Source organism: Lottia gigantea (genome assembly GCF_000327385.1).
Source record: "Lottia gigantea unplaced genomic scaffold LOTGIsca_12, whole genome shotgun sequence".
NCBI lineage: Eukaryota > Metazoa > Mollusca > Gastropoda > Lottiidae > Lottia > Lottia gigantea.
The window spans coordinates 3,094,329-3,148,772 of record NW_008707225.1 but is presented as its reverse complement, the minus strand read 5'-3'; the positions used below and the strand labels follow the sequence as shown (position 1 = coordinate 3,148,772).

The window sequence follows — 54,444 nt, the reverse complement described above, 5'->3', positions numbered from 1 at the left end:
GTCACCGAGTGTTTAGTATAGATGTTGGGGAATTGGTCCAAAAGTTCTTTATGAAAGCGTAGAGTTTATCCATTCCCCAAAAAATAGCAATAAGAAGAAGGTGGGAAAAAAACCAATTTTGTGGAAATTGAAAAGGGGCGATGTCGGAGAGTCGGAAAGTCAGGTTCATGGAAAGATCGTACCTAGTGATTTGACTAACAAAATAGTTGTCTAAATTACTAAATGAATACCAACAAATAACCAAGTCGCCTTCTCAACACTCAACGTTCAGAATCAGAAATGAAAACGTCAATTGTATATATAGTACAATGAAGAAATCTTTAATGACCTTCATCACTACTTTCTTTCTTTTTTCGGGTTCCACGATTCTTTCCTCTCTTTTTAAATCTAAATGAACATATTTTTTTCGAATCGGTCGTTTCAATATTTTCACTGTCCGCCATTTTGAGAAAGAAGCCTAATATTTTTATAAAACCGTGTGTGATTGGTCGAAACGACTAGAATCTAGAAAAACTAGCCAATGAAACTGACTTTGAATCAACTTTTCCATACGTACTTGATTAGTTAAAACGGCCCCTTACAAGTGAAATGGAACCGGAAAATGTCGAGTTCTCTTGTGGCATCGTTCTTCCGGCTGGTGGATGTGGCTTGCGAATGAAATCTCCTATTCCTAAACAATATAAATATGTAGCAGATAAGCCTTTGATTTTCTACACATTGTATGCTTTTCAGAGGTAAAAATTTCCTCTTTCGGTATAATTTCATCATCAAATGTTGCACTTGATTTGCAGTGTTTTTATTACTTTTCACTACCGAATAAAAGTACATAATAACTGCACTAATTCTCAAATGTTTAACATTTCAGATTATTTTGGGTCGAATTTATAATAGTGGTTGTTGGAGAATGTTATTTTGAGTGGATGAAGAATTTTAGCAAAGAGCATGGTTTTGATAAAGTTACAGTGGTTATTGGCGGGGAAACAAGGCACCGTTCCATTTTTAATGGTATTAAGGAGATTCCAAAAGGTTTGTAATTTAAAGATTTTTTCCTTCACGTCAATTAAGTCCTTGTTTCCAAAATTATTAATTCATTCATTTTTCTATGTTATACTCATGTGTATATTTATCTATTATCCATTATTCATATTATCTGGTTATGTGAAATAATAAATTTTATTTTTCTTATGCATTCAGTTTGTAAAAAACCAGATATAATTTTGATACATGATGCTGTTAGAATAGTGGCAGAAGAAGAATTGGTCAGAAAAATAGCAGTATCAGCCAAAACATATGGGGTAATAAAAGTTATTTTGGAGCCAGTATTCACTGTATAGATTTTGTTAAAAAGACTCTAAAACCTAATTTTTACCAGCCTTCATTATCCCACACGGTGTAGGAACCGTAAAACTCAATTCTTTTGTTATAAAACCTTATTTATCATCATTGAGATAGCAATTAGACCAAAATTCATGGTTGGATTCAATCATAATGTTTAAAATAGTAGGCCTAGATCACGTCTGTCTGTTTGATCACCTAGTACAAAGATTCTAAAGAGGTCAACTTTCTTAATCTTGTTAATATTTTTTATGTGTTTTACAGGCTGCTGGAGTGACACGCCCTCTGATTTCTACTGTAATAGCTGTGGACTCAAATCAGTTTTTAGCTGAGTCATTAGATAGAAGTTTATATAGAGCTAGTGAAATGCCACAAGGGTTTAGATACAGTGTTATTAAACAAGCATACGAACAAGTAAGTGAGGCAATGTGTAAGACTGAATGACTTGCAAAAATGATTCTTAGTAATTACTTACCAACATCTTCTTCATTGTGGTGCCGGCCTCCAGAGGATGGGGTACAATAAGGGTCAACTGTCGGATCAATGTGGTAGTTGGGTGGAAGCACATAGCCATGGAGGGTCTGAGAGGGTACCTCCATTGAAAATTTCTGCAAAAATAGATTTGATTTGGTTCAATCTGAAATATATTTTTGGGCAAAAGCTCATAAATATCCTGAGGGTACAAAATATGATTTTCTATCAAATATCAATGCTGTAGCCCAACTGGTGCTGCCAATCATCACCTATCTGTATCACTTTTCAGAATTGAAATATGATTTTCTATTTTCAACAATAAAAAAACAGCATATAGGTTTATTATTGATATTATCCAACAAGGTTTTTATAAAAAGGAACAGATGAGTTTAAAGACCAGCAGATCCTTGTAAATTGTTTTTCTCTGTCTAATTTTAGTGTACAGAAGAAGACTTTTTATATGGAACAGAATGTTTGTTGTTAGCTATGAAATATTCCAATGTAAAAGCACATATTATAGAGGGCAACTCCAGTTTGTGGAAGGTATGGTATGCTGAAATATCTTTGTGCATTCAGTTGGAAGTTGTGATTTGGAAATTCGACTTTTGTTTACTTTCTGAACAGTTTTCTGTGTTTGTTGTTGTTTACTGATTTAGACAATCAGTCTATTGAAACTAAATAGGATTGAACTCCAATGTTCATTCAGATTTTCCAAACCCAACAACTTGATAAAGTTGGTAGTCCTACTACCTACTACAGATGAAAAATCAATACTGTTTGCTAAAGTTGATAATCTTCAACGTGCACCATTTAAAAATCAGACAGGTTGAAGAATTTCCATAATGTCAAGTTATGTTGTTACTCTTATTATTTTAGGTAACTCTGAAAAAAGATCTGTACACTGCTGAAGGTGTATTAAAAGGTAAACATGTATATTTTCTTGAACAGATTAAGATTGTAAGATTGAATTGGCTTGTCAAATTCCTGTGACTTGTAATATCCATTCTTTTGTCCTGATTGAGTTATAAATAAGAGATACCAATGTTTTTCATCTTTGTGATTATAATTATTTATTCAATTTGAGATATCCTCTCACTCAATTTGTCATATTTCTAGGGGAAAAAAGGGTGTAAATTTGTCCTCTGTAAACACTATTTTGAAGACATTATATGTGCTCATGTTTATAATTTTTTCAAGGCAAAGACATTCTAAGACTAACATTAACAGTACTATTTTGAGGCTGCTATTCCAATTCTCATAAAAATCATGGAAAAAGTTCTAAAAACATTTTATTTTTCTCAGAAATTAAGCATAATGTTAATCTATTTCAGAAAAATACAGTATGACACAATTAGTAAATTTACCTGAAAATTCTGACTTGTCTTCCATATTTCAAGAAGAATTTAGTAAGAAAAATCTCCAGGTACTTGAAAGAATACTACCTCTTAGAATGAATATGAAATTTCAAGTCTTGGTCAACAATTATATATATTCATCGGTTGGACTTACTAGATGTCATGACTAAAGAATGGAATCTCTATATGGTCTATTAAACTAAATAATTATTGAAACATCAATAAGTATGTTGCAAACTTACATAGTTTAAATGAACCATTAATCAGTTTTAAGAATTTATAATATGATAGAGGGATTCTTTTGTTTAGTTTTGACACCAAGGTCACTGATGAAATAATGAAATGATGAACAAAGACTCATTTTAACCAAAAATTTAAACTTTCAATTTTTTGGTCATCCTAAGAGGTAGCATAACTTTAAGCATAAAATATCTTTCATATTTCAGGATTCCTAAAGTTAAATAAGAATCTTAGCTCTTAACACTATAATAAGTTCACAATTTGTATGGGATACAATATTTTTCATCTATTTCATAAGATCTAAACTTATGTTAAGGACAGATGTTTTGGATGTCAATTTCATGATCCAAGACAATTGGTTTGGATAGATAGAGAGTTCATATGTCAATATTTTTTCTTAAAGATATGATTAAAGTAAAAGAATTTATTGAACATGATAACTTCCTGAATGTATTATTCAGACAAAATATCAAAATTTCTACTTTCCAAAAAAAATAACCTTATCCTAAAATTTTGAATTCTTTGCAGTTTTCTACAGTGCAAATGATATCAGCGACATTACCTAGTTCTCCAAACTCCTTATTTCAAAATGTGATAGAATTTATCAATGTAACTAACATTCAAACTAGAATTCCACAATCACTAGCTGAATATAAAGACCAAAACATCAGGAAACCAATGAAAACAGCACATGTTTATGTTATATTATTGGACAATAGGGAAGATGTTGTGACTAATCTAAACAGTGTACATATGTTATTTGAAGAGCATTTGGGAAAGGTGAAGAATATAGTTATTTGTAATGTTATATTATCTGTTAAAAATAAGGTAAGTGGAAAATTCTCAGGAAATATGCTATAATTGTTTTTTGTTGTAATAAGATTTTGTGCATGACTATAAGGTTAGCAGGAATAGTACTGGTATCAGAGCAGTTGGAAAGTTGATAGCAATAAAATATTAATTGAACTTTCATAACATTACAAAAATGGCTGTACAGGCAGATTTACATACCATATTGTTATTAGTAATGATGTTATTGTCAGTAAAAGGTTGCTTGAAAATAAATGGACACAGTTATAGGCATGTAACATTACATAATATGGATAACTCCAGCTATTGACAGTATGGAAATCCAAAGAATGATGTCTTCACGACAAAATGTGTATTTTTGTGTTCAATGGGAGAAAAAGTTTATTATTGCTACAGTTACGCTTAACAATCCCACACAATCACAGTAATAGTTATTTTTAGAATCTGAAACAGTTCAAGACTATTCATGTTATTTTTATTTCAGTTGGAAGAGAAACTTGTTCAAATGTGTACTGATATTATTTGGAACAGAAATGAATCTTTTCATGGTCAAATATTTACAATATATTAGTGGTCAGATATTAACCAGTGTAATTTTAATTTTGTCATCTATAAATTTTTTGTATTTTTTATATCTATTATACAATTATACTATAATATTATCTTTATATATTTTCGTTATATTTTTTGGAAAAGAATCTCCAGATATTAACTATTGTTGTGTATTATTTAAATGAAATGAAATTCAGACTAATAACAGTAGTAAAATAATACATTATCATTCTATAAAACAGAATCTATATAAATATTCTCACTTCTAGAGAATGGGATATCCTTACAGTTTAGGCAACTAACCAATCACAAGTGCTTACTTGCCTGTGATCAATATGTTTCCCCGTGTTTCGGGTATCATTTTTTGCATTTCTTATCATTGGTACTTGATTTGTTTATTCAACATCACACACCCTTCTCCCAATCAAAGGCTGAATACTAGAAAATCATAGTGCAGCAAATAAATTCAATTTTCTTGGGAGAACCATATCAGTGCTCCACGAGAGGCTTAAGAATTAAAAGCTTTCACAGACTTGCTGCATTCTGAAATCAGTCTGGACAGTTGTTTCATCCCATAGAGACTATCTTTCTACTATTTGTACCCATGGCAGCTACAACTGGGTTAAAGCATTAACATTCTGTAGTGTCATCTTGTTCTTGTTCTTCTTTCATTGGCATTAATTCCCTTTCCTGTTCAAACCATGGACTTGAGTATTTAACCCTGGAACAGTGGTACGCGTCTAGAAAGCCAATTCATATATAGCCCGAAACATCTGTCTATTCCAGCCTCTGATGGATATTTTGACTGTTGTCAGCTGGAGTAAAGTCAGAAGAAAAAAGCTCTGTTAAATGGGGATTTTCTACACCCCCAGAGATGCGTTTTTTTCTAATATAATATTAAATTGCCTTTACAATGACTAAAAAAAAATTTTGGCCATTACCGTAACTTTCATTTTATTAGAATCACATGAGTATGTGACTTATGAAACTTTGCACAACTGGCCGCTGCGAGATCAGTTTTGTTAAAATATACTTCATGGACCTGGAGACTTGACATAGATGGTGAATGGGAGAAAATAATGGTATGATTGAACTTAAAAGTATTCATTTCTACGTTTTGCAGGTCCGAGGTAGGTTTAGAACACCCTCTGCTGAGATGCGGAATGTCCCATTTAACAGGGCCTATGTTTTTCTGTCTCTGCACTAGCCGACATCTGTCCACCTAGCTATTAGAATCTCGAATAGAGACAGATGAATCTAGCTTACCCGTTGCTGGCTGAATGAACCAAGATCGTAGATACGAGTTGCTCCCCTTTTCTCCTCGCATAAAATCTATTGTGCTTATATACGAATGAAAGAGGAGACGTTTGGTTAACTCCAGTGGACACAACAAATTGTGTCCGTTTTAAAAATTATATAAGCGATATTGGGGCCCACTCGTAAATTTCAACATGTGTGTCAAAGTTTCAACAAATTGTAATTCTAGCTCAATGGTCACCGCTTGGTGGCGCGCCCCTATATTGTATTAGTATTTATTGTTTCCAATAAAATAAAAACAATTGAGTCCATATCTGTTGATATTATATGTCAAATGAAACCCTTCCCCTCGGGTTTTTATGAAAGGTAATACCCCTTTCCCTTGGCAAAAAATCATAAAAACCCAAGGGGGAGTGTTATAACCAATAGATAGAGCACTTGTGTTTATTTTATGGATAACTCTTGATTTACGATTATGTACGGTCAACAGAAAATGTTTCACGTATTATCAATAGTTAACAGTTGATCAAACATCATATAATACCTCATTGAACATGTGAACACCTTCTGTAATTCTATGTCTGCACTTGATAAGGCCAATGATGCAAAAAAACGACATTCTGTGTGTAAATGAGTAAAAGATGCATTAGTGGCATTTTTCCGAATTTAATTAAACTTTCAAGGGATTCTGTATCGTGAACAAAGCACGTAGCCCAAACTAAACAACTATACTGTGTGGAATTATCACGTAAGCATTTCCGACATGTTACACTATGGGCGTTTCTGTGTGGGTACTATAGGAGAACACCTCACCTGCCGACATAACACATGCCTGAATCTGGCCACCACTTTCATGTTTTTTATCATTGAGTTCTTAGATGTAAGGAATTGATAGCCCCCTTAAACGTCTTAGACCCCTACTCTGTCCACCTAATGATTCATTACAAAATCACTGACCATCTCAACATATGGTGAACCCATTGATGACAAAATATACAGGGTGTGCAAATATTATGCTCTATCTGGAAAAATATATTATTGTGATGGAGCGCTTTTTGAAATTTAAATATAAGATCGAAACCACTGTTCGTTACCGGAAAAACTTTCATTCATTCTGGTCTAGACAACAATAAAGGGCGGCAAGAAATTTTAATTCAGTAAAAGCTTTGAAAATACATTGTTTTCCTTCGTTAAATCAGTGGTTATTGTCAGTTTAAAACTTTAAAAGCGGAAAATGTGTGAAATTGATGTATTCCAGCAAAAGAGCACTTTATTCATTTTACCTTACACATTGGAAAACAAACATCAATCATGTGATTTATACACTTGTATTTTGCCCCGAAGTCTTAACAGCTAGATAGTTTCCAACAGTAACTCAATAATGAACAAAAATATAAAACCGTTATCGATTTGGGTTATACGGAGCCCCTAAGGCGCAATTGTAAACATATTTATTTATTATTTCGTTTAAACGAAATAATTATTTCGTTTAAACGAAATAATTAATTCGTTTAAACGAAATAACATCATTTATTTCGTTTAAACGAAATAATAAATAAATATGTTTACAATTTCGGGCAGACGACCAGATCTCATTTTTCCCGGAAAAATTGGTCGCAACTCAGTAGGCTACTAAATCTGGCAATTTTACCTAAACCCATCTACCACGAGTTTGCATATGGTCGTCTAAAAACATTAAAGGAATATACTTCTTATATAATAGCAAACCATCAGAATATAAGATTTATTACAATGTTATCAAATTCTGCTTTATCTATGATAAACTACAGTTTCTCTATTTATTTGGTTTATAAAATTCTATATTTTATTCTTCGCGTTAACATGTTTTCCATCAGATTAAAAAAAATATGCCTGCAATCATATTATTATGACCTGAATATGTCAAGCATGATAGTCTTTCAAACCATCATAATAGAGATTTCCCTTTATCTTACTTTGACAATTGCAATGATTATTCTGAAGTCTTCCAACGGACTTATTTTGGTTGTAGCCATGATTATCTTGCAATCTTCTCTCGGTTTTAGTTTGGTCGTAGTCATGATTATTCTGGAATCTTCCCTGTTTTATTTGTTTTTGGCACCTATGATTACTTTTGAGGTTTACCTCGTATATAATTTGGCTGTTACCATGATTCCGGACTGCAGTTGTGAGGAGGAGAACTATAGGCCATAGAATTGTCAAAAAAGGGGGGGGGGGGACCATTTCGTATTTTAGATTAGTTATATCTATGGCCTGTCTTTGGATGTAGCCTTCATAATCCTAGAGTCTCCCTCCTGACCAATTTTTGTTGTAGATATGATCATTCTGAAGCCGTTTTCCTTTCATACATGGGCTAAAGATAATCTCTGCCAGAACAGAATATTTTACTTTCAAAGACTTTTAGCAACTCGTGGTATATGGGTTTAGGTAAAATTGCCAGATTTAGTAGCCTACTGAGTTGCGACCAATTTTTCCGGGAAAAAAATGAGATCTGGTCCTTTGCCCGAGCAGATCTAAAAACCATGTAGTCGGTGATTATTCTCCACTTGATCGTTAACATTTTTTAACATTCGGTCTATTCACTCTGTTTTCAACTGACTTGTCGTCTTTTCGAACCAACGACGCATTGCAAGATACTTGTGAACTGTTGTTCAGGCTGCCACGTCTAATTTTTACGGTTAACATTTCATTAGACCAGTAGTGTTTTAGTTGGTTATTGTGTGTAGTTTAACACCTTAAATAATGAGATTTATTATACCATTACGAAGATTATATTTTAATCCCCTCATTCTATAACGGGATTAACTATATTTTGTCACGGTTTAAAACTTTCAATTAGTATTTATCACGCTGACTAATATTAACGCAATCTACGTCTGGTGGTTTCGAGTTCTTGATTAGGGCCTACTTATAAATAGAATTCTTCTGTCAAGACATATATAAGACGATATCTTATTTCTTGAAGTTATAACTGACTCTGATTGGAATGGTTTAGTTTGATCACTGTGGTATGCAGACATTCAAGGGCGATTCATTTCGATTTGTATTTGCTATTGTTGTTGTCACGGAGATCTCCTGATCTCCACCATTCCACCTGGTTGTTATAGTAACGGTAAATCAATTTTCATCCTAATGATAGACCCGATCGTTTGAGGCTATTTGCTGCAATTGTATTGAATCTCCATTAGGACTGGACAATCAAACAAATTTGATGAATAATTTATAAGGATCTATCGAAATGTTTTAACGAGATAAGATATATCACGTGACAGAAAGGTGTGTCTTAAAAAGACATGAGAGAGATGAATTGAAGCGTATCGTTACTACGATTTGGTTTAGCCTGACCTACATTAGGAATTAGGAAGATTTTAACAGATATATGGGTATTTTAAATATCAATAACGAATTATTCAGGTGAAAGGGGTGAACCTTGTATGTCATGCCAGGTAAGTTATTTTATATTATGTATGCATTATATGATTATATCCTTGTATATTACGACTGTATTTAACAGGTAGACCGTTATTCACATTACAAGTATGATACAGGTATAGGTATATAAGTAAGTACAGATACTTATCTTAGTTGAAGGCCTGTATGTGGGACTTAATCCAAAATTTACTATTTGACCATTTTTAATATTTTGTGATCAAGATAAACTATGCTGTCTTTCATTGATTATTAACAAAAAAAATCTCCATAAACGTTATAGGCTATACGTGACAGGCAGGGCCACATACATTAGGGCTTTGTTTTGTTCTGTTTTTGTTACAAATAATTAATGGTAGTCATATCTAAATAAGACAATTTATGGATAGATACTTCTAGAATATTTATTACTTCAACGTTTTAATGTGGTTCTCACACCGTCATCAGGAAATTAATAATGATTAGTAAGTCATATAATTATGAATTGTTACGAGAGCATAGCCAATAACATAATTATCTAGTCCAAATAATCTACAGGTTTAGATCATCATTCTCTGAACGTGTTGAAGCGCATGTTACTTGACATCATATTATATAGATCGAGTGTTCACATTACATTAATATATAAAATAACTTGTATATGTGTTTATACTGAATTCGCTTCATGTGTGACAAATTGAGAAACGAGTAATTTCTAATTTGCCATATGTTAAATCAATGAACAAATTACTTCATAAACAATTTTATATTCATATTTCATTCTTCATATCCTTAAATTGTTTGTAAATGCATTGATTGAGTTAGTAAAAAATTCCCAGTGAGATTAAAGAGTTGAAGTCGCAATACATGAATAGAGAAAGAAAAGAATTGTAGGTTAAAAATGTTATGATGGTATTTGTTTAAGTATTTATATGTATTAGGGAGTATATAGTATACTCTTGAGAAAAGGAACTATGTAAAATATATAAATAAGTTCAGTTTCACAGCGTGATACCGGCTGGCAAGGCCGATCTTGTAAACATTTACTCTTAAAATAACTCTGAAATCTCTAGCTTGTTTTTCACAACGAATTCTTCAATTAATATTCTCGATGTACTCAGCTGTTTGTTCTATTTTGTTAGTTTCAACAATAATTTTATTCGAAAAAGTATGGAAACGCTCTAAAGGAGACATGTTTGATCACATTTTGACTCTATAGTCCGGCATTTGCTTACTCATTCCAACCTCTTAAAGATAATGTTGCTCTCAATTGACATGGACTGATGTCGATGACCATCAAAACATGTATCAGAAGCTGTTTTGGATAAGCCATTTTTGTAATTATCTTTTGGCCTTTGAATTCAAAAGGTCATGGAGTGATTGATTATTGACATATCTGAAAATTGTCAATGTAAAAAATTCACTGAAACGAAAATTGATTTTTACGGTATATTTGTAATCGGATAGTTGTTGAACTTTAGGTAGTTGGCCATTTAATATTGTAAATGACTTTGGATATTTTGATGTTTTTGAGCAATCAATCGTTTCGATTATTAACGATAGACCAGGCTGACTGACAACAATTTGCTTGTCAGTATAGTTTTCTGTCTATCCCTGGTTCACTAGTTTCAGTAGACATACTAAATATCATAGGCCACTAACTTTGTATACAAGCCTTTAAATTCATTGTGTTAAATGGGTATGAAAGATGATGAATGCATTGAGAAAGCCATCTAGTCCGTGACATACAAACCATCACTTGTTAGAAAACTCATAGTCGTCTATTGAATACTACCAAATTTAATTCATGTACAAAATAAAGAAGCTTAAAGGCCATTGCGAAATGAAAATCTGAGTAAGGCATCTCTTTAGGCCTTGAAACAGTTTGTTGTTTATTAAGAAAACATGCGGATTTACCATACCGTGGGTATTTTAAGGAATGTTTTGGTATTTTGTAAAGCGCAGGGTAAGGATGTTTTTTGTTATATGAATACTTATACAATGGTAAAGGTAATGATTATCTGTCGTTCAGAATGAAGAAATAATAAGGTTTTGAAATAGAATAATACGATAAAGCAATTTCATACATAAGCTACAAGATAATATGAAAATCTAAATTAACACTACTGAACCGAAGCACGTTTCACAATAGTGGGTGTAAAACCGACATAAGCTTATTAGCGTAACTGCAGCCGTTTTTATTCTGTCAAATAGATCGATATAGATTTAGATAATTTTAAAAATTATATACTTTCACAAAGGTTGAATTTATTATATATTGTATTATATTATGTTTATAGTAACCTATAATCAATGTCTGTCCAGTATCTGAACTAAGAACTCTGGGATCTTGCTGTATTTTATTATGTTTATAGTAACCTATAATCAATGTCTGTCCAGTATCTGAACTAAGAACTCTTGGATCTTGCTGTATTTTATTATGTTTATAGTAACCTATAATCAATGTCCAGTATCTGAACTAAGAACTCTGGGATCTTGCTGTATTTTATTATGTTTATAGTAACCTATAATCAATGTCAAGTATCTGAACTAAGAACTCTAAGACCTTGCTGTATTATATTATGTTTATAGTAACCTATAATCAATGTCCAGTATCTGAACTAAGAACTCTAAGACCTTGCTGTATTTTATTATGTTTATAGTAACCTATAATCAATGTCCAGTATCTGAACTAAGAACTCTGGGACCTTGCTGTATTATATTATGTTTATAGTAACCTATAATCAATGTCCAGTATCTGAACTAAGAACTCTGGGACCTTGCTGTATTTTATTATGTTTATAGTAACCTATAATCAATGTCTGTCCAGTATCTGAACTAAGAACTCTGGGATCTTGCTGTATTTTATTATGTTTATAGTAACCAATAATCAATGTCCAGTATCTGAACTAAGAACTCTGGGATCTTGCTGTATTTTATTATGTTTATAGTAACCCATAATCAATGTCCAGTATCTGAACTAAGAACTCTTGGACCTTGCTGTATTTTATTATGTTTATAGTAACCTATAATCAATGTCCAGTATCTGAACTAAGAACTCTGGGACCTTGCTGTATTTTATTATGTTTATAGTAACCTATAATCAATGTCTGTCCAGTATCTGAACTAAGAACTCTGGGATCTTGCTGTATTTTATTATGTTTATAGTAACCTATAATCAATGTCTGTCCAGTATCTGAACTAAGAACTCTGGGATCTTGCTGTATTTTATTATGTTTATAGTAACCTATAATCAATGTCTGTCCAGTATCTGAACTAAGAACTCTGGGATCTTGCTGTATTTTATTATGTTTATAGTAACCTATAATCAATGTCTGTCCAGTATCTGAACTAAGAACTCAGGGATCTTGCTGTATTTTATTATGTTTATAGTAACCTATAATCAATGTCTGTCCAGTATCTGAACTAAGAACTCTGGGATCTTGCTGTATTTTATTATGTTTATAGTAACCTATAATCCATGTCCAGTATCCGAACTAAGAAAATATTATGTAATAAAGTTCAATGTTTAATCTGAAGGAATACAATTTTTTTTTATTATAAATTTAATGGTTTACTGTGACATCTGTTTCAACATAACTGAATTTAGTGTACTAGTACAATACGTGTCAAACTGTTTTAATCTCATCATACTGTTTTAAGTTGTGTATATTTTTAACATTTATTTGAGTGTGGACATCATTCCTTGCTGTAAACTTTTTATTTTTTCATTGTAGAGCGATGACCGAAGGTAGGATTTCAAACGAACTTTATACGCGCACAAACGCGATATTGTATTTGTTAAATTTAGGTGTTGAACGGCGGGGTGTGGTGTTTTCGGGTAGCGAAATAAAGAAAGTAGTACTGCCACGCCTAACGCGTCTAATTTTATGTTTATCGTAAATTTCTGGCCTAACATTTTTAAATCCTACTCTTGCTGGTCAGAGTTGTTTTCTACTTGCACAAAATGTACTGATTCGATTACACAATTACACATGTTATTTCGAATTATACTTATGTGATTTTCTTTGTTTTTCAGGGTCTGATAGTATGAAAAAGGGTAGCAGATTTAGGTGCAACTATTATCGTATATCATCAATTGTGGTCATGTCTTTTCTTGTCCTATTTATGTATTGGGCTATGTTCTCTTCAAGCAGTGCAACTGACGTAGAGAGGTACGTACTGATAAATATATAAAAGAAACACTTATTTATTAACAATGGAGAGTAAATACTATTGTCTGATAACTGTTATCTAGTTCAATATACGTAATCTTGTATAATTTTGAATAGTAGTCATTAATGTTCTAGTCCATTAGCTAATACTACATAATTATTTGAACAGTTTGTTTTGATAAAAATTTTATATGGTGGCTATACATCATATCACATGTCTATATTAAAACAACAGGCACACCACTAACTGGTTATAGTTTAATGCAACGTTTGACGTAATTGATTCTACCGTCGTGCACAGGTACAGCGTTAAAAAGTGACGAACAGACAATCACGGGTCGATAACATTATGAAATGCATAAGTTGCATCGTTGTCTCTGTCTAGGTCAGGCTGGTATCTTCTGATAAATAAATAAATAATCTTTATTAACAGTATTTAGGTCTACGACCCATATATACATATATCAATAAAGTGCAATATTATAATGTGTGATGATGGAAAGATAGCAATGTTTCGAAATAAGAACCACTAAATAGAATCACTAAATAGAATACTCTAGTTAAATTTCTCTTAACATGTCTACTTAGATCCAAAGTTAGATAGTCAGCTTGGTCAATATTCAGTTTGAAAGACCCATAATGTTCTAGGCTTTGACGGTCTGTCAGGCTCTCAGATAGATTTTGTACATTAACATCTGATAATCTTAACTTAAATTGGTTTATAAAATTTGAAGGTATCTTCTGATAGAGTAGCTTCATGTAGTCTCTTGGCGGCCCTTGATAGTTGCCCTTTTTACATACTGATTTGTAGGTTTCCTGTACACACCTCTTTAACTGACCCCCTAATCCCACATTAAGGAGAATCACTATGTGTCTTAATACGTGTCCGAGGACGACGATGGAAACGACTAGAAACGTTCCACGAAACTTGAGTGATTTTTGTTCCATAAAGCCGTGTCTATATATCGTACTTAAAAGTGCTTAATGTCATTTGAAGACTTGTAAATTAGATTTAACTTCCATTGGTATATTGATTTGAACAATGGCTGTTTCAACGCTGTGTGTCAATCTGCAAACTGGATGAACGCGACAGTTTCATATGACTAACACTATTACGTTCCTTTCACTTTCAGCGCCAATGGCTTGCAATCAAGAAATCTTATAAGCAACAATCGGGACAAATTTAGTGAAAGATTGTTCAACAGATTGGATCAAGACGAAAGACTCCGTAAACTTAAAAACAATCTACCAACATTTGATAAAGATGTAACATCCTTCCAAAGCAGACCTAAATCAATGAATGATCTGAATATAGACAATACCGACATACGGCAAGATATTCCTTCGAACAAGGAGCAGGTTCAAGATTCCACCAACAGGGACCAAGATTCCAATAACAGATTCAAAAATGGAAACTTAATGGAGAAGAAGGTACTGTTTGACACTCCTCATACAAGTAGAGAAAACCAGCAACCTAAACTAGACAACCCACAAGAGCACGGGGACAGCCCAGCAGTAAATAGTTGGAACCCTCAATCACAGACACAGAATAATGCACAATCAACTAATTCTAAATCTGATAAGTGGATAGTACTGACTACTATACAATATCCAACAGAAGATGTTAAGTTTTTAGCTCAGTTAGAGGATTGGAATATAGTTGTAGCTGGTGATACTAAAACTCCTCCGGATTGGCAGTAAGTGTTGATTACACATTTCATTACGCATTTTTCAAAAATTGCAAAATCTTCTCATTTCAGTATGGATGCGGGTTTGGTAATGTACAAAGGATCACTTTAAAAAGTTAATAAATTTTGGTAACCTTTGTTGGATAACAACTTAATCACCTTTGAAATACAATTTCGACAAGATATGATATATAACAAAACGATATAAATTCTTATAGAGTATGTTTGAAGGAAAAACGTTCGCATCTGCTGTCTTTCATTGTCTTTTTATTTGTTTTGCACTTTGATGCTAAACGTCTATCCATGGTTATAATCTTAACTATTTGGTCCGTCTTTGAATTATTAGATATGCACTCATCTTATTTGTAAATCATATCATTTTCTCATTCTAGATTTGGTAACATTCATTACCTAAGCGTCGACAAACAGAATGCATTGGGTTTTGAAACTGTGAAGCTGTTGAAAACCAAAGCTTACTCTAGGAAGAACGCTGCTTATCTGTATGCCTTACAGCATGGTGCTAAAATTCTGTATGAAACTGATGATGACAATAGGCCCCTGGATCATCTGAAAAACTTTATTTACGAAGCAAAAACTACTGGTTTGAAATTTGTTGGACAGAATTTCTTCAACCCCTATCGACATTTTGGACAGCCGACTTTATGGCCACGTGGTTATCCCCTTGGTTTTGTTGGAAATGAAAACTACACCGATAATTACAGACTAGGCCTGTATAAAACTCCATCAGTTCAACAAGGAGTAGTAAATGGCGATCCTGATATGGGCGCCATGTTCCGACTTACCAGAAAAACCACCACAGAAATGTTGAATGTATCATTTGATGGCGAAGCTCCGCCCGTCATTGTTCCCCCTGGTGTATTGGCACCGTACAATTCCCAAAACACTTTTTTCCTTTACGATGCTTTATGGTCATTGGTCATTCCACAGACTGTTACATTTAGGGTGTGTGATATATGGAGAGGATATTGGGCACAGAGATTACTGTGGGAGATTGGGGCCAGTGTTGGATTCTTTGGTCCTAATGCTTTTCAGAAGCGCAATTCCCATTCGTATGTAGTAGATGCCATTGATGAGGAATATCTTTACTTCAAGACTCACGATTTATTTGATGCTCTGTTAGCTTGGAAGTGTGACGAGTCTTATTCTTTCTTTAAATGTGTAATTAGTTTGACAGAACATATGAGAGATAAGGAATTCTGGAAAAATGGCGATGTCGATTTGATCAAAGCTTGGATCGTTGACTTACAGAAGATTGGATACAAAGAACCACAACGTGTGCCATTTACAATGTTACAACAGGGATCAATTCAGCAGTCCAACACAGATGAAACGAAATTAACTTTCACCGCTAGAGAAATGTTCCCACCAATGTATTATAAGAGTAAATATATTGTAACCTCCTACTGGAGCCACGTAGAGAGAGTACTAAAAACCTGCCACCCACTCAGATTTCCTATAGCAGATCGTTCCGTCCAACAACCAGTACATTCAGACATTGTCCTTATTGTCGTATTTAAAACCTCTAATTACGAAATCATCCCAAAGCTGAACACACTATATGGATCTAAATTCCCACATATTGCTTATTGTGGTAGCGACTTTTCTGAATATCAAAGGAGATCAAAATCTTTTTCAGAGCCAATTACATTTGTTGAGGCGAAAATAGAATCCGGTTTCTTCAGCTACAGATGTATTTCTCAAGTGATGAAGATGAAGTACAGGCTCAATGGTTTCCTTATGATTGGAAGTGACACCTTAATCAATCCTTGGATTTTCGACACGATGACTGACAGAAAGAAACTATGGTTTGATCACTCTAAGTTATTGAGACCTGTTTCTCGACAAGCTGATCAAATGCCGTCTTGGGATGGCTGGGTTAGCGAATTTGGAAAAACTGCCGTGAACAAAGCCTGGTTAGATTTAAGTGAAAAGATTAAGAGTGATTCTCTGCTGGCTGAAACATTCCAGAAAGAATTTATAAGAAATTTGCATGACAATACTAAGATGGAAGATGGTGTGTTTGTTGGACCATCTGATGTTATTTACATTCCCAATACAGTTTCTGAAAAGGCTATCAGATATTTGGACATATTCTCTCAGCACAATGTTTTACACGAAATAGTAATCCCTACCCTTATATCTGGATTAGATCTGAAAGACAATATGATACCATTAAATGGTAAATACTTATGGAAAACAACTGAAAAGGACAATTTCCATCTATCATTCGACCAAACATTGACATTTTTACACCCAGTGGAAATAGGCAAATCTATGAACACACAACAAGGACTAACATTTTTTTGTAATACTTACTTACCTTTGGTCATTGGTGGCAAGAGACCACAACAGTTCCGACAGGAACCAAACCAATTTCGACAACAACAACTCGCTTAATACTTTTTGAAATGTTTGTGATATATTCATATATATTCTTGTGGTGCATTTTTACACATATTGTGACTGTGGGATAGTTTGTGGTTTTCAATATAATTTGAAATAGTTCATAAATAAATTTACAGGAGTTGAAGAACTTTTCTGCCATCAGCTTTATTTCGGTGGACATTCAGTATTGGATATTCATGTAATTTTTATTTAGAAGACAATGGATAGTTGTATAGTGTATAGTTATGTATGTTGATATCAAGTCGGACCTTTTTAGGTATTGATCTAGAATTAGGCGAAATCTTTCTTTTAATAAGATTTATAACATTACTGTTCGCCTACAATAATATTAGCATACATGAATTCAAACCATTGCCAACGATCAGATAAGCTCATATAATTATGTCATATCGTATAGACTTACAGTTAATAGACCCGACTTGCATAGATAAACTAATGTAGACTTTCTCATTATTGTGTTATTTGATATTTGCCTTTAAGCTACATCTAAAGCATGTTGAATCATCAGCTGACGGATTACTGATCCTAGGAACAACATTGCTCAAGAAACCTCACCGTATTTCATAACTATATCGGTTTCTAGTACTTTCTACATTAATTGAATGTTGATTATAACCTTTTTCTTAGATCCTTTCAGAATTCATACGCAACCAAACAATTTCCACCTGCCAGAACTAACATATATTTTTGATTGTCTTCTTTTGTTGAATGTTAGTTTTGACTTTTAGGCTTGCATTCAAATTGTATATAGTTTGTCAATTTTTTTATTCAACAATGTCAAAAAATCAACAACAAAAAAAAAAAAAAGAAAAGAAAAGAAAAAAGAAAATTAAACTAGAATGTAACACCAGATTCATGATTATTTAGATTTTGAAATATTGACGCTATAATACCTGCCTTGAAATTATTGATTTCTGTTTGGTGACGCCACATTGCACCACATACTTTACGACATAATTGACATATCGAGCTAATGTTTATTGATAACAAATATTTAGATGACAGCTGTACAAATTTCAACCTATTTTGACAAAAAATGTGCTTTGTTCAACAAATTTATCAGTTCGAATTATTACTGATAGAACTTTTTTTTCTGAATAACAATTTGAAAACTGAACTGAATGCGAGTTAAACATTAAATTAAGCTGTTTGACTTATCCCAAATCATGTCCTACATCAGTGAATTTTTCAGCGTGGTTTTAATACATAATATAATTTATTTCGTTATCGAGTACGTTATCATTTTTCAAACCATCAATTTTTTGTCTGTGATAAGACTCTCGTCCATGCAGTTTATCATAATATTTTAATTTTAATTCGTTTTATCATGTCTTAATGTGGGTTTGCTCATGCTTTTTTATACTCATGTTTTCTTTATTATAGCGAGATTCTCATTTTTCACATTCCATAGCACGATATTATGAGGTGTATCAACCAAATGAGATTTCGATCTATAGGTAAATTCACCTTCATCTACGTTCAATAACACGCCTCTCGTGATGGTGTCCAGTAAATGGGAACTGAACGTTGACGAAAATTTAATTAGTCGTTTTGAAAGAAATTTTATGACAGAAAGCTTCGATAAAGCTTACTTCTGAGGAGTAGGACACTGATATTTATGTACATCTTGTAATAATTCAAAACACAGAACATCATTTTAAAAGGGTTTCAGTAGTAATACACCCACGGTTTAAATACTATAGGCCTAATTGAAAACAAGTAAAACAATGTACATACATATCTTTGACCGGCTCTAATATATATGTACTGTGTTAATGATTATATTTTTGTTGCTATCTTTGTAAGCTATTTCCTGTTGGGTTGCTTAACAGCTTCTTAAAGAAAGTTGATAAAATTGTGTGAAAGATTAGCCCACAGTAAACAGATGGAAAGATAGTTCAGACTTAATGACGTTTACGAGTATTTCATTTTTACGTTTCATATTTGAGGGAAACCTATTAAAATATAAAATGGTTACATTGTGTTTTCATTTATTAACTGTTTAGTTTTCAATTTAAAGGAATGCCCTTTTAGACAATAAAAAATGGTTGATCCAAAGTCTTTGGGCTACTCTGGTTAAAGGGACATTGCGCTATTTTGATTTTGAGCGGTTGACTTGAGTTTTGAATTAATGTAAAGTATTATTCTGGAGACATAATGGATTTGAGCCTTAAATTTCGACGGCGAGCTCTTAACACTATTACTGATTGGCTTATATGGCTAAAAAAAAAACCTACGATTGGTCATAAATTGGTGCAAATGTCCCTTTAAGTTGTCCCGACCACACAAATGTCCTTTAGCTCAGAAAGTCGAGCACCATAACTTAGAATAAGCATTTGATGGATACGCCTCCTCTATCTATATCACAACCGGTATTGAGTGAGGACAAGGCAAAGCTTCCTAAAGTATTCTGAAAAGAAAAGAGTCAACACTTTTCCGATTCGTGGAAGTCCCATAATTGTTTTCTTTCTTCATTAGCATGGTGTCACAAAAAACTGATTAGACTGATAATGGCCAATTATTTAAATGTAGCTCAAAGCTTTTTAATTCAGCGGAACAAAAAGTACCTAATTTGAAGGCGTCAAAGGGAGAACAGCGGTACAATACCTCCCCTTCGATTACTATCTATAAGCTCGAGACCACAACTAATTTATTTTTAAACTGTCCTTTAAATTACTATAATGAACATAATTCACTGCCTTTGTAATGCATCCAATTATTAGCTTTTGAAAGGCACAGTTCATGTTGAATATGGACGAAACTTGTGAAATTATAAGTTCTAAAATAATGTATGAAAGGTTCAATATATAATTGTTGTCTTGATTGATAATATAAAATGTTTTTATTGCGACAAAGCTGCCAATGATCCTATTTGTGCATAACCTTTGAAAATTTTCCGTTAAAAAAATTAATTCCACAGTGATGTTACTGATAATTTGTTATTATGTTGTGCAGAGATTTGGGTTCCAAAAAAATTACTAATAGAAACGCAGTTATAATATGAAAATCATGGACAGACATCTATATAGACATGAGATAGACATCAATATAGATAGACATAAAGGTGGGAATAAATGATGAACGGTGTAGGATTATCCATACAGTAGAAGATAGTAGAAGTGAATCGTGTCCAAACCAAGTCCGAGCCTCGTGTGTTCACTTGTTCTATTTTCTACTGTATCGATCATCCCACATCCAAGTCGTTTATTTCCACCTTAATTGTGGACCAAAGGACGAAATAATAATATTTTTAATACCAAAAAGCACACTATATATTTACAATGAAATTTTCAATATATAATAAAACTTTAAATTACAAAAACTACAATAATTTACATTTGCAATATATACCTTTAACAATTAACAATACCTATTTTATCAATTTCATGTTTAATGAATGTTTGAATACCTGTTGTGTCCTTGCTTGAAAATAATTGATAGGGAACCTAGAAATAAAAAAAAGAAAATTAATTCATTATGTCATAAGTTTCATGAACAAAATCTGAAAATAATCGTCATTTATGAATATAATACATTCCAATTTGTGTTTTAATTAGCAATTGCCCCAGTTTGAAGTTGAAAACTGAGTTGATAAATGCTAATTTGCAATAAGCATTTCTATACTTTATCCTCAATGCAAATAATACAGACTTTTCTTGAATTCTCAATCCATTGAAAAATCTGAAAGATAAGGCGGCCATAGCCAGCACCAACCTCCCCGAGACTAAGGATACATACAGAGGGCAGACTGACTTAACAGGGAACGAGGATAACCATGGCTGCTCTATGGAAGCGCATATAGACAAGAGCCCCAAACTGAACATCTGAAAGGGTTGCAAGAAAGAGTTATACTTTTTAATCATTTTAGCTTAACATCAACTGTACCTTTTGGTCAAGCGTAGATGATTAAACTTATATCAAATTAATGATAAAAAACCTAGAATGACTACATACCACAATTACTTTAAATCCTAGTCTTGTTAGATGTTTTATAGACAGTCTAAATGGACCAGTAGGACCAACTTCATTCAATAACGTATCATTGAAACCCTGTATCTTTATACATATCCTGAAAATTATTGAGGACTGTATATAACCAATAATCATTAAAACAAAAATACACCTACACAGCAGAGACAAAAGCAGATGATCAAAATCATTTTTGGTAATCGTAGCAAAATGAAAACAAACTCACTGTATAAATGTTTTTTAACATCAAAGGTCAATTTCTTTATGAGAACTAATAAGTCGATTTTTTAAAATAGTTTAACATTTCAACAAAGCCTTCGAAACATTCAAACATAATTTTAAGACTTAGTTGAAATAAAATAACAATAATCAAAGTTCGACTTATTAAATTGAGGAAGAGATTCAAAATGGTTGTAAACTATGTTCAAGTGTGTTATTTCCATGTAAGAACCACACATATTTTCATAAAGGGGAAAATTGAAACATTTAACTAAAGAAGTCAACAACCTTTTTAGGTGGTCTCAGTAGAAATTTCAACACCATACAATAAAAAATCAAGAAGACTGCTCGTGTTTATGCTCCTGGATGCTCAAAATATACTTTACTGGACCCACAATTATTGTTTTAAAGATATGTCAAGCCAATGACAAGACAAAAATTCAAAATAATTCAAAACATCTGTGATCTCTTTAAAGGGGCATTCTGATTTCTTGTAAGGAAAAGTTTTCATTATCAAAAATGTCCTAAGTTATGTCTGAAAATTTTTCTAAAGTATGCTATTTATATCTATGTATCTTCTAGATCAAACTGAATTCATTTTAAAAGGGTTAATTAAAAAAAGAGAGTACTAATTGTTAATTAAGCATTTTGACCTAGTTTTGGTATAATTTTTTATTAGAAGAAACTTTTAAAATACGCAAGAGACATATACTTCTCTACAATTAGGCGTTTAATTTACTGAAATCCATAAATTAGTTTTATTTTCAATAATAAGGGCAATAACTCGATTTCTTCTGATTTTCGATAGGGTTCATCCTCACACCAAATTTCGTCAAAATCTGTCAAACATTGAACCTTCTGGAGTGTTAACAAGCTAAAATTGAACACATTTTCAAGTACAAGAGCAATATCTCATACTGTGCTAAATATTTTTTGATTTTCAATACGGTTTCATGCTTGAGTGATTACAAACTATCATACCAAGTTTCATTAAAATCAGTCCAGAATTGTTCCTTTTTTTTTTTTTTTTTTTTGATCAATTGTGAAAGGAGGGACATGGGTGACAACAATATATACGCTCCCTACTTCATGTAGACGTATAAAAAGTGGAATGTCCCTTTAAGAATATATCATTCACAAAGACTTTTGATCATTTCTCAATTAATCCTGGAATAGTACAATTGGTGATCATTCAAGTCAATACCAACCTAATAAGACATCTTAATATTTAACATACCTATGATGTTTTTCAAGGTTTTCTGGTGTTATATTTTCTAATTTTTCAATAGCATTATCAAAATTCAAGTACAGAAAAGCATCTACAATAAAAAAAATGCTGTGTGATAATCATTTCTCGCATTCAATGAAATGAAAAGGTGCAGACTTTACTTTAAAATAATAGGAGATTATTTGACAATCATTTATCCCATTGAACAAAGATATAAGGTATTTTTTGGAATGGCATGTAGTAATCGGCAATGACACAGACATATAGGGAGGGGATATAATTATGTAATACAGAAAGAAATTGTATTTCATAAAAGCAGTATATCATTTCTAAAAGGGTTTTTACATCAATTATAATCCCAACCCAGTGAACAAAGATCTACATATTATGTTCACATCTTATTTCTCTTTAATATCTGCAACTGGAGAGAAAATTTATAACTGAATCAAATGCCTGAATCAAATGCCTATATGTAGAAAACACTTCCATTTGAATTGATAATTGTTAATTGCTTGATTTTGTACCAACCTATAAAATGTCCTCCAATTACTGTTTTACTATCTATACTATCACTGGGACATATTTTACTCAAAGCCAACAATAACATTTCACTTAATGAATTAGACATAAATGTTCCCTATAAAATACATTAAAATATCAATTGAACACATTCACAAATTAATATGCAATTTTGCAGAAATCAATGACAATAGTTTGTACAGAAACTCAATCAAATTGAAAAAAATCATTTCCTCTTTTTCTTTTTTGCCTCCAATGTAATCTTAAAGGTTTTCTACTGTAATCTAGTTCAAGTGACATTGTCATGTTGGACTCCTTTCATGCTGACAATAATTAATTGTGGGATTTCCTGTTTGGAAATTAACAAAGAGATAAACTTGTAACATAATTTTAATAAGATTGTATGGAGTAGTTTAATTATTTGCATTATCAACTTTTCAAACCTCATTTTATCCAGAATCAGAATCTAATCTTTCACATGATGAAACAACATAAAACTGAGCTCTATCAAGTAGTACATAAAGTATTTAGACTTCAGTTTACTTTATACAGTATTTAACTATAATCATATAAGCATAAATCTAACATGGAGCTACTCTAATACATGTGAAACACTTTGATTAATAATGTACAATTTTCTGTTTATTTCTAATCAAAATGTCATTGTTTTTGTGTTTATATTGATCGATGTCTGATCCTAGGGCCATAGGTTTTTAAACAAAATTAATACTTCAATAAGCCATTGCAATAAACAAAATAGTACCTTCATGTCAAAGATAAATGAATTCAATAGCATTGTTTCAGCAGGTAAATCAAATTCCAATCTTCCAGCCAAAGATAAATTTTGCAGTTTTTGGATTTTCATTACATCTGAAAATTTAGGATCTGTAAAATAAAAATAAAATCAAAACAATGAAGTTTAATGATATATGATAACCTTTTCTAATAGTTTTTAAATGACTTTTCATTGATAAAATTATAAATTTTTGTGAGGTTATAATTAATCAAAAATATGTTTCAAATTTTGGTTGAGCATTGTTCTGTCATTCTAATTAAAATTGGGCAAAACTTTATTTTTCGTTTTATATTACCTTTTTTTCAATATGGCCACTCCAGTTAGGGTCTTAAAGACAAGCCTTTTGAACTAAAGATAACCTTTTGATCTAACCAATCAAATTCTGGTTAATTACCAATACTCACCTTTCTCCAAGCTACTTAAGTCAGTACAAACACTGGCAATAAACTTTGGGTTGATGATAGAAGCTATATGATCTCTGTTAGCTCTGTCTAATATTACCAATGTCCAAACAAGATCTAACTTTTTCAAGGGAGATAAAAATCTAACTTTGGCATACAACTGTTCTGTTAAATACTTCAAGTCATCTGGTATGTTATAGTCTAAGCAAGCTAAGGCTGATAAGATGGGTTGAGTGTTATTCAAAGTAAATGGTTCAAATAAGTTCAAAGTTAATTCTATAAGTACAGAATCTTTCCAACGTAATTTTCCCAGGGATGTTATTGTACGCATCAAATCTGTATTTGATACAACAATATTCCTCTGACTATAAGCCTGTTTTATTACACTGGTTACAGTTTCTAATAAATCGCTATCATAGATGTTTAGTACACCACAAGTATACAAAAGTTTGTTTAAGATTTTCACACTTAACTCACTTAAGTCAAATTCCTTTAAAAGGCTCACAATCTTATTGCGTTGAATTTTAGTAATTGTTATATCTTTATTGCTTGCGGTCAAAAATAAGATATTACACAACTGTTTAGCATCAAACTTAGAAACCAATTCATTTGCCTGCATTATAACGTTCCTGGCTACATCTGTCATTTCTAAATTTAAAAGGTAATATGTTGCACTGATGAGATGATTTGGATCTTCGAATTCCTTACAAGTTTCTTGAACTCTATTGACTGTCTTACTGAATAACTGGAGGGAACTTTCAGTCAAATTGAAAGAAATTTTCTTCTGACTATATACTTCTAAAAGTCTTACTAGGTCTTTTTCGCTAAGTTTGTCTATTCGTGAAATAATGTACAATTCAGCAACAGTTATCAGTGGACAATGAAAAGGGTGTAATTTATAAAGACTAAACAAAAGATTTAAGATATAAGTATCTGGAACATTTTGTTTGTTTTCGTTGTCCAAAGCAAAATGTGAAAAAGCCTTCATTAATCTCTCGTCTTTCATAACAATATCTGTTAAATTAGCGTCTTTTGTGAGGCTTAGCTTTTTACACAAGTGACCAACATAAATTGATGCAGACTGTAAATCAGATACATCTTTTGCTAAATCCAGCATCTCAGGCACGGATTTCTTGATCAATTTCTGTTTAAACTGCTTTTCAACATCTATAACTCTGTCCTCCTTTAGCTCCACATTAGAAGGATTAATTATTTCCGAAATAATTTTGCTTCCAATCAATTTTGATTTAGTACTGAAAGTTTCCGTCCTTAATTTTACTGTGTGTAATATTATTGTATTTGAGATCAGTAAAGGCGGCTTGAAAATTTTTCCAACCGTACATAGTACAGAAAATCGAAACATAATATTGCTGAATATGATTCTTGTGTTGACCTTTTTCTTTGCAACTTTTCTGTTCTGAATAACTAGTTAACTTCAAAACCTCAAACCTGTAAAGTTTAAAACTACATTTGAGAAATTTAATCATCAAAGTATTTTAATTTGGCAGATAATAAAATGTGACAATTAACATTATTGTGTAATTGTAAGAATCTAAAAAAAATTATATTCTCTGAACATTAGTTTTTAAGCAAAGCAGAAAGTTTTAACATTTTTTCCTTATGGGTTGTATAGAGGTTTTCCAAATTCTTTATGTGTATAGGATCGGCGACACTGATGGCATCAATTTACACCATTCCAATTATCACTATCACATATGGCCCTTCAGCATTAGTGACTTCATCAAACACATAGTTTTAGCTGAAACTGCAAGAACCATAGACATCTGATTAAAAATTGGAATAGTGCAAACAGATGCTATCAGTGTACTGATACACATAAAGAATTAAGTAACACTCTTCACAATGCCTTTAAAGAAAATTGATATATCAGCCTCAAAATAGTACTGTTAGTCTCAGAATGTCACCTGAATGCGTTGATAAAAATATGATTTTTCGTAAGTTTACATTGAAAAGAAACACACTTTTCTCTTTGAAATTTCAACCAAATAAAGACCAAAAATTTTGGCTGACAATTGTCCTCTGTAAAAAAAAACAAACAAAATGAAGACAGAATGTGTACCAGTAGCCTACTCGTGTTAATATCTTTATCAATGTAAAGACATTCTAAGACTGATAATACTATTTTGAGTTATTCTAATTCTGATGAAAATAATGGAAAAAATTTTAAAAAAATTTACTTTTTGTTCAGACAATAGGCTACTGCTAGAGTTCAGTTTTTTCTGATTTTTTTTTAAAAATAACTTTCACATGTTACCTGTAAATATTCCTTCCCTGCTCTAGTAATCAAGTTTTTTAAAGGCCATGGTTTTGCCACTTTCGCTGGTTCATTTGAGTTATCTTAGAACTGTAAGAAAATCACATTTAATTCCTTCAAATAATCTCAAACAAGCAATCTTACTTCATCTTTATTTCATTCACAAGCTTATTTCTGAAAATTGGGGTATCAAAAAGTTGAATGTCTCCGACACCCAGACATTTTTTTTTTGCAGCTGTGCATTCCACAAAGTGTGGCTGGATGAATGAGTTTACACATAATGCACAACGTCCTTAACTGTTCTTCAAAATGGAAAATCCTACGACAAATAGCTGCTGGTCCTTTTATCTTTCAAACACAGATAATTATGAATACTTGAAATGCACAGTAAGCTGATTGGCCCCCCAAAAATTGCAAATGTCTCGACTTTAACTTTAAGGATTATAGGTACTTTTGCTTATTTGTCAAATATTTCATTTCCTAACTGAAGTGACTCTGACTCGAGACATGGAAAGTAGAAGGAAGTGAACAACTAGTTCTGATAACTGTAGAATAAAGTGTGGTTTAGCTAATGACATGACCATTAACCACAGTTATACTTGGATCAGTTGGTTAGAGCCTAGTAGTAGTACTAGTAGACAGTGCAGAGCGACTCGGAGTACGAGATACAACTGCTCAGTAGTAGGTGAGTTGAGCCTACTCAGTACTGGCAGTAAGGAACAAAGCAATAGAAATTACAGATAAACTTATTAAAACATACGATTAAGGTAAATAAACATTAGATTTGGAATACAATAGAAAGTATTTGGGTAAATAGGCCCTAGTAAATTCTTCAATCAATCTTCGTTACCGGCGCAGGCCGAAGGAAGGTCAAACAAAATTTGAACATCAGTATTTCCCAAAACGAATAAAGTCCATATTAATATCATTTGAATCGTGACAATTTGACAAAGTATAACCATCTAGCTATTCTCCATAACAAGATATCCGTAAACACTAAAATGCAATAACCATTATCAACCCAAACCAAAATATCATAAATTGTACGCAGCCACATGCAGGGGAAATAACTTCATTCGAAAACTTGCACTAGACCACAAATAATAATATCGAACCTAATAGTCCGATAAAAAAAATTCTAGATTGGTGCCTAGAACCTGAACATTTTGAACAACCGCAGTCAGATTTAAACTTTTAAAATTTGAATTTTTTTCAACTGGCTATCAGCGGGATCGACTTAATCATCTCAATGGGTTAAATGTGGTGTTCTAGCTTGAATGTGTATCATCATCATGGCCGTTTATGGCCTCCATTTGCTTTATTCAAGACACCTAGCTGGTCATGAAAAATTGGAATGGTGCAAATCGATGCAAGTAATAAGCTGATGATCGTTAAAAGATGTACATAGCCATAATAATTTGTTTCTGCAATTGTTTCTGGATTATTAAGTCGCCTGAAAATACAAATGCAGTGAGCATATATCGCAACCGGTAAAACAGACTGCCCCGCAAAGATATTAGCGATAGGCTGTAAAGGAAATTTTGTGGGGGTGACATCATAAAACACTTAGTGTAAGTCGAATAGCAGAAACCACAGACGTGATTGAAAACTGAGATGGTGCAATTTGATTCTATCAGTGTCAGACCAAGTCCAAAAACTTTGGATTTGAGTTGAAATAAACTTTAGTGGCCAGTGTCGTTCTGGAAGCAAGCCACAAACAGCTTGATCCATGTATTTGGTATGAATAAAAATAATGATTAAGGTTACTTACCTGAAAGTTAGACATAATTCTAATGTTCTATTACATATTACCTACCTCCATTGTACATAAAACGACTTTATATAATTTTTTCGGGACAATGGGCAGTTGTTTGTTCGATCTGATCTTTGTTATTTTCATCGAATATACTTATTTACTACGCACATAGAGCAATAAATTACTACCCTTCTTCAATATCGCTCAACAATTGATGCATTGAGAACTATTTTGACAGTGAAAATATTTTTTTATTGTAGCAAGACAGGAATAAAGGTATACCAAACGGCCTCCGTTAAAGTTACGCCAGAGCTCTGCAATCAGATTCAGCTTTACGGAAATTGCCGAATGAAGGAACACAAGAAAATATAATTATAACAATAACTCTATAAACGGTAAAAAATCATTCTTGACATCGATTACTGCTAATTTCTTAAGTTGGAATGTAGGCGTTCACAGGCTTAACTGTGGATTTTGAATATCAACTTCATCCCAGGCTGGAAATTTAGTTTCAATATTACTTGTTAATTTGTCTATTATTGGTTTAAGGGATTCAAATAATAATTGACCCCCAGCGGCTGAGAGGTGAAGACCATCACCTAGCATTTCTTTCCAATTCTGAAAAAAAAAGATATATTTCACTAAGACAGGTTAATCTTTTCTGTACCCTATGAGATTTTGACTTAAAATGATTTATTCAATGTCTGTTATATAATTTTGCGAATATGCGTTGGAATATATTTCCGCTTGCGTGCTCTGTCGTTGAATGCATTTTTGTGTAGATTTGTAATAAATATTGTTTAAACAAAAAAAGAAGTTTATTTTGGTATTATACCTATATAAGATACGATTTTGCAAGCTTTGATATTATGTACATGTTATTTCACATTTATATTTTTATGTATATGAAAACCCTGAATACCTCATGCTTCAGCATGTCGTTATATAAATCAACCAGAGATACGCCCGTTTCTTTCGCTATTTTATTACAGCTAGAAGCATATTTTCGTGTGGTTTCTGAATCTTTGGTAGAAGCGTGTCCTGAAAAGATAAAATTTACATTATCATTATACATAAGAATGTCGAAACTTTAAGTGCTCCGACACTCTCGCTAATCCGACATTATTTTGCGGTCCCAGTCGGATTATGCAAAGTATACTGTGTACATTTTACCTTATAACACGCGAGTCTTAGGCACACTGACACTTGTACGATTTCTGTTTGCGCAATGCCACATACTTAGGGTTGCCTATGAATAATGTCTTCGTGCATGAACACTATGCAAAATCGACGCAAACACTGCCGATTTGCGGGGACAAAAATAGTACGATGATAATAACTTTAGGAACTGTTTATCAACGGATGAAGCATAAATGTCTCTGGGATGAACCTGAATGCAGCGCAACCTTTATTAGACGAACTTGATTGTTGCATACGTGAACGCTCAAACGAATTTGCCAATTACGAATTTGACGCACATGTTTCAAGAATTTGCCAGTTGACTTCTGTGTGACGTAAGACGAACTTGCCTAACGTGTTACCACCCTAACACGAACTTGCCTAGCGTGTTACCACCCTGAGACGAACTTGCCTAACGTGTTACCACCCTAAGACGAACATGCCTAACGTGCTACCTACCACCCTAAGACGAACATGCCTAACGTTTTACTATCATAAGACAAGCCTCCTATCGATGAGCTTTATTTGCGTGTGAACTTGACAAGGGTATTATGAACGAGTAATGAGCTCGGCGTATTTGAGATAGTTGGCTAAAAAATGTTCCGCACGAACGTGTCTAATGAATCTTCCAGAGTTTTAAGTCGGTATTAACGAACCGAAATACTCTTGAGAATGTGCACCCCATGCATCATTATCGTACGCTGGACACGTTATCAATATAATTTTTTCTCTTTCTATTCCAATTGACTGAAAAATAAATATAAATGTTAAAACTCAACAAGGATATTGTTATCAACTGAACTTCGTCGTTTATATTGAGGCTTAAACAGTATTGCTGTTTCCGCAACAGAAACCATATACTATAATATTTTGCAGAGGGCGATCGAAACATCACAGTAGACTAATAGAGTCAGTCAGAATCCTTTCTGTTGGTTGTAATCTAGTTTTACTGCAATATGCATATCATCACATGTGATCAAAATAAGCAGAATTTTGTGAGATCAACTAAATAAAAATACCTGTAAGTATTCAATCATTTCCGTCATATTTGTTGTAAATTCATTTAATGGCACATGTTGTCGAATATTATCATCATTATTAGAATCGTTAGCTCCTAGAAACAGAGTTACACCAGCCAGGTCCTTGGTAATGTCCGCAGTTACTATTTTTGGGAGCATAAATTTGCACCATCTGGAGTTAAAGCCAGAGAATCCACGATTTAAAACGTCACATTTCCTAAAAAATGGAAATAGGAAAACGGATAGGTTATTTGCGAAAAAGAAAATATATTAAACGAATAGTTATATTGATTCATTCTTTTCCCCAATTCGCACAGGACAAAGTTATTATCAAAAAATTATATATGTACAGCGTCTGAAATTTGAAGTCTGATAACATGCAAATCCCTTTTCAAATCATATTAAAGGAATAGGCCTACCGTCGTAAGACATTTCAGAATTTAGACCCGACGTCCGATTCTTTAATAATCTGATTGTCGAAAGTGGTTATAACTTAAAAGATCCTTTCTTCCATGGCGTTTTTGGTCTTTTCAAGTGCAGTTATTTCCCAATATTTTGTGCTGTACGGAATTAGTACATGTATAAATATGAAATGATAGAGATATAAAGAGCATAAAAACCTTTGAAGATGGTCAGCTAATAATGCTCCCCAGCATCCTCCTTGTGGCTTAAAACTATACTTGAAAAAAAAAAAAGAACAATTTTTGGTAGACTAATTTTATAAGTAGGACTACTTAGTTCTTAGTAAACGATGCCTATATCCCTTACAAAAATATACCTGTATTCTACTTTAATAACAAGTCGTACGCTATGTTTCCAACATCATATCATCTAAACGTTATAATCCAAATTTAAAAAATATATATATAGCCTACACACATTTTTCTTTAGTACGTCTAATTTGGTATGAAGTCTTTACAAGTTTACTTTACCTGAGTAATTGAATCACCAAACAAGACGATTTTCGGCCAAGTGTATTCTTTTTGATTAACAGACATGCTTCTTTTGAATATATTTACAATCTCCAAATTTAATGATAATATTTTTTTAGTGGATTTATTGAACATTGGCAGAAAAAGTGCTTTATCACTTGTATCCTCAAAACCAAAGCATGCGTTCAGGTGGCACAAGTATATTACTATGACTTTGTCCTAGATTTTTCGAGTTTCAAGCTAGACCTAGAATAGATTTATGTTTTGCTTGTAAACTTACGAAAAACGAGACATCTTCACATCCCGAAAAAGATTCTTTGTTCCTCTCAATATTTATAAAATATCTCTAGAGTCATATGATTAACCTATTTAGTTGCAAATGAACAGAGCGAATCGGTCGAATAGCGGGAATATCGTGTATCTATTATTAGAATTGGGGATATCCTAGGAAAAATGAAGGTCGATGTAAATTGTTGACAATTTTGATTATCTAAAGCGAAGTCAGTAAATCACTGTATATCAAATCAATAACTTCAAGAATGAGTTCACTTGTTGCAGAAGCTGTACAAGCTGAAATTGGAGGTAAACTTCTCTTGATATTATTCTGTTAATGTTTAATTTACATCATTTGTTGCGGAGACTGGAGCCAAAAGGGAGATAACTTTCTCATTGGCCCCTTCTTAGTGGGCAGTAATAGTATTATGTTCTGCTTTTCTGCTCTTGTTAGAGCTAAAGAAGACAGTCAACACCATACACTGATACAGGCTGGAATTTTTTTTCAAGGACAGTTGCATTATTAGCACCTGGTTGAAAGGTAAAGGCTAGATTGAAAATCCATATCTCATTAAGATTCTTTGACTGTCAAGAATGAATAATCTCTGTTAGTGTTAGTGGCAAACATCTTGCCACCTCACTTCGTGTAAAAAAGGATGATTTTGATGTAAATTGTACCTTGTATTACAGCATATGAGCCATGGCCTGACAATGCCTGTTTGTATCAACCATATCAAGGTAAGGCAATTAGTGATAGTGGCAAGATCTGCTGAATAGGCCAAGCAGGATCGGATCAGATCAAAATTTCTTTTCCAAAGATACTGTACATTTGTTTTCCTATTTGACACTTGAAAATTGGATAAAAGAGATAGGAGACAAAGAAATATGCTTAAACCCCCAAACCTAGAGCATTGTATACTGCATTGGACAGAAAGTCTAACTCTTACCATAGGCAAGAGTTATTAATTATTAAGGTTGGATATTGACTATTGACTGTTTTTATCTAGTGATACTAGTTGATGTGTCATTACACAACATATATATAACATATAAATATCTTAGTGTTGCTACTATAAGCCTCAGTTAGATTTCTGACACATAGAACTAATGAGGATAATTATTGGTTTCAGTTGAACAGATAACATTCCCTGACTATGCTACTTGTTTAAGTGTCAAAACGTTTCTACACATGTGTAGTTTAGACTTTCATACAGAATTAAGAATCAATGCTGAAGAAATGTCTCCATCTGGTAAGTAAATTTTATTATCAATATCTGTGCTGTTTACAGTCAGACGTGTCATGTAAAGTCCAAACCACTTCAACAGAATAAAATGAAATAAAACTCTATAGATATAATAGTATGACAGTACACTATGTTCACTAGATAATATTCAATACTTAATCCATTTCAGGGAAAGTTCCATTTATTCACGTTGGAGCTTTTTTGGTTGCAGAACTTGATCCAATTATAGCATTTGTGAATACAAGAGTAAGTGAAGCTACTTATAACTCAGACCTTAGCAGCCTAGTTTAGTGGAATTAAAATTGGAATGGTGCAAATCAATGTTATCAGTGTCCCAATAAGTTTTGAAAACACTTTGGCAACGCCATCAAGCGTGATTTGGACACAGGGTACCAACCCTACTTATTAGATTATTATAAACCATATTGATTTCATCACCTTAATTATATATTCAGGGTTTCCATTTAAGCCGAGAATTGAATGAAAGTGAAAGATCTGAAATGAGAGCCTACATGGCTTTAATAGAGAATATTCTAGTCAATGCTGAGGTAATAACTTTATGATATATTTTTGTTTTATTGATTTTGATTATATAGCACATAGCTTAATTAGCTTTTTGTCTGGAATCAGCTATGAAAGATTTAATGATATTGGCACAATTTTGAAAATCTATTTTGAGTTTAAACAAAATATTATGTCATTATACATAATCTTTCTGCCAATATGCGGCCTTTAAAAGATGGTGTTTTTATTTCAGTTATATTTAGCCTGGGTAGATGAAACAGTGTCTGAAGAGGTAATATTTCTAAAGATTTGTGGTTTTTGGTTTCATGTTTCATATTATCTTTCCATAAGTATTACTTGCTTTTAAAAATAAAGGCTCTCTGATGATGTGTTGTTGGTATCGTAAATTGCAATTTCTTAGCTGGATTATTCAGCTCATATTTGATACCTAGGTTGCTTCTGAATACATTACTCATAATCCCTTTTGATATAACTTTTATATTGGAAACTAAATGTTAAACTATACTATCTCTTAGAATGAACATAAAATTTAAATTATCAAACTTGGTTAATATATATATTCATCACTTGGACTTACTAGATGTCATGACTAAAGAATGGAACCGCTATATAAGAAGATATGTCCATTCAACTAAGTAAAAGTTTCAAAATTACTTACTGTAAAGGATTATTACTAATAATTTTATGAATTGATATGATTATTATATCATATCATATATTATAATGGTATGGTTTTTACACCAGGTAAATTCACTAATGAACAAAGAATCATGTTGATCAAGTTTCAAATTTCAACTCTTTGATCATCATAAGAGGTAGTATACCTTTGAAAAGAATGTATTCTGTTTCAGATTACCAAACCTAGATATGGTTACGTCCACCCCTGGCCATTAAATAGATTATTACCATGGCAGAAACAGCGTAGTATGAAGGCTAGATTAAAGAGTATTAGTTGGTCTAATAAAACTATTGATGAGGTCGGTGTTGATTATTATCATTTTTGGGCAGTCACATTGGCTAAGTGAGATAGGCGCTTTCTCGCTAATCTGAAGGTCCAAGGTTCAATCTTAACTAAGAGCATAATAATATCTTTGGATTTCAACCTTGTTTCCTCCTCTCAGTGATGCAGGTCATAAAGGCTGGAAATAGCGTGCAGTAGTTCAGATGTTACAATAAACTGAAGCCCTGAGTGCTACAGGATGTGCAAAAAGAGATCCTAGTGAAAATGGGTATTTTTATTTGTCCTTTATGAATGTCATAGAAGCTTCAGAAATCCAAAAACCAAATTGCACACTGCATGGTGATCAGCTTACGATTTGAAGAAATATAATTTTTTAAAATCACAGGTATGTGAAGAAGTTAAAACTTGTTGTCAAGCTTTATCTGAAAAATTAGATAATAAACAATACTTTTTTGGCACCAGGTAAGAGTTTTCTGATATTAAACATAATTGAATACATGTATATAATTTCTTATATATCTTTCTTTCTTCTACTTGTCTAAGTTCAGTAGGGATGCAGGCTGAAAATAGGTCATTTGTCTGAAGATTGCATAGCGTGAAGTTCTGAGTAACATCAATTCTAATTTTATATAATCAGGTTTTATGTGTGCTTTAGGAATATTTAGTATGAAATCATTAAAGTACAATATTTTATTTGAAAGGAGGGATGATAGTTGTGATAGAATACCTCAACAGATATATAATAAAGGCATGCTCCTTAAGCAACAGTTAAGCATGTCATCACATATAACCATGATATAAAGGTTACCGGTACAAAACTTCTTTTCAAAACAATAACTTGATCATAAAGATGACCCAAGTAAATATTTGAACTTATATTTTGTAGACCGACAGAATTAGATGCTCTGGTATTTGGTCATTTATATACCATATTGACCACAAGGTTACCAGTTAGTAGATTTGCTGTTATAGTAGAAGGTTTTAGTAATCTGGCAGCATTCTGTAAACGTGTGGAGGAAAATTTCTATAAAAAGTTTGGCCGTGAATATTAACTGCCACAGTGTGAATGTGAATTGACTACCATATGAAAGGAAGTGTCATTTAGTTATAACAAGAAAGGGAAGTTTAAAACTAGTTGTATGGTGACAGACCTATTGTAATTGTAGAAAGATTCAAAAAGTTTGATTTAACTCCCCAAAAAATAAATGAATTGTTTTTTTATTTAATCTCTGGAGCTCCACTTAAAAAAGGAAGTTGCATCTTGTAGCTCAAATTTGTTTATTTAGAAAATAGAAATGAAAATAAACTCAGTTAATAAACAACATTATAAATATACTACAGAGATTCAATGATTTCCAAAACTTTCAACTTTCAGTAAATTTAGGTCAAATAAGTTTATCTTTGTTTTGAAACATTTCCACATTATCAATTGATTTTTCGCTGAGGAAACAAAAGTAACATAAAACTGAGGCCCTGGGACCTGTAGGATGTCCATCGATCTCTCAACAATGTAATGTCTTAGCAAGTTTGTAAGTATATCAAATTTAAGTGAATTTGAATTAAAGCTTTAAAATAGTACCGATAATCTTAGAAAATCTTTGCGTTCACAAAATTCAATATACCACCAAACTTGCTCTGACAATAGGCAAAAGGTTTATACTGGAAAATTGTGTCTTGCACACTGCATTTTAACTGACTATGGTATTCTTTTGATCATAAAAGTTTTCAAACAATGTTGTAATCATTGATGAGACAATATAGGTAAACCACTTATATGAGACAAAAAATATAAATAAGACTATACTGTATTAGTTAGAAAATCAATGCAATATTAACAAGTGAAGAACATAATAATAATAATAATAATAATAAAGATAAAGAAAAGTGTAACAGTTAATAAGTGCATATATTACTAAGCTTATCAAATTGTATACAATCTACAAAATGATTATGTAGATGATAGTGCAATATATAAGATACAAAATTCAGCAGACCTTGATAAAGCAATGACAGAAAATTACTTCTTTCTTATCTAAAAATAAAAATTTACACAAGAATATTCATTATTTATTGTTTGATTCAAAATAATTTAAAATATCTTTAGTAAGAAATTGCACTATTGTTTGAGCGAAAAGTTTTTTTTTTTTTCAATATTTCCCATTATTTTTTTGATAATTGGAATAGCAGCCTCAAAATAGTACTGTTAGTCTTAGAATGTCTTTGCGTTGATAAAAATATAAACATAAACACATTAGATCTACAGGGAGGACAATTTTCAGCCAAAATTTGTGAATTTTTCGGTTGAAATTTCTAGGAAAGAAATGTTTCTTTGCAATGTAACCTTGCAAAAGATAATATTTTTATTAACGCATAGACATTCTAAGACTATTAGTACTTGAGGATGATATTCCAATTCTAAAAAAGAAATATCAAAAACATTCAAAAAACTTTTAAAATTGCTCAGACAATAAATATTGTTTATTAAACATAAAAAAATCAATAGATATATGTAGGACTAGTACTTTAAATATATCCTTAGCAGGAATAATTTTTGAATTATCAAAAATAACTTTTCAGTACTAATGCACTTAAATTAAGTTAAAAATAGCACAAAGTCATGATTAGCAGTTGATAGAGGCAGATGATAAAAACATTCAAGGCATTAATTCGTAAGCTTTAGCCAAGTATGATTTAGGAACCAGACCTATAGAACCTTTATATTCCCCAACCCACCAATTTTCACTGTCGAAATCTTTACTAATAATATGTATAATATCACCCTTATTAAACTTTAACTCATTATCTGTATCGGTAGAACAATCCCATTTACCAAAATACATATTCTCAAAGTCTTCAGCAGGATCGTTGGTCATACCAATCAGTTTTGGAACACGCTTTTTTGGAGTTTGGGGTTGAACAGGAGGTTCAGGTAATGGAACATTAGGAATAGAAGGTGGTGCCATTTTTGGCACTGACTGAGTTGAGACCTTACGAGGAGCTGGTAATATTGGGGGTTGATCTTCACCCACTACTTCATATGTTTCCTGTTGTTCCACCTGGGGTATTTCATACTCTTCTCCATCATCTACTATAGGTGTTGCTGGTGGTTGACCACGTGGTGGTGCTGGTCTGATAATATCTTCAATAGCTTCATATAACTCTTCAGATACTATCAAACACAATATAAAGTAATAATTAGTTAGAACAGCTCTCAAGTTTTCCAACATATTATGATACAAAAACCATAGTTCAAGTTAATGCGCCTTCACACCATAGCAATTACCAGATGCTTATAATTGCCAATAATGAAAGTGGTCATGAACTTGGAACTCACAATCGAGATTTGTGTTCTAAGTTGATTTAACTCAATATAATTAACTTTTACATTACAAAGTTTTGGTTTACATTAATTACAAACTCCAATTATAATAATAAAATACAGATAGATTAAATAAATAAAACTTACTGGGTTCATTATGACAAGATTCAACTGCTTCTCTCCAAGAATTAAATTCTTCTTTATTCTCAGCCAAAAACTAGGAAATGAAATAAAGGTACGATAAAATGACCATCAAACTTTTTATGATAACAATTCATTTCAACGCAGCTTTTATCCTCAAAATAAGAGAAAAAAAACGGTAACAGTTATTATAAGTGAATTTTGACACAGTTTACAAGTATTTTTGATTTGAATTCAGAATTCATTGATTAAGAAAATGAACGTCTCCAAAATGATCTATATATCAGTAATTTACTAAATTCAACAATATTTTAATCACAAGTAAGTGGAAGCTCATGACTTACTTCATATGTTCTTTTACCAGGACCAACCAATTCAAATGATAATTCTTTTTTGGCCCCACTTACTAATTGAGGTGCCTCTCGAAATTCATATCCTACAATAATTAGATTGTGTAGATTAGTGCAGTTCAAAATTAAAAGATGATTGAAGATAATCTAATTCAATCTGAACAATCTATTGTGTCAAAAAAGCGACCCATTCAATGTTCCAAAACTTGGCAACAGGAATACAGTAATTCCACAAAGTAATTGAAAATTTAAAAAAGCTTTGAATTAACTAGGTCTACTAGCAAACTGATAACAATTTCTAAATTATATTTCTTAAATTATTTTGCAAATAAAGACTCACCATTTCTGGGTGTGTCTCTTGGTCATATAACATTATTCAAAAATTTGTGTCAAATTATTGCAGACAAGTTTAACAAGAAGATGATTATCAATTTCCACTGTTCAAAATCTGGACAAAAACTAAGAGAAATTTGAAAATAAAATAAGACTAACCATTGAGAGGAAATGCTCCATTTTGTTTTTTGTCTGTGGGTTTTTCATAATAATACAGTGCAGCAGAATGTATAACACAATATCTTTTTTGGTAGCTAATCTTTCCTATCAGACCTAATACAAAACAAAGCAATATACATATAGCTTATCATAAGTCATCTTTACAATGTGAAGCAATAGCCACCTTTCTTGTATTACAATTGCAAATGTAGCAAGTTGATTTCATTAGATTGTACACTGTGGAATACAGCCAATCAGTGCCCTGATAGATAAACTGAAAACAATTTTGCTGCCGGTTTAATCAAGGGCTATGATTGGCAACTTTCGAGTATAGTGCTTAACGTAGAAGTCTCTCCATGTACATGATTCCAAATAAATAGTTCAGAGAATTTAGATATAAACAAACCTTTTCTACGTTTTTCTAACCAGCCAGATTTTAATGGTTGGTTTAAACTAGCTGCTGGTGTGACTCGAATATCTTCAAAACACAATATTAGAATTTAAATAACATGGACCTATGATATCTTATCTGACAAAAATCATATCAAATCATACATGTAATTTAGAGTTTTTCCAATCCTTCTTCAATAAGTACTTGTAGTTATGGATATGGATGGATAATTACTTATTGTTATGGATTTATCTGATACAGGGATTATGTTAAATAGTTATGTTACTATGTAGCTCGGAATACTCTTATTGGCTACTATACAAATCTTGTTTTCTTTTTATCTTTTACATTAATATAAACTTATTAAGATTATCAAATCTTTACCATAGTATAAATAAAACTTACTTTCAGTATATGGTACCTCCTCTTCACTATTTTCCACTATGACCACTCCCTCCAGTAAAAATAGACTCATCTGAAAAATTAACACTTATTAGCAATATTTCCACTAGGGACACCTGGCTATGACAATCTTAGAGATTTTTTGGACATTCTCTTTCTGATGATGCTGTACATTGTATCAAATATAATTAGTTAATTCTACTCAAACATCTAGACTCCTAGTTAACCATAATTTCCATATGGATTTTTTCATCTAAAAGGTGTCAGACATCAGATATTAGGTGATCTTCAGTCAAGTCTTAGTACTGTTGGCTTGTAACCTGTTTAAAACCTAGTGCATCTTTAGAGCAAAGCATTATCAAAAGTAAGTCCCACCTTATGTGTTACAAGTTGTAAATATGTTTTAAAGTTCATATTACAGGGAAAACACAATGATCTTGAAAGTGATAATAGAAACTCTTACCATCTGCTCTAAGGGAGTTATTAGATGTATTACTAATATCTGGTTTTAAAGCATTATATTCTTCTTGTATCTTATTAATCAATTCTAATATCTTAGTTTTATGTTTCTTTACTTTATCACTCAATTTCTCTGTTTTTATAGTTTCATTCATAAAAAGTTGAACCTCTGAAATTAACAAATATTATTTGCAAATTCATAGTGTGAATCAAATTTTAACAAAACTGCAATTTATCAAAAAACGATGAAAAGTTTTTCTAGTCTCGCCATGAATGCTATAAAGGGGGTGTAAACGGTAAGGCCATGATGTCTATTTTGTCCACACACTTCTGCCATAGTATGAGAGTCACTTGCTCTTCAATTTCAAGATAGCCTACATTTACCATCATTTTATAGACTTCATTTTTGTGAAGCTGAAGAAATAACAAGAGTGAGTGAGCATTAAGTATGGCTGAGGTGGACAAGTTCCTCTTCCTCTTACTCAACTCTAAGTCTTATTTTAGGCCTTTTATTAGTCATATTCTTTGATTTCTTCTAAAACAAACAACCAATATCGGTACTAGGCATAGGCCACTTAATTTGTTATTCTGGTATAACTTCTTCCACCAATTGCCTGAAGATAATGATTGTCCATGCAAGTTGCAATAGTACCGGTACCTCATATCGCACAGGGTGCGTTGTTGTATCCTAGTACTAAGTTAGTAAGAAGTAGGCCTGACCTTGTGGTATTTTTGCTGATATGAATACAATGCAACTTACCAAACAAAATTTGTTTGATGGATTCGTTATATGTGGCCATTTTACGAAATTTTAAACAAGAAACGTCCTTTGTAAGGCTTTTCACAAACTTTTTCTAAACTTTCACCATATTTTCTTCCTGGTTCTTGATACTTCCTCGTGTGACGTAAACAAGCTATGATTATCCAGTCTGGTCAAACTTTTTTGTTTTATTATCCAGACACGAACCTGATGAAGTATTACTCTATGGGTTTGTTAGCTTACACCTATGACCAGATTTTTTGACGAATATTTGTATTGTTTGTTGAACGATAAATTTACATTCTTAAGATTCTACTCGGTAGCTCGGAAATTCTGCTTTTAATCCAAAAACTCGATTTGAAACACTCCCATTAACCTAATAATGTTTAGCAGCTGTCACACCTTTGTCGACTTCAAAACTACTATTAACCCCGTTTTGCCACTTTTAGACTAGAATAAATATTAAGATATTGTTTAGATTCTACCAAGTGTAGTATCCAGAAATGTCTGTTTTTAATCCAAAAATTTGATCATGTTTTTCGATATCAGGTTATTCTGGTTTGATACTTATGTTGTTATGTTCTTCTTTTTTTGTAGGTTGTATGTTCGGTTAATATGGGTATGGAAGTTAAGAGAGAATATTTAAAACTTACAAATTCTATTTTTCAAAATATTATTATTATTTCATTGTCGGAATAGACAGATTTATAATTCCCATTTATTGATTTATTGGTGATTGTTTGTTCATTGCTTTTCATTTTTATTGTTCTTTTTTGTTATGATACCCACATTTTTGAATAATATTTCTTTTTTGTCCATAGATTAACGGTATACTGTACTACCCATGTTCAGTATAAAAAGTATTGAAAAAATAGACAACTATTCAATATTTTATTTATGAGCATAAACTAATGAAAAAAATATATAACATTTTCTAATTTAATAGTTATACAAGCAATTAATATTTGTAACATAAAAATGTGAACAAACTCTAGAATCCATGTCCAAAACCTATAATGAAATCTTTTACATCCTTCTATAAGAACATGCAATACTCTATGGTAATCTAAGTATATTTTCATCTGTTACTATGAGAACTAAAAAAGAAAAAGGATTTAAAACAGATTTAGTTTCCTCTTTCAGAACAAAACTATACTCCCAATATGATTGATATTATGGATCGTGCAGATTATCATCTTCACTATGGCCAATTTATTACGTATTTCTGCGATTTGATGGGATTTTTTACGACAGCCAAACGGGGCCCTCGATTTCGTGAGTACTCTTATTTAGAGTCTTTCTGTAGAAGGCTCAGTTTTACTGTATTCGTCAGTATACAATCGAATAAAGTTGATACGTTCACAAACTTCCGCGAAACAAGACAAAAGGCCATTGCAGTCAATGCATAAGATGAACATTGAATTTAAAGATATTCATTTATCGTCATTTTTGTTCTAGTTTAAAAGAGGCAAAACGGTGGTAAGGGTGATTTTGATGTCGACAAACATTGCCTATTGTTAGTAATTACAAACTTGATGGGGGTGTTTCAAGTCGAGTTTTCGGATTAAACGAAGAAATTACGAGGTACTACACCTATACTAGAATCTAAAGAATATTTACTTATCGTAATATCTAACCTAGTCTAAAAGCGGCAAAAGGGTGTTAATAGTAGTTTTGAAGTCGACAAACGTAAGCAAGTTTTTCTGGCAAAAATCTCATAACTACGTTAGAAATTCAAGCAATCTCGCTCTCTGAGTCTCCGATATGACCAGTGGACGTATGTGTTGGTACGAGGTTTAATTGCCCCATTGCTCCGGCTAGAGGCATCAACACAAGCAGGGTATACTTACTCTACCCTTCCCCTCCTATATCCATTTTCATTAAGAAAGAGCCCCCTCCATTATTTACTTAATCATATAATATTGTTTTATTGTTTTTAAGTGTATAATTAATTTTTGTTAGTTGTAGGCACATGCAACAACTTTAAATGAATAATAAATATAATTCTTATATTGTTTTTTCTCTTCATTTTCCCCTATTCATTTTCCTGGTCGTTACAATGTTAGGTTTGTGTTTTCGTTCCTCTATTTCACCTGCTCGGTACACGGTGTACTAATCCTTTTCATTCTATTTTTAGGTAACGGATGGAAATGGTAACCAACAACAACTAAAGCAAACCAACAACAACCATACCAAACTAACGACAACCAAACCAAACCAAACCAGAGAAGTTAAGTCAATCTCGTTTTTACGGATATACTTCATAGTTTAATAGCTCAGATGTAGCAAACCTTGCTGCCTCCCCTACTCATATCTCTCACGAGTTAGGTTTGTGTTAGTTTTCCGTTAGGTTTCATGTTAGGTTAGATATGATAATTCGGCCAGCAACATAATGATTCGTTTTACTTGTTTTCTGATTAATAGAGCTATGATAGGGACTACGATAGGGCCGTTTGAGATTCGAGTATGGGACTAAGCAAGGTTCAAAATTTAAATTATCCCTCCGGATATTTTTAGTTATATCTGTTTGAGATATTTTGGTCCGACTTAACAGGAAAGATGAGATGTGTGTAGAGAAGATGAGATGTATGTAGAGAAGATGAGATGTGTGTAGAGAAGATGAGATGTGTGAAGAGAAGATGAGATGTATGTAGAGAAGATGAGATGTGTGTAGAGAAGATGAGATGTGTGTAGAGAAGATGAGATGTGTTTCCACAAGATATAATGTGACTATTACATTAATGTTATTGAGATTTTACTGGCTATTAACTATGACTTTGATATGAATTTTAGAAAACATCCCCTAAATTCAATTAATGATTTAGATATTGAGAAGCTACGAGATCTACGCTATGGCTACCAGAAACTAGGCCTATCCATAGGGTGTTGTGTTAAATAAAGATTTTTTTTCAATTATCCATAACTATGCTCACCCTTTTGTGCTACACACAATCACACCCTCGAATGTTAGGTTTGCTAAGGGTAGGATTTGTGTAGGGCTCACATGCGTTTTGATTAGGTTCGTCTTAGGTGTTGTAGGGACTAAACTTGTTAGGGTGTTATTAGGCTTGTTTTGCTGGTTGAGTTCGTATGATCGAGATTTGTTGGCCAACGAATCATAGAGGTACTGTAGGGCCTAGAGGTGTGGGATTGTACCTTGATTAGTAACGGAAGGGCTTACATGTTAAACATGTATATGAATATATTGGAAACATTATGCGTCTTAACATTAGTATGTATTTCTATATACGTCCGAGTATAGCTTCCGAGGTGCTTTCGCATTAGGTCCGAGACAGGTTTCCATTGATGTCCGAGACTCATCTATGGTCTTCCTGTCTGGCAAATCACTGAAGACGGAAGATGAACATGTCATAGTTAAAAATCTCTGTATATGTAATAGTATTGTATATGTAATTGTATTGTATATGTAATAATTATATATTGTAACACCTTGTTTTTAGTGTACACAATCCGGCGTAAAATTAAGCACCCCCTCCCTTTCTACCATGAAAAACAGCACATTTTTAGAAAGCACACTGGCCTCAATTCCTAGTGAAAAATGCAAGACAGGTTGTCTAAATTCGTAATATTGACGCATTCAACGCCGGTATACGTCAATATTTTCACGCGGAGTGAGCATAATATAATATAATACAATTCATTTAGGGCTATAGGGCCGCAATATCAAAACAATATGCGTCTTCGAATATTTTATTACATTCATAATATGAATTATTTTACTAAGCAGGTGTAGTGTGTCCCAAATCATTACAGGAACAACTGGTAATAGATGGTACCTGAAATGAATGAATATACCAAATACACCTTGCATTGATTATTATGAAAACCAAGTTAAAACACAGTCACAAGATGCCATCATGAAAGCTGGACAATAAACCAGAAAATACACTTCTATAAGATGAGTTGGACGAAAAAAATACTTGGTAAATCGAAAAAGGGAAGCTCATTGCATGGCTGAACCTTCTCATTAAAGGGACTGTATAGAGGGTTTGTAAAAAAACATAATGTGTATCAGTCAATTTGCACCATTCAGATCTTCAATCAGACACCTGTGGTTCCTGTAATTCGGCTAAAAAGTTTTGAGCGGAATTGCAGGTACCGCAGATGAAAAGTTATTGAAAATTGTAATGGTGCAAATTGATGCTATCAGTGTCCCCGAAACAAATAAAATTTTTAGAAAACCTCTTTAAAATTCCTTTTTGTATCCGACCCGCAGGGCGGTAAAAACTATGAGACAAAAAGATAAGCAACTGTCTGCTTACCTGTCTATGCAGTGTGGAACCATTGTTACACAGTAAATCATACTCTACTACACCCATTGTCTGAGTTTCACAACAATAATCAGGATTGATTCCACATCCACCTTCACACGTACCAATAGGCACTGGTCCTGAGAAACATTCTCCATCTGACAAATCTTGATATTTAGAAAACATCGAACAGTTTAATGGTAATGCTGAAAATATAAGGAATAATGTACTAAACGGATTTGGTTCGTAGAATAACTACAATGATAATAACTGAACTCAAAATCACTATTATTTTTCAGTCAATACAAAGATAAAAGAACAATGTCATCGAGTTTTCGATAAAGATGTAAGTACAATGCCAACCATCTTGTAATAAATATACAAGTACAAATATTGTGATAAAGGTTCACAGTACAATGTTAACCATCATGCGATAAAGATTCAAAATACAACGTCAACCATCTTGTAATAAATATACAAGTACAAATATTGTGATAAAGGTTCACAGTACAATGTTAACCATCATGCGATAAAGATTCAAAATACAACGTCAACCATCTTGTAATAAATATTACAGTACAATGTCAGCCATATTGTGATAAATATTCAAGGTGCAACCATCTTATGAAAAAGTTTGCAAGCAAAACGTCAACAATTTTGTGATAAAGATTGACAGTAAAAGTCAACCATCCTGTGATAAAGATTGAAAACAAAACGTCAACCATTTTAATATGATAAAGATTGAAAGTAAAACGTCAACCATCTTATGATAAAGATTGAAAACAAAACGTCAACCATTCTAATATGATAGAGATTGAAAACAAAACGTCAACCATTTTAATATGAAAAAGATTGAAAGTAAAACGTCAACCATCTTAATATGATAAAGATTGAAAGTAAAACGGCAACCATCTTAATATGATAAAAATCGAAAGTGAAACGTCAACCATCTTATGATTAAGATTTTAAGTAAAATGTTAACAATCTTGTTACAAAATTTCGAAGAATTTTGTCAACCATCTTGTGATTAATCTTCTGAGTACAAAGTCAACCATCTTGTGATAATTATTAAAGTACAATGCAAGCCATATTGTGATAAAGATTCAAGGAGCTATGTCTATAATTTTGTGATAAAGGTTGAAGTACAATACCAACCATCTTGTTATAAAGATTAAAGTACAATACCAACCATCTTGTTATAAAATTAAAGAACAGCCATATTGTGATAAAGAATCAAAGTACAATGTCAACCATACAGTGATAAAAAGCTACATTATATTACCTCCACAAGGAGATTCACTAAGTACATGTGGTTTCTGATTAACTTCACACGCTTTCTTCTGTAGTTCACATCTATTTTTAAATGTGGATTGTTTGTCTCCAACTAGACCACAGATTGGATCATCTTCTCTGAATGTACAGTTTGGACAAATACACTCTGGTGTATTATCTACTGTTGGGACACAGACCTCTCCATACACTGTACAATTGAAACCGAAGCAGGGGCCTAGAAATAGAATACAGTCCATCACAAAATGATACTTCTTGTAAATAGTCGTTACCAATTCATGCTTATCCATTGGGAATGAGCAGACGGCCTTTTGTATAAAACAGTATAAGATTTTATCCAAAGGGGACTGTATTTCCCACGCCGTACTGGTCATATGGTCGCTATATCAGGATAAACACACAGGGTGTAGTCCATAGTCTTTCGAGATTGATGGATGGATTCCTATATATGGTATCCCACCAAACCATCTGATCAGATGATAACTTACCATTGGTACAATTACCATAACATATAGCCGTCTCTAGTAAAGGTAACACACGTAATTCATAAGTAGTTCTAGCTCTTAGCTGAACTCTAGTTCTTGTCATTTCTCCAGCACCACAATCTACACTACAGTCACTCCAGGCTGTCCATGGACTGACAGGTTCTAAAATACATAAGAAAATAGTAGATATTCTACAGATCTTCAATTCGCAGCTCCGGAAATTCACAAAGTTTTTAAGACAAAAAACGAGTTTACGCCAAGTTGCTATAAAGCAACAATATCCCACATTGCACACCAAATTGCTAATTAGCAGATGGAAAGGCATATAATAGCTGCTTATAGAAAGGGATGCCATCAATGATATTCGATGCCATTCCCAAAAGGGTGCTCAGTTGACAAACCCGATTGTGAAGTAATTTTTTGGTTGGTCAAAAGAGATGATGTATACCAAAGATTAAGGATCGTGCTTACCGCCCAAAACTTTATCACACAGTGTTACATCCTCCTCAATATAAGTTGTATTATCTTTTATCTCACACATAATTCTTTCAAATTCACATCTACTGTCAAATAATACCAGTCTGCTGCTACAAACAGGGCCTGAAATTTGACAGAAAATAACAGGTAAGAGAACTGCTATATTGAAATATCTCGAGATTACTTACTGATAATTGAATAAATTAAGTATGCACCCGAGGCAGCAGATATTTCAAACACATTCAACAAAACTACAAAACTTTGATATGGACCATGGAAAAGGATCAAAGCTAATGTAACTAACTGATATACATAACAAATAAAATCAATCCTCAATCAAAACTATAAAAAAAGTTAGAAGCATTACCTCCAGAACCGTCACATTTTGGACAAGCACATATAGCTTTGTTATATAACGGGTCGATGGAACAAACTTCGTACGGTTTTTCACAAATGACACCAGTACAATCGGCTATAATGTAACATAAATATACATAATTTCCATCTTGAAGTGAAATGATCAGAAAAAATCTTACAGCTTTCAAAACGGAATTCAGATTTCATGGTACAATTTATCTTCACAAAGAAACCAATATAGCAATAAGTTATATGTATAGTGCACGATGGAACTCAAAAGAGCGAAATGCTGTTTATTACGTATTATTTACCTTGGCATTGTCCATAATAACTGATATCTACAAAGAAGTCATTTCTACATGAAGCTATACGTAATGCTTTTTCATGCGGATATGTGGTACCATTTTCTGCACAAACCTTGATTAAATAACAGTACATAAAATAAGATAAAAACAAATTAATGACACTCAAGCACAATACCCTTTAAGATTAGACTTATTTTCCCGGTAACCAAATTATTACTAATATCTTGAACGTGCTATTTCAAAAGCATTCCTACTTGAATAATACTCGTAAGTAAATTTCAATTGATCCCAAGAAATTGCTTCTGTTGACGGGACATTTACTTTTTCTAAATAGCATGAAATTCCAGGCAACATGGGATTTTAGAAAGCTTATTCATTAATAAAATACTTTAACATCTGTACTACAACCCTCTCCGGCACAAGAACAACATTTAGCACCATTTGTAGCTGATGTACCATCAACTGGAATAAATTTTGTGTACAAATTAATTGCATAATGTTATTTTAAGATTACTTAAAAGTTGTTTATTATTATTATCGATGATATACCTTAGTAGGCAGTCAGGTCGTCAGATATTCCCCTAATACAACAGACATTTGACATAAATTAACACGAATGACCAATTCTATCAAACCAAATAGCAGTTTTATTATACATGTCATAGTTGTAAACACAAATAAATGATATCGAATAAACATTTTGTTTCAATTAATGTGATTTAAATTCTATTGCTGTTTTTGCGTCCTTTGCCCAACGAAACTTACGCATGTGAATACTTACGGACACAATTATCACCACTTTTTTTGTAACCAGCACAACAGCTACATTCAAAACTGCCATGGGTATTAACGCATTCTGAATGATCTCCGCAATTGTCAAACCCAGCTTCACATTCGTCAATATCTGTCAACAAAATCAAATTAATGTGATTTTTACACCATACACATTTACTAGAGAAGCATCCAACGTCAATTTTGATATACACATCATCTCTTGATCTATCTTTAAAGTGTCCCGAATGAACCAGACTAGCTTTTAGATTTTCTCCTTGTCTTGTGGTCTTTAATTATGAAAAGCACCAGACTCTACTGATCGGACTAAAGAGATCAAATTATTAAGAAAAATCAATCCGCCATTAGCAGTCGCGATAAATAGAGAAATGTGATGTTATTAAAGCATGGTGACATTAAGAACACTAAAGTTTTAATGATATGATGCAATACCTAAGCAATAGTGTCCATAAGGTACATATCCCTTGATGCAGGCACACTCATATCCACCATCTTTGTTAGTACAATTCTGACCAATATGAATACAATCATGTGTTTGGGTGGCACATTCATCTATGTCTGTAAAGTATGATAAAATAAAATGAAGTGTTTTTCAAATGCCACTGTTTCTTTTGGAAGAATGAAACGTTAGACGCTTCTACATGTCAGTTTTGCCCAATAAAAAGCAATTAGATGTTGTTGGCCTACACCTTTACTTATTAATAGATCATTTCTGCATTAATAGATTCGCCATGTTATCGTGTGACTTCAGCATTAGTCAATACCCTGAAGAATTCAATAAATAGAAGCAGAGAAACATAAGCACCGAAGTTTTACTTTGTAATTCAGAAACACGGTGATAGTTTTGCCCTTGTAATAAATATATAGAATTGAACCGACTCACCCTCACAGTTATTACAATCTCCTGTATAACCTTTCTTACACTGACAAATAGCATTTTCACATTCCATATTTTTACCACAGGTTACATTGTAACAATTGTCCTCTGAAAATATCACAAACAGACATACACAGCAAACTGTTGCTTATCTAGAGAGGGATCAGGTAGACCTTACGACAGATGGGAGAATTTGGATTTTTAACAACTGCTAGAAACTTTTAGAAAAATCAAATTGTCGGTATTTTTCCAGGGATCTACTAACCACAACAAAAAAGCAGTGAGGAACCTCTTTGAATAACATTTAAATTTTGTATCTTTGCTTTGTTGCAGAAAACGATAAAACAGTCCCAAAAATTTGAGAACTTAAGAGATGTTAAAATTAACAAAATAATAACACGTTACCTCCACAGTTTATTCCATCTCCTTTATATCCATCATTACAATTACATCCAAATACAGCATTGACAGTATCTAGACCACAAGTAGCGAACTGAGAACAAGCTATAGTTATATCACTCGTATTACCACCTGATAAACATTTTCTAGTACTTGTACAGTCATCATTGATAAAGGTTTGACCAACCTATACGATTAAAATAAAAGACTGGATCAATCAGAGATTCATTCCAGAATAGAAAGTCAGCCGCAGACATCCGTTTTTTGATATTGACACTTATGCTTATGCAATGTTAGTTTGTGAAAATTCATGCTATGAAAATCATTAGCTGGGCCAGTTTTGATAACATTTGAAAACTCTGTCACATACAACCAGATTATGGTGCCCTGCTCGTGGTAATCTCAGGGTACTAGGTAGTCATTTGAGCATAGCCGCATTCGAATTTATATGATCTACATTTAGACCATCAAGAACCAGATGAAACATTAAAGTGGCTCACGTTACGTTATTCTGTTATACCGTTCTGTTTTAACAGATTTGACAAGTAATTTTGGTACATCATTGCATGACATGAAATATAAAGCAAGAGGCTTACAGATAAGTATACACCGTCTGCAATACAACCACATTCTGAAGGTAGAACACAGTCTTTTCCTTCTAAAATATAGCCTGGTAAACAATAGCATCCTTCAGCACAATACTCCAATAGATGAATTGGACTATGTGTTCTAATATCATAACATAACGGCTGTCTTGTTTTGGCTGGATATCCTCTAGGACCACAAGTCCTATATTCTTGATTTTTTCCACATTGAATTTCTGAAGAGAGGGTCATTTTAAGGTTTATTTAAACACTAATATATGATAACTGATAACGTTCATATAACCAATGCCCTTCTAACCACTCTCCAATCCAAAGCATATAACTGTCAAGTTCGAACCTTGAACATTCGATTCGCCTTTGTATCAGCAGCAAAAACAATAATTTATATGTAAAGACCGTTGGTAACTTTATCCGTGCAGATATTATCAATATGAAGGTAACAGTAACATCAGCAACGGACATTCTTCACAACGCTCTTGAAACCTTGACTGTCGCCACTAAATTTAGACCAAGCTGATCTATATTTCAGACGACTTTTAATCATACTTACCACAGAAGCCCAATTTCCTCCATAGTCCAGTTTCTGTGTCTAAATTCTTATTGCATTCATTGACTAGACGTTCAGCACTGGCACACATTCCCAGTTCAATATCATTAGATACTTGACAAATGTCAAATAGACATGTAGACTTCAATCTGTCTCTAAGAGGTTCATCCATAACTTCCAGACATGTCTGTACCAAATATAAAAACAACTATAAGATAAGCAGTATGGAACAGACAATGCCCTAAAACATATCGATTGTCATGTGCATCTGACGCCTGAGAGAGAGGCAACAGGCGTTCCATTCTAAATTGAATTTAACAACTAAATGACGCCAATTTATCATCCATGATCTTTTATTGTAATTTAAAATCATAGTGATTTATCTAACCATGCCCCATTATGTTTTCATTCAAACAAAAATAAATCAGCAGCAGTCTAAATGCCCATGAAAATAGAAATGGATAAATAGATAACCTTAAATGGTGATATTTCTGGATCAAAAACTCTATCACAATAATAGTTATATAACGTATCACTACAACCACTGTAATCTGTTGGTGCAGCATTACAATCAGCCACACAAGTGGGATGCTCTGTTAAATAGTCTTGTACTACCCACGAATGACCAAATATGTTGCCATTTGGTGTCTGGAATATAGAAACATACTGTAGTATAAGGATAAGTGAAGTATAATAATGGATAAATCAATAATACAAAGAATTGCACTCGGGTTTACCAATACGACAATCTAATTCACTTGGATAATTTGTTGCCAATCACGGCCGTGTGGGAACGGAAACCGGATCACCGGATTCAAGGTTAATTTAAGGATATCGGGGTTGCAGGTTTGTCGACACTGTATAGTGAGAAGAAACACTCATTCAAAAAACCAACTGTTTGGATGGATACTATAGTTACCCTGTTAAGAGTATGATTGCTCGATAACACTGTAGCTGCAAATTATATATATCATACGATTTTTGTCATTCATAACATATAATTTTTTACAATAAAGGATATCTCTACTCACAATTTGGCCTTTAGCAGCCGTACAATAATCACCAATTCTCCAATCATTATCTTCATCACTATCAAAATCACCACATATTCCACAAGTTTTACCAACATAAGATTTATCTAAAAATATCTCTACTTCATCACCTCCGTCCCATGCTACTTCCAAACCAAAATCAGCTGTGATGACCTTCGATTTAAACACATTTAAAACACATGAAGAACAATACGTGTACAGTTTTAATACATGCTTAACTATTTGGTATGTGTTTGAGTTAGTTAGTGCGACAAAAATCATTCAATGGGAATGAAGTTACAGTGCACACTGATGCATACAACTTAACGTGCAATTATCATTATAAGAGCCTTGTTGGGTTTGGTACGACTCACGCCCCTGATGGATCACTTAACAATATAAATTGAAGTTGAAGCCATCTCCTGAAGGAGCCGCTATTAAGGTCAACTACGCATACTTACAACCTCTCTACCGTTGTCATCAACTGAAATACCATCTTTTCTGTACCCTAAAAATTCTCTTCCATTTATACGTATCACACGGTCTGGACCAAGAAAGATTTTCTGTAATAAAAATATCATTATGAAGCAAATATTGGGACCACTTTATGCAAGTGAAAATAAATCAATCCATAAATAATGCAAACCCTGCGGAACACGTTGATTCCATGTGCCCAATTGTATTGATTTTCCTGTTTTTTATTTGAAACACTTTTGGAAGCTTACCGTGTCTCCAATTACAACTGTAACATCTTTAACCCATGTTATTCCCTGGATATCTCTATTCATGTCCCAATTGTGTGTCCAAACTGCGAACGTCCTCTCAGATCCATCGCATCCATCCTGAGCCATAACGTATTGACAATCACCCATGAAATCCAACCATTTATTATCAAATGAGATACAATGTGGATCACCAAAACAAGCACAGATACCAACACCTGTTATGTTACAAATTAAGATAAATTTTCATTAAAGTTATGTGGTATTAATTAAATCATTGATTGACCATATTGTGCAAGTGATGGCATTCTGACTATCCAAAATTTCATACTTTCTATTCTATAATACCAATTAGTGTGATTCGGTTTTCTGCCATTTTTCTGCATTAGATGTCGATAACCTAATTCACTCTATTATAAATGCAATTCTTTGAGAGGTCATACTGCTTTATCTAAATATATTTTACCTTCACACGTTCCATTTGTTCCTTCACCACGGAAACCACGTTTACATTTACAGTAAAACGATCCTTCTGTATCAAAACATTTAGCATTGAGGTCACAGTTATTAGGATATTGCACTTCTACACATTCGTCGATATCTGCGGAAAGATTATAAAACATATTGAGTCATGAACATTGCATTTCGCGCTCATCGGACACGATAGTGCTTGTCAGTGCTCTCAAGATGACAGATTGTCCAGGATGCCGTAAGTTGCTAATAGTTATTAAACTTTTCAATCTCATATTCTCCCCGTTGCATGATCAAATCAAAAAGATTGAAAACCACAGATAAATATTTGCAGAAGTTCTACTAATATAAGACAAATAAAAACTTACTTCGGCAAACTGTCTTCTCCATTTTTTCGTAACCTTTATTACAAGTACATAGGAAATCACCTGGTGAATTAGTACACACAGAAGTTACTGGGCATCGGTTAAAATCACATTCATTG

At 32.7% G+C, this 54,444-nt stretch overlaps 8 protein-coding genes across 8 annotated transcripts in view; 3 read left to right on the top strand and 5 right to left on the bottom strand.

Moving 5' to 3' along the window:
* Nucleotides 1-432, bottom strand: part of LOTGIDRAFT_185777 (hypothetical protein) — a 10,889-nt gene extending 10,457 nt beyond the window's left edge. The window contains exon 1 of the mRNA XM_009048218.1: nt 329-432. The gene's annotated coding sequence lies outside the window, so the exon portion shown is untranslated. The remainder of the gene's footprint in view (nt 1-328) is intronic.
* Nucleotides 433-588: 156 nt separating this feature from the next.
* Nucleotides 589-2,799, top strand: LOTGIDRAFT_111165 (hypothetical protein; the record flags this gene model as incomplete). Its single annotated transcript, XM_009048217.1, has 6 exons — nt 589-734; nt 866-1,026; nt 1,195-1,295; nt 1,600-1,749; nt 2,248-2,352; nt 2,686-2,799. 6 exons carry the CDS (start codon nt 589-591, stop codon nt 2,797-2,799), a joined length of 777 nt encoding a protein of 258 aa, XP_009046465.1.
* A 10,373-nt stretch (nt 2,800-13,172) lies between these two features.
* LOTGIDRAFT_230450 (hypothetical protein) lies at nt 13,173-19,698 on the top strand (the record flags this gene model as incomplete). Its single annotated transcript, XM_009048216.1, has 4 exons — nt 13,173-13,182; nt 13,471-13,606; nt 14,740-15,303; nt 15,687-19,698. 4 exons carry the CDS (start codon nt 13,173-13,175, stop codon nt 17,710-17,712), a joined length of 2,736 nt encoding a protein of 911 aa, XP_009046464.1. The 3' UTR covers nt 17,713-19,698.
* Nucleotides 19,699-21,074: 1,376 nt separating this feature from the next.
* Nucleotides 21,075-25,970, bottom strand: LOTGIDRAFT_156951 (hypothetical protein; the record flags this gene model as incomplete). The annotated part of the gene is made up of 6 exons (XM_009048215.1): nt 21,075-21,167; nt 21,676-21,790; nt 23,147-23,228; nt 23,666-23,774; nt 24,420-24,541; nt 24,857-25,970. 6 exons carry the CDS (start codon nt 25,968-25,970, stop codon nt 21,075-21,077), a joined length of 1,635 nt encoding a protein of 544 aa, XP_009046463.1.
* Nucleotides 25,971-29,337: 3,367 nt separating this feature from the next.
* On the bottom strand, nt 29,338-32,080 carry LOTGIDRAFT_111055 (hypothetical protein; the record flags this gene model as incomplete). The annotated part of the gene is made up of 7 exons (XM_009048214.1): nt 29,338-29,502; nt 29,807-29,907; nt 30,051-30,089; nt 30,744-30,810; nt 31,083-31,299; nt 31,703-31,761; nt 32,015-32,080. 7 exons carry the CDS (start codon nt 32,078-32,080, stop codon nt 29,338-29,340), a joined length of 714 nt encoding a protein of 237 aa, XP_009046462.1.
* A 381-nt stretch (nt 32,081-32,461) lies between these two features.
* LOTGIDRAFT_185769 (hypothetical protein) lies at nt 32,462-37,108 on the top strand. The gene is made up of 9 exons (XM_009048213.1): nt 32,462-32,596; nt 32,978-33,025; nt 33,418-33,537; nt 33,701-33,777; nt 33,987-34,079; nt 34,289-34,327; nt 34,908-35,033; nt 35,403-35,479; nt 35,904-37,108. Exons 1-9 carry the CDS (start codon nt 32,554-32,556, stop codon nt 36,067-36,069), a joined length of 789 nt encoding a protein of 262 aa, XP_009046461.1. The 5' UTR covers nt 32,462-32,553; the 3' UTR covers nt 36,070-37,108.
* A 395-nt stretch (nt 37,109-37,503) lies between these two features.
* Nucleotides 37,504-41,474, bottom strand: LOTGIDRAFT_212502 (hypothetical protein). The gene is made up of 8 exons (XM_009048212.1): nt 41,332-41,474; nt 40,576-40,740; nt 40,116-40,185; nt 39,726-39,797; nt 39,320-39,433; nt 38,822-38,913; nt 38,484-38,553; nt 37,504-38,186 (listed from the first exon to the last, which is right to left on the bottom strand). Exons 2-8 carry the CDS (start codon nt 40,576-40,578, stop codon nt 37,672-37,674), a joined length of 936 nt encoding a protein of 311 aa, XP_009046460.1. The 5' UTR covers nt 40,579-40,740; nt 41,332-41,474; the 3' UTR covers nt 37,504-37,671.
* A 3,552-nt stretch (nt 41,475-45,026) lies between these two features.
* The window catches only part of LOTGIDRAFT_230443 (hypothetical protein), a gene marked incomplete at its 5' end in the record, with an annotated part of 27,486 nt that continues 18,068 nt past the window's right edge, over nt 45,027-54,444 (bottom strand). The window contains 20 exons of the mRNA XM_009048211.1: nt 45,027-45,128; nt 45,615-45,808; nt 46,885-47,109; nt 47,381-47,539; nt 47,849-47,977; nt 48,222-48,326; nt 48,523-48,628; nt 48,905-48,978; nt 49,298-49,420; nt 49,741-49,866; nt 50,192-50,293; nt 50,591-50,771; nt 51,181-51,404; nt 51,740-51,923; nt 52,211-52,384; nt 52,768-52,941; nt 53,229-53,330; nt 53,493-53,707; nt 53,956-54,090; nt 54,329-54,388. Coding sequence (XP_009046459.1) covers nt 45,072-45,128; nt 45,615-45,808; nt 46,885-47,109; nt 47,381-47,539; nt 47,849-47,977; nt 48,222-48,326; nt 48,523-48,628; nt 48,905-48,978; nt 49,298-49,420; nt 49,741-49,866; nt 50,192-50,293; nt 50,591-50,771; nt 51,181-51,404; nt 51,740-51,923; nt 52,211-52,384; nt 52,768-52,941; nt 53,229-53,330; nt 53,493-53,707; nt 53,956-54,090; nt 54,329-54,388 — 2,849 coding nt within the window. The 3' untranslated portion in view covers nt 45,027-45,071. The remainder of the gene's footprint in view (nt 45,129-45,614; nt 45,809-46,884; nt 47,110-47,380; nt 47,540-47,848; nt 47,978-48,221; nt 48,327-48,522; nt 48,629-48,904; nt 48,979-49,297; nt 49,421-49,740; nt 49,867-50,191; nt 50,294-50,590; nt 50,772-51,180; nt 51,405-51,739; nt 51,924-52,210; nt 52,385-52,767; nt 52,942-53,228; nt 53,331-53,492; nt 53,708-53,955; nt 54,091-54,328; nt 54,389-54,444) is intronic.

Bases quoted from the DNA above. Each gene is read 5' to 3' on its own strand.
- LOTGIDRAFT_185769 (XM_009048213.1), top strand. From the start codon at position 32,554: ATGAGTTCACTTGTTGCAGAAGCTGTACAAGCTGAAATTGGAG. The intron at 33,538-33,700 runs GTAAGTAAATTT...AATCCATTTCAG, and splicing joins TGAAGAAATGTCTCCATCTG to GGAAAGTTCCATTTATTCAC. The intron at 35,034-35,402 runs GTCGGTGTTGAT...TTAAAATCACAG, and splicing joins CTAATAAAACTATTGATGAG to GTATGTGAAGAAGTTAAAAC.
- LOTGIDRAFT_212502 (XM_009048212.1), bottom strand. The intron at 39,434-39,725 runs GTTTGTTTATAT...GTTTTGTATTAG, and splicing joins GTTAGAAAAACGTAGAAAAG to GTCTGATAGGAAAGATTAGC. The intron at 38,914-39,319 runs GTTAGTCTTATT...TAATTATTGTAG, and splicing joins TGGAGCATTTCCTCTCAATG to GATATGAATTTCGAGAGGCA.